The sequence below is a fragment of the Lycium barbarum genome, chromosome 11, assembly GCF_019175385.1.
Source record: "Lycium barbarum isolate Lr01 chromosome 11, ASM1917538v2, whole genome shotgun sequence".
Lineage (NCBI taxonomy): Eukaryota > Viridiplantae > Streptophyta > Magnoliopsida > Solanales > Solanaceae > Lycium > Lycium barbarum.
In genome coordinates this window covers 35,309,246-35,381,334 of record NC_083347.1, presented here as the reverse complement: position 1 = coordinate 35,381,334, position 72,089 = coordinate 35,309,246, and the positions used below count along the sequence as shown (strand labels likewise).

Sequence of the window (72,089 nt, the reverse complement as noted above, 5' to 3'; positions counted from 1 at the left end):
ATCTACCAAACACCTCTATCGTCCCTTTTGGATTTTATTAGTCATTGTATTCGTTCTTCTTTTTGGTATTTTTGTTTTCTCATGCATGAAACGGTTGTTGTAATAATCGTGATCTGCTGATTCTGGTCAATTGTGTGTTGAAAAACTGGAAATTATGAATGTCTTATTTTTATTATATGGTGTAAAAATTTTAGTTGGTAACTTCTGCTATATTGCTTTTCGTAGTCCCCTTTTAATGGTAACAAATGCTATGCAAAAAATAGTGATATTAGTTGTCTGGAAAGACAAACCAGTATACATGTAAAAACTGTCCCAACCCCCAACTTTTTTTGCCCTTTAAGTCAAATTTCCCATGCAAAATGCTAACTAGTTTGTTATTTTTCGCTTCATAATTGGATGTGAAAGGTTGAGTGCAATTGGTAGGAGTTAGGAGTCTAATGAAGTTGAAAAATTTAGCGAAGGAAATAGAAAATACTAGTGAAGACGAGGACGAAAGAACCAAGGTCTTGGAGGGTTCACTTGGACAAATTCTGAGTTCCACACAGTTCAGCACCATTTACCAACATAATTGGAAAAATAACTGCAAGATTGATTGGAAGGCCTCAATCCTGGCTGCAGGAATTATGTCAAAGTTAGTGCTGAAAATTTCTCTATGGAAGCTATTTTACCCAAGGAATATCTCAAATTCAAAGAGATGATCTTTGATGAAGATTGGTAAGTGGGAATTTAAATTTATCATTGTGAAGAAACAATTTCTGTAACATTCAAGATTAGTATTGATGATTAAATGTGCAAGCAGGAAAAACGATGACGATTAATGAACTGGAAGTAGATTCTGGTGCTTTTGATTACTCTAATCCTCAGTAAGCCCTTTCTTCTTCTGTTGGAAATAGGCTCAACTTCATCTCAAAAATTTTATCTTCAAAGCTTAGTGGAAATTAGCCAGAGATGTATGAAAATGGAAAGTTGATCTTTCTTTCTTCTTGAGGGATGATATAACATTGAGATGTAACAAAGATGCTTTATAAACATTGAAACTTTGCAGAAATGTAATGAATGAGAATCTGAATGGTGTCTTTAAGCTTCAAGCAGCACTGATAGTAGCTGAAGTTTTTGGGCTATTCCCATTAGGCTGCTTTCTCCTCGCCTTGTCGATATAGTGCATCTTACAGGGCGCCTTTCATCAAGTAAAGGCTCGTGATCTTCCCCAAAGACACCGTACAATTTGAACTTCGAGCATAAGTACTAATAAGTTTCTAATATTCTTCCCTTATCATATGCAATATACCAAAAATATGCTGCCTTTTGAAAGTTGTTAATGTTTCTGACTTGATTATGAAAAACTCTACGCTCAAAGAATGAGGCTTTGAGAAAGGATGGTTTAAACCAGACCTCATAATTGGGAACTACACAGATGGAAACTTAGTGGCATCTCTATTCGCTAGGACACTAACAAGCTTGGAGTTACTCAGGTTCCACATCTGATCACTTTTGCTGCATTATTTTCTTGAAATATCTCATGCCATGATAAAATTTTAGGGTATTCCATTGCTCATGCATGAAGACTCCGATGTGAAGTTGAAGCACTTTGATCCCAATTTACTGCTGGCTTTATAATTACCAGCACATATGAAGACATTACTGGATGGTTAGCACTATTTCTTTCTGTATTTTTAGGCAACTTAATGGTTATACCAGTGGCCAACACTAAAACCCGACAAGGTTGGACAATATGAAAGCCACACAGCATTTACAATGCCAGGGCTTTACAGAGTTGTTTATTTTGACCAAAGTTCAACATCGCTGCTGAACAGCCTCCCTAGCTATTTCCCCTTCACTGAGAAACAGAAATGATCCTCATTACATTTCGTCCTGCTATTGATGAATTACTTTACAGTAATGAGGAAATCAATGGGCACATGTAAGTCTAATTGCTCCATTTTCCTATTCTAAAGTCTAATCCATTACTTTCACCGGATGTTTGGTAGTATTTATCAGAGATAATTCTGTGGAATTCTTGCAAATAAGAAAAAGCCAATTGTAGTTTCAATGCCGAGATTAAATACAGTGAAGAACCTGACTGGCCCGACTGTGAAGAATAAGAAGTTGCGGGACTTGGTAAACCTTGTTATCGTTGAGGGATTCTTCGGTCCATCAAAACCAAAAGAGCGAGAGGAAGCAGCTGAAATCAAGAAGATGCATGAATTGATTGGGAAATACAACCTCAAAAGGATAAATATAGAAACAGTGAGCTCTACAGGACTATTGCTGACACTGAGGGAGCTTTCGTTCAACCAGCTATATATGAAGCTTTCGGACTAACAGTTATTGAAGCAATGAACTGCGGATTGCCTACATTTTCTACCAATCAAGTATTGGAGGACTAAAAATGCTTTTCATCTTATATTTTCCGTGGTTATAAATCCTGCATCGATGCAGTTATACGTGGACGATCTACGCAAACAAAGTGTTGAACATGGGATCAATCTAAGGATTTTGGAGACAATTCAATGTGGGTCAAAAACAGGCAAAGCATATATTGTTTGAGATGTTTTACAATCCTCTCTCCAGGAAATTGGTAAGGTATATGTATGTTGTTTACAATTACTAAGATCCTTAAAATGGAACAAGAAAATACATTGACTATTGAAATTTCACAGGCCAATAACGTCTCGATCCAACATTAAGATCCCTTGCCACTTGCAACATCAGACACTACTCAATCCCAAGAACCAAAACTACCACTACCTGTCCCAGAAGCAGTAGCAAAACTTCTGCCATTACCAACGTATGCTCCAGTTGCCACCTACCGTTTAACTTTCTTCTCTACCTAGCATATCTAGGCAGATGCAACCTATAAATAACGGGTTCAGCTGAAACATTATTTTTGACACAGAACATATATATCTATGTGAAAAACTGCTAAACTTTCATATACATTAAATTTCAAACTCATAATTTCAAAAGTACATCATGTTCAACAACAACAACAACATACCCAGTTGAATCCCACAGTGTGGGGTCTGGGGAGGGTTAAATGTACGCAGACCTTACCCCCACCTTGGTAGGGAGGCTGTTTCCGAAAGACCCTCGGCTCAAAAGAAAACAAGAAAACAAGGGGAGAAAAGTCAGATACCGACAGACAAATCAAAGCAATGCGAAAATGAGAAAAAACAAGAGCAAAGAAGTCATGATAAAACAGCATGGAGAGACAAGACCCAACACATAAAAGTAGGAAACATAGGGCAATAAAAAGTAGAGCAAAGCTACGCCTACTAGTGCGACAGAAAAGCGAGACTACCTACTAGCCTTCTACCCTAATCTGAGCCCTCCACAACCTCCTATCTAAGGTCATATCCTCGGTAATTTGAAACAGCGCCAAGTCCTGCCTAATCACCTCTCCCCAATATTTCTTTGGTCTTCCTCTACCTTTCCTAAAACCGTCCAAAGCCAACCTCTCACACCTCCGCACTGGGGCATCTATGTCTCTCCTCTTCACATGCCCAAACCATCTCAACCTCGCTTCCCGCATCTTGTCCTCCACCGATGCCACTCCCACCTTGTCCCTGATGTCCTCATTCCTGATCCTATCTCTCCTAGTGTGCCCACACATCCACCGCAGCATTCTCATTTCCGCGACTTTCATCTTCTGCACGTGAGAGTTCTTGACTGGCCAACACTCTGCCCCGTACAACAGTCGGTCTAACCACCACTTTGTAGAACTTGCCCTTAAGTTTTGGTGGCACTTTCTTGTCACACAGCACTCCGGAAGCGAGCCTCCATTTCAACCATCCTGCACCAATACTATATGTGACATCATCATCAATATCCCCATTTTCTTGTAAAATAGACCCAAGATACTTGAAACTTCTTTTCTTTTGAATGACCTGGGTATCAAGTTTCACTCCCACGTCAGCCTCCTGAGGTACACCACTGAACCTGCACTCCAAGTACTCTGTTTTGGTCCTACTCAACTTGAATCCTTTAGACTCTAACGTTTGTCTCCAATCCTCTAGCTTAGAGTTGACTCCGCTGCGAGTCTCGTCTATCAAGACTATGTCATCCGCGAACAACATACACCATGGCACCTCACCTTGAATTTGTCGCGTCAATCCATCTATCAGGCAAATAGAAATGGGCTAAGGGATGATCCCTGATGCAAACCCTTCAGAATTGGGAAGTGATCCGAGTCTCCTCCTATAGTCCTCACTCTGGTCTTGGCTCCATGATACATGTTCTTGATCGCTCTAATGTACGCCACAGGTACACCTTTAGCCTCCATGCATCTCCACAGAACCTCTCTTGGCACTTTATCGTAAGCTTTCTCTAGGTCGATGAATACCATGTGCAAGTCCCTTTTCCGCTCCCTATACTGCTCCACCAATCTCCTAACAATATGAATGGCTTCAGTAGTAGAACGCCCCGGCATGAATCCGAACTGGTTCTCTGAAATAGACACGTCTCTCCTCACCCTCATCTCTACCACTCTTTTTCACACTTTCATAGTGTGGCTTAGCAGCTTGATACCTCTATAGTTGTTACAGCTTTGAATGTCGCCTTTGTTCTTGTACAAAGGGATCATGTTCAATGCTAAAAGTACATCATGTTCAATGCTAAGAAAGATTGAAAGCATAAGTTTAAATCTTGAATCCGCCTCTGCTGCCTAGAATGTATTTCCCGATACAAGTAATGGAGTTGACTTTTATGCTTATCTTGATTCTTGTTCAAAACAGGATTGCACCTCAGGAAAAAGAAGAAAAAAAAGAAGAGGAGCAACTTGAGACTTCAATAACAGAGATCGCGCACTCAATGCTGATATTTGAAGAAATACTAATGTTCTTACTTGCTATCCTGTAGTTCTCTAATATAGAGTGACTTTGACAGGCCTGCTTTGGTAATTATGCTGCCTCTCTCCAGAGAACTAACTCGGCATTTGGACAATATTTGAGTTGAAGTTGAAATTGTTTTCCATTTTTGCATCATATTCATGTGTTTCTACCTGATAATCTGAATTGCTACAGATAATCTGAATTGCTGCATTGATCAACCTCTTGATGAAGATGGGGACATACGCAGACGAGAGATTTTAAGAGTTCCCCAAAACCTAAGTTGTTCGGGTGCGGGTATTCGATACGGGTACGGATCCGAGTGTCGATTCAAAAAAATCTAAATTTTAAGATTCGGGGGTGCGAATCCAGGTATGAATATGGATGCTGGGATTCGGCTAAGACAATTCAAAGTTATGAAAATAGAGCTATAAAGTTATTCTAAATTTTGAGAGATATTCTATAAAATCGTACATGTATATTGTAGAATTCAATTTTTTGCTCTCCAAGATGGGCATTATTTCCCATGTCTTAAATCGGTTTTATCTTTTATTTTGAGAAATTAAAATCTCAATCCCCCCCCCCCCCCTCACAAATTTGTCCATGGACTTCGCTCAAAGTATCAGAAGTTGGTTGATAGAATTCGAGACGTATTCCGTTACTGCACCGCACCGGTCCCAGTGCCCTGTCGAGACGGGTTCGGCATAAAAAATGAAGAGTCCGCGCAACTTTGCCCAAAACTACCATTTGAGTGCACATTAGAAGATTTCCTGAGTGGTTTGTTGTAAATCTTTATTTTTCTTCCTTGTTTGTGGCTGAGCATCAAGGATTTTGGAGCAAGAGGTCTTCCAAGTTCATTCTCGATTAAGGCTGCACCAAGAAAAGGTGATTATTTGAGTGTTTCTGTTGTGTATGTTGGTCTGTTTGGATTAATTTTATGTTAGTTTAGGTTTGTAGTGTTTTAGCAAAGACATATCTGTTCAATTTAGGTTAGTCTTGTTTTGGCTTAATTCTGTTTGATTGGTTCTGTGCTATATGTTCAATTGGATTACTCATATGCTAGTTCAGGTCTGCATTACTTACTTATGCTTCATTTCGATCATTAATGTGTTAGTTTAGGTACATAATTGCCTAATCATGTTCCATATGCCTAATTTAGCTTAGTTATGTGGTTGATTGGTTTTATAAGCTTATTGTATTTAGGCGTTATGACTTGTTTGTCCTAATACAGTTTAGTTTTGGTATGTTTAGGCTAGTATATGTTCAGTTTTGACCAACATAACTCTTGAAAGCATGATTAATACCTGTTTAGTTCTGTCTTAATTAGTTTCAGTCACTCATGATTTGGCTAAGATAGACTTAACTTGATAAACCTGTCATTAGGTTCAGTCCATGGTTGTTTCCATGGTTGTTACTTACTAAGAATGATGTTTTGAATGCTCAGATGGGTGTACTGATCCTGTTAGTCAGACTTGGGTGCATGTTGACATATAACTCTGTATGAGCATGGTAGTTGGGCATCAATGATATAATGAATCATGTTTTTACTTAATTTAGCTTGGGTATATCGTCTTGAATCAGCCTTTTATGCTTAAACTGCATGATAACCACTTAGCAAGCATGATTAGTTCCTTAACTATAGGGGGGCATATCTGTATGACCACTTTAATCAGATTTAACTCTAATCTGCCATCTCTTTGTAAAATTGTGCTTGGTTAGTTGTGATTATTGGGATGTTTTTGAGATACCACAAGTTCAGTTGAGACTTAAATATCACATATATAGGTGTGACTCTTAAAATTGTTTATTGGATTCTTAAAAAAGGGGAACACCTAGTGCTACAGTATGTACTCCCCATACCCTTGTTCACCTAGTCTCACTATTAACATGCTTTAAGTATTCTTCTTCTTATCTGTCTGTGTTGTTTGAAGCTATGATCAACCTGTTAAGTGTCTAGAAACCTTGAAACAATGTTTTGATATTGACATGTTGTACGCAAGTATCTGTTTACATGTGAAAAAGCTTAAGGGTGCTAAGATCAGTATTGTGAGAATGGTGTTTGGGTTTGCTTAACTTTAAGCTTGGAATGACATATAAATGCCCTTTTCTTTAAATGGCATAGCACTACATTTGTTTGTCTCAGAACTTTGAATAATTTGTATATCATGTTATCTTCTCTTTCTTTGGAATTTATCTCTGTATCCCTCCAAATGGTGTCATAATATGCTGAGTGGAATAAGATATAACTTTCTCTGAGTTTGAATGTCATTTTCTGTTTAGAATAAGTGGGGTATACAGATGATATACTTAAATATACTAGGCATATACTGTCTCTGTATACATCTGGTATATTTAGTATAAATATGGTATATCATTCATGTGGGCTCAAAATGTCTATCCTGTGCCTTATAGCAGCGCTTAATTGGGCTTGGTTTTTTCCTATTTGTTTTGTGTTGGGCTTTTCCTTTACATACTATGAACTGCATCTTCCTGTTTTTGCTTTCAAATTAGGCTTGCCTGTTTTCAAAATCCCTTCTTTGTATATAAGTTTGGGCTGAATAATCTTTGCATATGTCAACTGCCCAGGCATATTATTATGTATGTTTGTATATATGATTGGTATATGTGAGTAATTAGTCTATGTTAAACAAGTAACTAAGTTCTAGATACACTCTAACCATAAATTTCCTTTTACTAAACTGATAGTGTAAATGCTTAAATGGATGATGGATCAAAGACTTAAGTGATTTGGGCCTCACATCCCTTGGCAAAAATCTGGAAAAGGAATGAATTTGTTTTGGACCGCAAGCCCATTTTAAGTCGAAAAATGGACTGATCTGTTCTAAAGACTTGAACAAACTTGGACTAAAAACATTTTGGCTTTGTGAAAGGATTTGGACGGTTTAGAGTATAATTTAAGGTCAAACTCAGATATTATTTTGGAAAATTTACTTGTCATAGCTACCTGTAAGACTTATTTATGAATAATAACTACCTTATTTTTTATTTAATTTTCGTAGCTTTATTTTTCCAAAATTACATTTCATAACTGGTCCAGTAACTTTTGAAATACATGTACCTCTCTATTCTCCCTCAGTACACATTTAAGATTTATCATCTTCTCCAAACCCTAAAAAAAAAAATCCTCTCCTCTCTCTCCTTCCCCTCACTACCGCCTCTCTCCCTCCCTTACTCTATCTCCAGCCTCTCTTCTCCTTCCCCTCACTTACCCCTCCCTCCCTTCTCTATGTCCACCACCCACGCCGCCGTCAACACCACCACCACTATTACTACCATCTCCATCTCCAAACTCGAAAAAACCTTAAGGTTCTAGTTCTTCAGATCTGAACTCCATATGCTTCTGTTCCATCACCTACCCTAGATCTCATTTTCTCTTACAAATCAGAAGAATCCTACAGTAGTAGCAGCAGCCATGGTCAATGACCGAGTGAAAAAAAAAGAGCTCTAACAACGGTGAAAGACGACGGAGTGAATATTTATTGACTAGTCCAATTGAAAGTCTTTATCTCCGGATAACGTCCTTTTTGTAGCAACCTGAGACAACTCGCTTCTTTCCCATAAGAACACCATTGATGAGAGTTGTGGAGCTTCATGCCCACCAAGTGTTTGATAAAATGTTTCAGCATATTTCAGTGTATTAACAAACAATACACTTAATTTTCAGTATATTTCAGTACATTATTTCGTTGTATTTCAATGTATTTATCTTTTTTTTGGTGTAGATATAGTGAATGTTCCAAATATAGAGCCTATTTTTACTACAATTTGTTTTCATGACTTTTGTATTTCGCTGTATTTCAATGTATTTTTGCATTTCGTATTTCTAATTTATGAAACAGTTTCTGATATATTTCATTGTATTCCATTGTATATACGCATACTACAACTTTATATTTCTTAAATAATAAACCATATTTCATTATATTTCAGTGTATATTTTTCTGTATTTGGAAGTTTTTAGATCTTTAGTTGTTTTTTAATTCAAAAAGTTTTGATTGTGATAAAAGTTGAGAAAGATTCGTAAGCTTTTATGGAAGAACAACTGTTATGCGTAATTTATGAGAAGTTTTTTAAATTGAATCCCATAATTTAAAAAAAAAAATTGTTCCATAAATAGGGCCTGATTTTACTCTTCAGTGATTTGTGTGAAATATGGTTAATTTAATTTGACTTACTATTTAAAAAGGAAAAGAAAATTATGTTCCAAAAATACAGCCTATTTTTTCTCTCAATTTTTTTTTAAAAAAATATGTTCCAAAAATAGAGCCTAAATTTACTCTAACGTGTTTTTTATTTCTCTGTATTTCGCTATATTTCACTGTATTTCAAAAATGCGAGATACATCTGAAATATAGCCAAAAGCAGCGAATTGTAAATCTTCAACTTGTAGCTATAACTAGTTAGAAGCTATTAAAAGGTAGCTATTTGTGTAAATTTCACTATTTTTTCACAAGTATAAAAACGAACCTTTTTCGCAAACTGAAACTGGACTCGTAATTCTTTTCAAAAAAGAGTTAAGGGATTTTTTGGGCCCAAAGCCCAAAACTTAAGGCATAAAAACAAGAGGAGATACACTTGGACTGAATTTGAGATAAGTTGGCTTTGGTGTTAGAATATAGAGCATGTTTGGATGGGCTTATGTCTATAAGCTGCAAACAGCTTATAAGCTAAAAAAAATAAGTTGGGGTAGTCTAACTTTTCTTTTGTTTGGCTTATAAGCTGTTTTCAGCTTATAAGCTGCTTTAGATAAGCTAAGTCAAATAGGCCCAATTATTTTTTTGAGCTTATTTTAAGCACAAAGTGACTTTAAGCTGACCAGCCAAACACTCAAAAAAGATGAAAACAACTTATAAGCAACTTATAAGTCAATCCAAACGGGCTCATAGTTGATTATATGAGCTTCAACGGACTAAGAAAACAAAATAACAAACTCCTTTCATTTATACCTATACTATTATTATAAAGGAGATATACTCAATTTATTTTTTTAATATAAGTAATAAAAACTTATAAGAACTAAACTCATATCATTAGGACCAAATTAGTAACAACTATACTTGGGAGAAATCTCGAGTATGTTTGGTCTGGAAATGTAGTGAGTTGAATCCTTATAAGCATTTTTTAACCAAACCCTTTTTCCAAAAGGGATATTTTTGCCAAAAAAATAGGATTGACGATAAGCATGAAATATTTTGCAAGAAAGAAACATTTTTTTAAGAAAATAACCACAATAATCACACATTGATGCTCGTAGCTCAACCGTATTCTACGAATCCTTAATACTAGGGTGTTTAAAACCTTCCCTAGGGGATCACCAGAACTCTTACCTCGAACTCTGGTTTAAAAGGTTTTTTCTCTTGTTTTGGTAAACCATTTTTACCCGATTTTCCTAATTTCCATTATAAAATTAGGTGATGACTCTAAAATATAAAACTCAATTAGAGCACCAACAACCTCTTAGTAGCTTTTATGTATCCGTGTAAAAGTGAACCGTAACAGTATGTTCACAGGGTCTTCGTATTTAGAGGAATGGTAAGGATATTGTGGAATCAATAACTAGTTGATTTGAGAGTTATGTTGCGGTCATGCATGGTAAAATATACATAGGGGTCAGTGTTGAGTTAGTAAGTTGGGTTACGTCGTCGGCCAATAGGAGTCAGTTGTTAATTAATAAGAATGACTCCAGTGTTGAACAAGTACGAAGTTCTAGTACTCAAGGAGTTATCGAGTGTTGCATCTAATGTTGGATGAGGGTTGGGAGTTTGTGCCTGTTGTGTTAGTTTCGGCTAGTTCCTGTTATTACTGGTATTGCTACCCGGTTGTACTGATCGGATGAAGGGAATAATCGCACGAATGGTTAGAGGTGTTTTGGCTGGACAATTAGGACGTTCGAAGTGGTAAATCAATGATGCGGTTCAAATTAATTCGAGTTGTAGAAAACATTTCGGAATTTGAGTTAAGGGAATGTGAGCAAGGCACCTTGGTGGAGGTATGTGTGGACATTAGTAGGACTGTGTATGTGATACGCTAGATTTAAAGAGTATTTAGTTTTAAAGTAGAGTGAGTTAAGGGAAATCTAGTATGTGGAGTGTGTGGTACACTACTATCTCCATGATTGACTCGGCTAGTTTGCAAGACTTATGATTATGCGGGTATTCTAGTGAGTAGTTTGTAGAAATGGTCAGATAGTGGCGGTAAGAGTGAACTGATAGAAATTAAGGAATTGAAAGTAAAGAAAAGGTATAGTTGACCGAGAATCGATAAGAATAAGGTACATTTTGGGATTACTTGGGTCTATATAGATTGGGGAGTTGTTGTCTTGCATAATTCAGATAAGGTATGATTGTTGAGTAAGCTTAAAGAAGGGAGTCTACATAAATGGGCTACGTGATATGATGAAAATCTGTAGGGTTTTTGTGATCAGCGACTAGTGAGAAGCAAATTTCAGTTAACCACTATGTTAAGGCTTCAGGAAGTGGCTTGTGTGGTACACAGTTGGATAGTTTCGTAACACTCTACAGTGGATGAGTTAGTTGTTTTAAGAGAAAGGAATTGTGAAGGTCCTATTTATGGGAAAGCTTGAGTTATATTTTCGAGATGAGACCATAGTCGTGGTGGTGTGTTATGTTGCAAGTAATATTTTCTAGATATCTTGGGTAAGTACTTTTTGATATTAAGGACTCGAAAATAGTTGGGCTAGCTTAGCATAAGATATTGCGGGATTTGATGCTTTCGAAATTATTATGGGCATATCGAGGTGTTACAATGGGAGGTTCGATGATTAAAGGGTTATTATTGAGGCTATAGGTTTTTGCGTCGAAAAGTTCGGGGTGTATCAGATTTGCGTATCGGGTATGGGTTGAGAAACTCAAAAATTGCATTCATAAGGTAGAGCTCTTCGGTACTCAATTGACAACTTGGATAGAACTCGGCTTTTGGAGTCGAGGGTGACAAACATGATAGATTATGCATGAGGAATAGATTAGAGTTGGCTGCCACAGATGTGTGGTAGGACCGTATTTGGTTTCAGAAAGTTCAGTTTGAGTGGCTATTGGTGGTATTCAGGGGTTGTGCATTCATTCCAGTTCAGGATTGTTTGGTTAGAGCTTGATGGACTATGGTTATATTCCCTGAGGGACTTATAGGTTCGCAATAAAACAATTTCACAGATTCGATGAGTTCCAGTTCAGATTTGAGGTATGACAGTCTACCGAGCTTTATCAGGGTTTACTAGCGGACTTGATGGTATTTTACCGATAGTAGCCATTCGGACAGATATAATGGTTTCGTCGATACTTAGTAATGAGTTGTGGCGTACTTCGGGCCGTGGAGGCTTCCCTGTTGTTATGATAATGGTTCCTTGATTATCGTCAGGTTTATACTCTCTTTCTTCACTCGAGGACGAACGATTATTTAATTGGTATCTGATGTAATGACCCGTTTGGTCGTTATAGTGATTTTGACCCTTTTACCCCCGTTGACCCTTTCCAGAGCCCTATTAGTATGATTTTGACCCTCGGGGACGGGTGGCACGGTTCCTGAAGTAATCGGGTGAGTTTTACTGAGACTTTTGAGAATTTGATCCTTTAAGTGAAAAATATTTGACCCAAAGTTGACTTTTAAGTAAACGGACCTTTTTCAAAATTTCGTCGATTCCGAGAGGTCCGGATGGTTGTTTATGACTTGGTGGGATATTCCGTTTGTTCCCAAGGCACTTGGGAGCGTTTTGGGCTACTGGTTGGAAAGTTTATCATAGGCTATTGGGGGTTGACTTGGTCAATTAGACCTCCCTTGGGAATTCCAAGGCCACGGGTGAGTTTGTACTGCATTTAATGTACGTATGCATGTTTGTTTAGTATCTATGGGGCCTCGGGTGATTATCAAATTTCAGGTTGAAAATTGTGGAAAACTAGAAAGTTACTGGTGTTTGGTGTCCGCTGTAGCGACACTAGACTCGCGGTAGCGGTCCCGCCATAGTGAGGGACTGGCCGCTGTAGCGGGTTTGATGATTTTGTAGCGAGTTGTCACACCGGATGGAATTCCTATTTATTGCAAGTTATAACCCCTTAAACCCTATCACTTCTCTCATCACTCTCTAAGCATACTTTGGGCGATTTGGATAACTTGGGAACTGAATCTTCATTGTGGTAAGATCCTTAACCTTAGACTTCATTATTTACCTTCCTTAATCCATGCTTGAAATCTTTAGGGAAAAAGGGGGAAGATGGGTTCTTATTGTTATATCCCGCATTTTGTACGTTCGGATAATTCAAGATAATTGTGCAAAGTTAAGGGCGAGGCTATATTTCGATCTTGTTTAATATGCAAGTTGTTTATGAATATTATTGGCATGGAAATATTGAGAAAGGCAAAGGGTAAAAAAAGGGAAATTCGCAAGACGACTCATAGAAATACGGAGGAAGGCTAAGGGTAAATTCGGAATTTGGAAAATATTTTTCGTGAATTACAAGACTAAATACAAAAAAAAAAAAAAAAAAAAAAGTGGGCTTGAATAAAAAGGGCCATGTTGGCCGTGCACTTGGGGTGGGCTTGGCCCAATTGAATTAATTATCCATGTGTATAATTAGATGACCAAGTGGTCATATTTGTTATTTTAAGAAGCTTCAAGAAAGAGGGCATGTGCCCTTCACATGCTTGTAGGAACTATATATATATAGGCAAGCTTACAAAACAAGACAAGTTATTCATTCCAACATTAAGGAAACTTCAAGAAAAATTTAGAGCCATGTTCGGCCATGGCCATCAAAATTGGTCTATGGAGATTGATCAAGAAAAGAATATTTTCTCCTAGTATTCCAACTAATTTGAAGGCCCTAATTAACATGGAGAGATTGTTGGAGCAACAAAATCATTCACTTGTGCAATATCCAACCATAGCCGAAAAGAGGAGACAAAGAATAAAGGTAAGGTTTAACCCCTTCTTACATGTGTTATAGATGATTTATGAATGTTGAAATATGTGGAAGAGGGTGAAATTCATGAAATATATGTGTGTGTAGTATGGCCGAATATAGTGGTGTCATGTAGAATAAATGAAACGATTTTATTTAGCATTTTGATTGTTGTTGTGTTGTGGATTTTATGATGTTAAATGAAGATTTAATGATTGTAAGTGAGGTTGAAATCGTTTGTGGATTGTGGAAGAAGCTAATGTGATATTAGTATGGTTCCTTATAATTATAAGAATAAAGTTGCTAATGTGTAAGTTGCAAATATAATTCATGAATTTGGAAGGTGAGACATGTGGTTGGAAGATTGTAAGTTGGGTTATTGTGTTTGAATTTGAAATAAGGAAATGTGTTGTTATTGTCCTTATTGAATTTGGAAGGCTTTGGGGGAAGTAGAATGTTAATTGGGTTGTCTTGCATATTATGAGAATTGAATTGAATGTAAATGGAATGCCGTTGAATCATATAACAAAGGTTGTTAATATTAGAATGTACTTTGGATTGATTGTTGAAGTTGTTGGTATGATTGTTGGTATTGTTGTCGATAATTTGGCCGAGTTGCATTCTCGGATTGTTGTTGATAAAATTGGCCGAGTTAGATTCTCGGGGATGTTGTATTTACAGGGGAAATGCTGCCGAAATTTTGGTAGAATATAAATGAATTCATTTGAAAGAATAAGACGAGTATATGTCGATGAATCTAATGATTATGTCAACTTTCTTGAATGTAGACTAGCAAGTTTGGATAAATAAGCGTAGCTAATAAGGCGTGGCACAGGTATGTAAGGCTTACCCTTTTCTTTCTTTTGGCATGTCCTAGAGCTAAGTAAGGTATGACATGGCACGCACTGATACAATATTCCATACGAAAATGAAGAAAAAAGGACAAGAAACATAAAGGATAGATAATTTGACACAACTAAAGACCCAAATTAGCAACCAAAGTTCTTGAATTAACTTGACCTCTAATTTAGGAACTAAAGAGCACCAAACTCTTAGGATGACCAATAGGGATTTGATACCCTAATAACCAATCCTCTCACAAGATTCACAATCTCTAGCTTAGCAAGCTCTCAACACTCAAAAGAGTTCACAATTTCAAGACATCAATATTCAACCTAGACTAAGTCTTCCAAATGAAATAGACTACTACTTATACTAAGGTTCAAAAGAAGACAACTACACTATTACACTTTTACCCTTAATGAAGTAAGGGCCTTGTTTGGGTGTCTTCTTTTGGGAACAAAACTTGAATTTGCAAATCTTCAAGTAATAGTCACATTGAAAGTATGACCATGTTCCAACCTCTTCTCCAAACCATCCTCCCATGCTATCATGAACACTTGCAATCCCCGGAAAGGTGTTAGAGTGTATTCAAGTATGTCCCTCCTCATGAACAATGCTTGCATAGCTTGAAGTTCCCTCGCTTGGCTCCTTGTAAAAGGTCTTGATGCCATTCGAGTTGTATCATTCTCCCCTTCTTGAAGAGAATTTGTCCTCAAATTTAAGGGATCAACATCTTGCACCACCATAGGAGAGAGATCACACACATTGAAGGTGTTATGAACTTGGTATTCGGGTGGAAGATCAATTTTGTATGCATTATCATTGAGTCGTTCAAGTACTTCAAATGGACCATCTCCTCTAGGCATCAACTTGGTCTTTCTTTTGTTGGGAAACCTCTCCTTTCGGAAATGTACCCAAACCCAATCACCCGGTTCAAGCACAACTCGTTTGCGGCCCTTGTTTGCTCTCTTGGCCGTTTCTTGATTCTTTTTCTCAAGGTGAAGCCTCACCTTCTCATGCAACTTCTTCATGGCCTCGGCTCGTTTGTTTCCATCTAAACTCAACACAACATCTTGAGATAAAGGGGTTAGATCTAAAGGGGTTAGGGGGTTAAAACCATAAACGACTTCAAAAGGTGACATGCCAATAGTGCTATGAATGACTCTATTGTAAGCAAATTCAACCAAAGGCAATTGATCTTCCCAAGATGTTAATTTTCCTTTAACCATGGCCCTAAGCATAGAACCCAAGGTCCTATTGACAACTTCGGTTTGGCCATCGGTTTGTGGGTGACAAGAGGTAGAAAACAACAATTTAGTACCAAGTCGTCCCCACAATTCTTTCCAAAAGTGGCTAAGGAATTTTGGATCCCTATCGCTCACAATGGTTTTGGGAATACCATGCAACTTTACCACATGTTCAACAAACAAAGAGGCAACATGAGGAGCATCATCAACTTTATGACAAGCAATGAAATGAGCCATTTTAGAAAATCGATCAACCACAACAAAGATGCTATCTTTACCCCTTTTGGTTCTAGGCAAACCCAACACAAAATCCATTGAAATATCAACCCAAGGTTGTTGAGGGGTGGGGAGAGGGGTATACAAACCATGGGGAAGGAGTCTAGACTTGGCGCCGCGACATTCAATGCATTGGCCACAAATCTTAGCCACATCCCTCCGCATATGAGGCCAATAAAATTGTTCCTCAAGAATCCCCAAAGTCTTATCAATCCCAAAATGTCCCATCAATCCCCCATTATGTGCCTCTCTCACAAATAACTCCCTCCAAGAGCTCATGGGCACACATAGTCGCTTGTTCTTGAACAAGAAACCATCAAACTTGGAATAGGAAGTAGAAGACCTATCCCTAATCCACCTCTCCCTTTCCCATTCTTCGCAATCTAGAAAGATTTTGGCAAAGACGGGGTCCTCGGGATACAATGTCTTCAAGCTTTCAAAACCCATCAATTTGGAAGACAAGGTATTAATCAAAACATGTTTCCTTGATAGGGCATCCGCCACTACATTCTCCTTTCCCTTTTTGTATTGGATTACATAAGGGAAGGTTTCAAGGAATTCAACCCATTTGGCATGCCTTTTGTTCAACTTACCTTGGGCCTTAAGATGCTTTAAGGACTCATGGTCGGTCCGAATTACAAACTCTTTAGGCCACAAGTAGTGTTGCCAATTTCCCAAAGCACGAATCAAGGCATACAACTCAAGATCATAGGTAGTGTAATTCAAAGTCGCTCCCTTGAGTTTTTCACTAAAATAGGCTATGGGCTTTTGGTCTTGCATTAAAACAGCTCCAATACCCACTTTGCTTGCATCACATTCAATCTCAAATATTTTGTCAAAGTCGGGTAATTGCAACAATGGTGCGGAGCTAAGCATTTGTTTCAAAGTTTCAAAGGCATTAGCTTGCTCCACACCCCAAGAAAAAGGTTTGTCCTTTCGGATTACCTCGGTCAAAGGAGCGGCTATGGTACTAAATCCTTTAACAAAACGCCTATAGAAACTAGCCAAGCCATGAAAGCTTCTTACATCTCCAATGGATTTTGGAGTGGGCCAATTTCTTATGGCTTCTACTTTGGATTCATCAACCTCAACCCCCCTTGAGCTCACGACAAATCCCAAGAAAACAACTTCATCCACACAAAAGGAACATTTATCAACATTGGCATAAAGTTGTTCTTGTCTAAGCACTTCAAACACACATTTCAAATGACTAACATGCTCATCCATGGTTTTGCTATACACCAAAATATCATCAAAATAAACAACCACGAATTTGCCAATAAAAGGTTTCATCACATGATTCATCAATCGCATGAAAGTACTAGGAGCGTTAGTGAGACCAAAAGGCATCACCAACCATTCATATAGACCAAACTTGGTCTTGAATGCGGTTTTCCACTCATCTCCGGGTTTCATCCGGATTTGATGATACCCACTCCTAAGATCTACCTTAGAGAATATGCATGAACCATTCAACTCATCAAGCATGTCATCAAGACGGGGTATGGGATGGCGATACTTTACCGTTATCTTGTTGATGGCCCGACAATCAACACACATGCGCCATGATCCATCTTTCTTTGGCACCAAGATCACGGGCACAGCACAAGGACTCATGCTTTCTCTCACAACTCCCTTTTCAAGGAGCTCATCCACTTGCCTTTGAAGCTCCTTAGTGTCATCCGGGTTAGCTCTATAAGCTGGCTTGTTTGGCAATTGAGACCCCGGAACAAAGTCAATTTGGTGTTCAATTCCCCTCAAGGGTGGTAACCCCTTTGGGAGTTCCGTTGGGAACACATCATCAAATTCCTGCAAAAGAGAAGAAATAGAGCTAGGAAAAGAAGGGGTTAGTTCATTAGTGTGCAATGCATAGTCCCTATGCATGAGGAGAATCACCGGGTGACGCTCCCCCAATTCCTCCCTAATTTCCCCACAATTCGCCAAAAGCGACACCTTAGTTTTTCCTCTAAGCTCCCCTTTCTTTCCACTCAACTCTTGAGAACTACTCTCCTCTACTCCCTCGTCCCCCACATTCTTCTTTTGCAATGCACCATGTCCCTTCTCCTTTAACTCCCTCATTTTGTTATAGATCTCACCCACTTGGGAGGGGGTCATGGGATTCAAGACATGTTTGGCACCATTGTGGCCAAGGGTGTATTGGTTAGTTCGCCCATTATGGTTGACGGACCTATCATATTGCCATGGTCGGCCAAGTAGAAGATGACACGCTTGCATGGGAACAACATCACACAACACCTCATCATGATACTTCCCAACCGCGAATTTGATGATAGCTCGTCTAGTCACCTTCAATTCACCACATTCATTGAGCCATTGAAGTTTGTAAGGGTTTTCATGGCGGGTGGTGGGAAGTTTCAAGAAATCAACAAGGGTGGTACTAGCAACATTGGCACAACTCCCACTATCAATGATCATGATGCTAGTGTTTTGGTTAATGATGCACTTGGAATGGAAGAGATTTTCCCGTTGACTTGGGTCATCCATTGCTTTACTTATCATGGTTCGTCGCACCACATATAGAGGTACAATAGGCTCATCATCACCTTCAACACCATCCCCTTCACTATCATGATGTTCATCCTCATGATTGCCCTCTTCATCCCCTTCCTCACATTCTTCCTCATCCTCACTATAAGTGTCTTTCAAAATAAACGCTCTACGATTAGGGCACTCACTTGCTCTATGACCGAAGCCATGACATTTAAAGCATTGAATAGGAGTTTTCGTACCTCCTTCTTTTGGAGCAAACTTCGTAGGTTGCTTGTCAACTTGCTTCTCAACTTGAGAATTCTTCACAAATGGTTTCTTGGCTTCTTGCATGGGGCCCTTATTCTTTTGCCAATTGGAGGAGAAAGTTCCTCGTTCTTTGTTATGGTTCCATGAACTCACATAGCCCCTTGATTTATTGATTTTGTCCTCCTTGAGACCCTCCTCTATTTCAATAGCCGCTTGAAGGGTTTCTTCAATGCTCCCATAGTTGTGGAGTCTCATTTGGGAGACAATGTCACCATTTAACCCGGCTCGGAACCGAGTCATAGCATTTAACTCATCCTCGTCAAAGTCAATTCTCATCTTGACAATTTGAAACTCATCATAGTATTCTTCCACACTCTTTTTGTTTTGCCTTAAGGTATACACCTTCTTGAGTTGTTCTTGTTTGTAGCGCTCGGTGACATACTTACGCCGCATGGCCTCCTTCAATTCATCCCAAGTAGGTGTGGGAGGGAGTCCAATAATTCTTCTTGCTTTCACTTGAGTTTCCCACCATGTGGAGGCATACCCCTCGAATTGAGCAATGGCGTAAGAAGCCTTTTTCACCTCGGACATGTCATTCGTCAAGAAGATTCTATCACAATGCATCACCCAATCAAGGAATGTATCGGGATCACTACTTCCTTTGAAGGTTGGGAGAGTAACCTTGATGGAATTGAGACTCGTGTCTCACCCTCCGCCATAACCGTGATTCCTATTAAAATCTCCATCGTCGTCATAACCTTGATGGTCACGACCTTGGTACCCTTCACGAGCTTGGTACCCTCTTTGCCTACCCATGTGAGGGTTAGGACCATGCCTTCCCCCCCTTCCTCGATAACCTCCTTGTGCTTGCCCTCGTGGCCTCCAACCTTGGTCACCATAATGTTCGTGCTCAAGTAGAGCTTCCTCTATCCCTTCCTCATTTGGTTGTTGGATGTTTGGACGGTTTTGGGGTGGCATTGGTGCATTTGGGTGGGGGTCATTTAGGGGTGGGTCATTTGGATGTGGGTCATTTGGAGCTTGATCTTGTTGGAGTAGGTTGTTCCGTTGGCCTATGGGAATGTTGTTTGGTGGGGTAAGAGTCGTGTTTTGGGAAGTGGGGTTATATAGATGATGGAAGGTGCCGGGTGACACTGTAGGTGAAGTGCTTCGAGTAGCTCCACTTGTGCCACCTTGGTATTGCACTTGAGGCGAATATGAGACCTCCCTACTACCTCCTTCAATTGCTTCCACCCTACTTCCCAAGTTTTCCATTCGACCACCCATACTATCCACTTTATCGTTCAAGGCTTGTAAGGCTCTCATTACATCAACTAGTGTGAGTTCCCCGGTGGGAACTCGAGTTTCATCCTCCGTAGCCATGGTACCTATTAAGACACTCAACAAAGCAAGCAAACACGTTAGATTAGTAAAATCAACTCACAATCGCTCAAGTATGCGCACCTTTGATTGCCTCACAAATTGCTTCCGCCAAAGATTGTGTGCTTGTTAATGTTGACTAGTCACAAGGGTTCAAATTCTACTCTTGGTCGGAATAGATTCTTGTTATCAAAAAGAACGAGGATGACTCAATAAAACAAACGCACTTGAGCCAAGAAATGAACAACGAAGTAAAAAAGAGAAAAAGCACGAAAGAATTGGCACGAAAGAAATGCGGACACTAGAACTAGCAAACACAAGTAGGAACAACTACTAAATGGCTACTAGTTGAGAGACACAAGAAAATTGGAATGCAAAAATCGGGAAAATAACTAAATTTCGGGCCCGGGTAGGTGATAACTTGAAAACACGACCAGGAAGCCCCAATTTTTTTTTTTTTTTTTTTTTCCTACCAAAGGATTAGGGACACAATATCATCAACTAAGGATCAAGAAATTTTTGTTTTGAGAATTGAAATCAAAGAGAATTAAAGTTGGAAATAAAAAAACCTGAAATGCGCCATATGCGACGGCTGTGCATCACATGCGACTCGCATGTGAAACATGCGATGGCGATGTGCGGTTCGCAGATGATGCAACCAAGGTATCAACTCTCTGTCACAAGATGCGACACCATGTGCGACTCGCATGTGCTACATGCGATGGTGAGATGCGTCTCGCATATGAGGCAGCCAAATTTCAACTTTCTGTCACAAGATGCGACATAACCTGCGACTCGCAGGTTCAACATGCGATTCGCATGTTGTGTCGCATGTGGGCCAACTCGATTTTTTTTTTTTTTTTTTCGCAAAAATCAGAAATATTTGACAACTTTTGGATCAAATGGCCCTTTGGAGAGCCTTCTTCCTTATGAAGATTTGAAGGTCTTCAAGAACACAAGAACACTTCAAAAATTCAACTACCCTCAAATCAACTCCTAATTGGCTCAAATTTCGGATTTAAGTTCTCTTTAATGTAGAGAACAAAGCCCAATAGGTTTCAACCTTCAACTTCACCTTCTTCAACAAGACCCACTTTCAAGTTCTTGAAGCTTTGAAGCTCAACAATGGTGGAACACAAACCCTAACTCCAAATTGACTTGAAATGGAAGATTTAGACTCTAGAAACACTAGGAAACTCTAATCTAACACTAGATTCAACAAAATCAACAAGAAAATTCGATTTTTTTTTTATTTTTTTTTTAATTTCGGATTTTTTTTTGTTGAATCAAAACCCAAGATTAGATTTGGTAGAACAAATCTAAACTAAGCTCTGATGCCAATTGATACAATATTCCATACGAAAATGAAGAAAAAAGGACAAGAAACATAAAGGATAGATAATTTGACACAACTAAAGACCCAAATTAGCAACCAAAGTTCTTGAATTAACTTGACCTCTAATTTAGGAACTAAAGAGCACCAAACTCTTAGGATGACCAATAGGGATTTGATACCCTAATAACCAATCCTCTCACAAGATTCACAATCTCTAGCTTAGCAAGCTCTCAACACTCAAAAGAGTTCACAATTTCAAGACATCAATATTCAACCTAGACTAAGTCTTCCAAATGAAATAGACTACTACTTATACTAAGGTTCAAAAGAAGACAACTACACTATTACACTTTTACCCTTAATGAAGTAAGGGCCTTGTTTGGGTGTCTTCTTTTGGGAACAAAACTTGAATTTGCAAATCTTCAAGTAATAGTCACATTGAAAGTATGACCATGTCCCAACCTCTTCTCCAAACCATCCTCCCATGCTATCATGAACACTTGCAATCCCCGGAAAGGTGTTAGAGTGTATTCAAGTATGTCCCTCCTCATGAACAATGCTTGCATAGCTTGAAGTTCCCTCGCTTGGCTCCTTGTAAAAGGTCTTGATGCCATTCGAGTTGTATCACGCACCTTGGGGTAACTCTACTCTTGATTCCGAGCTTGGTTATGATGTTTATTCTCTTTTGTCATGAGCATGTCTCGTATGGCTGAGTCTATTGTATGATTAATAAATGCATAAGCCACTTCATATGGTTTTGATATGTAGCCATGATTCCGAAGCTCTGTTTGATGTGCTTCCGAGGTTGCCGATGATTCTGATTCACTTCTGATATAAGTATGTCTAATATGATCGAGTTTACTATATGATTGAATAATGAGATGAGTATAAAGAGTTTTGTTTCTGAAAGAGTTCTGTAAGTCTTAATGTCCCTAACTTTCGTAAAATATATTGGATTTGCTTTGTAACGTTCGTAAAAGTTCTGTGGTAAAAATGTCCGTAACTTTCACATACTAACTCCGATTGACTTGAAACATGTTTATGATCCTTCAAAGGTCGGTATGTGTACGTATATATCGAGTCTTGATTTATGTGCATATGGTTTCGCACTACTCTGTTCGTGCAAATCTCAGTATGTCCATTCACTGCGTCCCGGGCCAGGGTATGTTCTCGTGCGTATTTCTCTGCATTGTTCACCGCGTCCCTCTCACTTGCGGGCCGGGGCATGTTATGTATATGATATGATGACATTATGATGTGATGATGGGGTCGGGTGCCCATCACACCCTAGCGGGATTAGGGTGTGACACTTATGATAATTTCTTGAAATGAGTTCTAGACTTTCAAAATGGAAATTGATGATGAAATTGACTAGTGTAACTATAGAATTTGATAAATTCATTGTTGTTAAGCTTAATCCTTCCATTATTAGTGATTAATTTGAGTATTGAAAAGTTAGGGTTCATACCCAAAATTTGGGGTTTCACTTTAAATCCGAATTAGGCTTATCTTGAGTTGATTTAGCAATTGAATAGTGAGTTTGACCATCTAGAGCATGAATTGCATATTCCACCTTCCAATTTCCCACTTTACCCTTGTGGGTCCATTTTCCCAATTTCATGAGTTAGAATTTGACCTAAATTAGAAGTATAGCAATATAGGTATTGATCTTCTTGATTTCTAATGTAGAATTCGAATATGGTTAGACTTTGAGTATTTTGAGGCGCAAAGAAAGGACTGAGCTAAGGTTTGACGGTTCATGGCTCATTTTTGGCATTCCAAGTAGGTTATGGCTTACCTTTTTGGTTAGACTTGGTTAGCGAATCATATGTAGAGTTAGTGATCGTTGGAGAAATCATGTACGCCTTCGGATATGAAGTTGGGATGGATTTCTAAGTTGGTACTGTTGTTGATTTTGGTATGTTGCCTTGTTGTGATTTATTAGCTTGTTGCCACGTGTGTGATATTAGATTAGATGCTTAGTTATCTTATCATGATTGAGATATGGCTATCCCTCATTTATTGGTATTATCTTGGACAGAGGAAAGAACTTGACTTGTTATTGATATCGAGAGATGTGTCCATGTATGGCACGATTGATTTGATATGTTGTCATCGTTCATGATATTATGCAGTGTACTCAATACGTAGTGACTTATTCATTGTTGTGAACCCGTATTGCTCAATTATTGGTTATTGACTTGTGAATAGGAAGGAATTGATTTTGATCTTGATGTTGGGATATGTGTCCATGTGTGGCACGGTTGTCATTGATATCATGCATGCATTTATACTCATATATATGGATCAAGTTGCACGCCGCAACACACACACACACACACACACACACACACACACACACACATATAAATATACATATATTGGACCGGGTTGCACGTTCCGCAACACTTACTTGGATCGGGTTGCACGTACCACAATACTAACTGGGATCGGGTTGCACGTTTCGCAAAACTCTCATAGATCGGGTTGTGCGTCGCAGTAGGTACATGGACTTCACAGGTCCCCCATGGGTCATGACTGTCGAGGCGTGGAGATCTTCAGCCCAAAGCATGTGTGTATCATGCATTGCATTTATATTTCATTCATTCATACATCTGATTCCTGGTTGTGGTTAGCTATTGCAGTGTACGGTGCTCGTGAGCATTGACTTCCTGGTTGGTTACTGATTTGAGATTGCAGAGTGTTTGATTATTGCATACTTGGGAACTGATGGACCCGAGGAGTAGAGACTTTTCCTAGGCTAATACTTGGGGTTACAGATTACTATTGTTGGTTGAACGGTGTTTGTGGTTTTTCTGAGGAATCTTGAAAAATTGGCTGACTTGTGGTTAGGTGCTTCACCGTAGGCTATGATTCGGTTATTTGATCCTTATATACTTGAGTTGTTATTCTTGGACTGTGTGGTGTTTATACCTGATTGTGAGCATGTCTATTCTTCAGTCTCTTCCTTTATATATGTTAACTAACAGTTTTTGGCCTATGATTCCTACTTAGTACATGTTGTTTGTATTGATGCTACCTTGCTACACTCCTTTTTGGGGTGTAGAGTTTTGAGACAGGTTCCATTTTCACTTCCGAGACTGATTTTCGAGGCCTGTCTTGCAAGTATGTAGGGTGAACATCTGATGAGTCGCTGCCCGGAGACTTTTCTATCCTTGTATTTATTTTCTTCCATTTAGGCAGATGTGTTTAGCATTTGAGACTTGGATTTTTAAGACATTACTTAGTTGCTCTTGTACGAGTCAGACCAGTTCCTTGGAGGTTGTATGTATATTCCACACTTATGATTATTTATGATTCAGACTTTTACTTATTCTGCTCTAGTTACTTTATTATGGTTGAATTTATGAATTGGGAAAAAGGGTTTTCCTGCCGAGGTGGAAAATGGTATGTGCCCGCACGACTTAGTGAATTTAGGTCGTGACAAGTTGGTATCAGAGTCTTAGGTTACCCGATCTATAAGTATAAGAGAATGTCTAGTAGAGTGGTATCAGAGCAGTTCGTCCTAGGGTTGTCTACGAGCCGTGTCTAGTAGAGTCTTGTTTACGAGTGTGCAGTGCACCACACTTATAAACAGGATGCTACAGGACATTTAGGAAAATTACCTTTCTTTCCCATCTTAGATCGTGCAATAGAGCCATGTTATAAGGATTCCCTTTTCCTGACCATATGTTATGATTTCAGTAATGCCTGTGACGAGGAAAACTTCAGCAGCCCATAAGGGCAAATTAGTGGCAGGTAGGAGAACTGGACGGGTACCGCTTGTAGATGTTGAGGAGAGCGAGTCCCAGAATGAGGTTCCATCTCAAACCTCTCATACTCCGCCCGCTCTAGAGGAGCACAGAGGAGCTCCAACTTCAGCACCCCCAGTTGCTCCACCTGATGCCTCACGTCAGGAGAAGCAAAAGGCTATTCGGTGGTTGACTCGGTTAGTGGCCGCTCAGGCCCGATGCCAAGACGGGGTATTGATGTTGTTGATAAGGCTGTCAGTGCGAGGATCATGGATCTCTTTAACTTGGACCCTTGAGAGTTCTTTGGATTGAAACCGGATGAGGACCCATAGGATTTTATTGATAGGATACAAAGGACCCTGAGGGTGATGCACGCTAGTAAAACTGAGTTAGTGGAGTTAACTTCTTATAAACTACTGGATGGTGCTGGTCACTGGTATGAGCCTTGGGTGTCTTCCAGAGGAATTAGTGCACCCCCACCCGTGTGGCAGGAGTTCACAGATGTCTCTCTTCGGCATTACTTGCCACCAAAGATTCGACGGGCCTGAGCTGATAAGTTCTAGAACCGTAGACAGGGGATCATGAGTGTTCAGGAGTACAATCTTCGCTTTAATTCATTGGTTAGATATGCTCCAGCTATTGTAGCTGAGATGGAGCATCGGTATACCGGTTCGTGAATGGTTTGGGACCCTATTTGATTAATGACTGCATGACGGCCTCACTTCAGACAGGAATGGATATTTCTCTCATCCAGGCGCACGCTCAAAACCTTAAGGAGCGTAAGCAGCAGCGGAGGGCTGAGCGTGAGCATGATAGGGTCAAAGTAAGAGAGCAAGATCTTTAGGTGCCGTCAGTGAGTTCAGGATTGGTTAGAGGCAACAATATTCTAGGCATTCAGCCCATTCAACGGCTAGTGCACCTCCACATTTTGCAGGTCAGAGATTTGATCGATCTACTTATTCAGGACCAGGTCAAGGTTCGAGAGCCTCAGGTTCTCTGTATAGAGATGAGACAGGACAGATGAGGCCATCTTTACCACGATGTACTCAATGTGGTAAGTTACATACGGGACCATGCCGCTTGGGTTCAGATGTTTGTTATGCTTGGGTCAGCCAGGCCATATTATGCGTGAGTGTCCAGCGAGAGGTGGTAGAGGTATAGTTCAGCCCACCGGATCAGTAGCTGGTTTGTCAACATCGGCAAGCCCTTCGGGTTAAGGCTCGTAGGCCGCGGTAGAGGTAGAGGGGGAGCATCCAGTTCGTGCGATCCCCAACGCACTAACTAGTCGACAGGATCTCCTGTCTTCGCCTGATGTTGTCACATGCATATTATCAGTATCTTCCCATGATGTATATGCATTGATAGATCCAGGTTCTACGTTGTCATATGTTACTCCTTTTATTGCTGGTCGATTTGGGGTAAAACCCAAGTTGATTAAACCTTTTGAAGTGTCTACACCCGTTGGTGATCTAGTGATAGCTAGACGTGTATACAGAAATTGTGTAGTTATAGTCTGTGATCGTCATATTATGGCAAGATTTGATTGAGTTAAATATGATAGACTTCGATGTCATTATGAGTATTGATTGGTTGGCTTCTTGTTATGCTAATGTTGATTGTCGAACGAAAATGGTTCGATTTCAGTTTCCAGGAAAGCCAGTTCTAGAGTGGAAGGGTAATACAGCATCGCCGAGAGGTAGGTTTATTTCTTATCTCAAGGCAAGGAAGATGATTGCCAAATATTGTATTTATCATATGTCCGGGTCCAAAATAAAGAAGCAAAGCCACTGACTTTTCAGTTTGTTCCATTGGTTAACGAGTTTCCAGACGTATTTCCGGACGAGCTTCCAGGTTTTCTGCCAGAGCGGGAGATTGACTTTTCCATCGACGTATTACTAGATACTCAGCCGATATCTACTCCTTATATAATAGCGCCTGCTGAGTTGAGGAAATTGAAGGAGCAGTTGAAGGACTTGCTTGAGAAAGGCTTTATCAGGCCTAGTACATTACCGTCGGGAGCACCAGTGTTATTTGTAAGGAAGAAAGATGGATTTTTGCCAATGTGCGTTGATTATAGGCAGTTGAATAAGGTGACAATCAAGAATAAGTATCCACTTCCGAGGATTGAAAATTTATTGGATCAGTTGCAAGGTGCCAGATGGTTCTCGAAGATAGATTTAAGATCAGGGTATCACCAGGTGAGGGTCAAAGAGAATGATATTCCGAAAACAGCTTTCAGAACCAGATATGGTCACTTTGAGTTTCGTGTAATGTCATTTGGGTTGACTAATGCACCAGCGGTATTTATAGATTTGATGAATAGCGTATTCAGACCCGTCCTATATCTATTTGTGATTGTATTTATTGATGACATTCTGGTATACTCTCGATCAGAGGCAGATCATACATATCATTTTCGTGTTGTTCTTAAAGTTCTTCAGCCCTGGAAGTTGTATGCAAAGTTTTCTAAATGTGAGTTCTGGTTGAACTCTGTGACTTTTCTGGGGCATGTTATTTCAGATGAGAGTATCAGGGTGGATACGAAGAAGACTAAAGCCGTGAAGACTTGGCCGAGACCCACGACACCCATGGAGGTCCGTAGTTTTCTGGGCTTGACAGGTTATTACAGGAGATTTGTAGAAGTCTTTTCTTCCATTTCTGCACCACTGACGAAACTGACTCAGAAATCAGCTATAGTCCAATAGACTAATGCTTGTGAGTGTAGTTTTTAGGAGTTGAAGAACAAATTGACTTCGGCACTAGTTCTGACAATTCCAGAAGGATCGGAGGGCTATGTTATTTATTGTGATGCTTCGGGCGTTGGATTAGGTTGTGTGTTGATGCATCATAGTAATGTTAGAGCTTATGCTTCAAGACAGTTGCGGAAGCACGAGAAGAACTATCCAACACATGATCTAGAGTTAGCCACGGTGATTCATGCATTGAAGATGTGAAGGCACTACTTGTATGACGTTCACGTTGATATCTATACAAATCATAAGAGCCTTCAGTATATATTTAAGCTGAAGGAGTTGAATTTGCGGCAGAGGCGATGGTTGGAGCTATTGAAAGATTATGATGTCAATATCGTGTATCATCCCGGGAAGGCGAATGTAGTAGCCGATGCCCTTAACCGCAGATCCATGCGTAGCTTATCTTATGTTCAGCCAGAGAAAAGGGAGCTAGTTCGTGAGCTTCAACAGCTAGCTAGCCTAGAAGTTCGATTATTGGACTCGGGCGGTACAAAGGTTACAATTCAGGACTCAGCGGTCTCATCTTTAGTAGCCGAGGTTAAGGAGCGCCAGTACGAGGATCCTATATTAGTTCATTACAGAGACATAACTCCTCAGAAGAAAAAGTCACCATTTGAGATTGCTGAAGATGGAATTCTCAGATACCGAGGGAGACTGTGTGTTCCCGATGTTGCAGGACTACGTCATCAGATTATGGGGGAGTGTATAATCAATATATAAGTATATAATTACTGCTTGATTTCTATATAATCATGGTGTACATGATTATTGTCACACCCCAATTCCGATAGGGCATGATGGGCACCCAACTCTTACTTAGAGCTGAGCGAACCCTCTGGCATTCACATAATGAAACTGGACATATAAAAAACAATTCGGAAATATAATAAAGTACTTTTTGTCAAACCATAGAAATTTGCGAACGATACTCAATTAATCAAAAACCGAGTAAGTCAAACTGACATATCGGCCTACATGGTCGCTTCACTCAACACATGACATATTAACGTACTAACCACAGGACACTGTCTGCAAAGTCTCTAAGAGTAAACACCTGAATCATATGAGTCGGGACAGGGCCCCGACGTACCCATACACACATATGATAACCATAATGACTCGGCACTGCTCCAGGAGGAAAATGGAGTTTGCCAATCCCAGCTAATAGCCAACCATCCTAGCTGAATACTTTTACTTGCAAAATAATCTGGGACTGTGTGGCATGAACATAGCGCCCCCAGGCAACAGGACATCAGTATGAACAATGTACCGAGTATGTAAGGCAACAGTAATCATAAAGAATGAGATATAAGCCATAATGAAAGTATGAGAAACCACCTGTAATATGAATAGCCTCGAAGGCAGAGAATAACCATGTAAGTAGCCCCAAAGGCAATGACTAGAAATGTAAATATATACCATACCCGGCCCTTTAGTAAGGGACTCGGTGAAATATAAATATATACCGTACCCGGCCCTCTAGTGAGGGAATCGGTGAACAATGCAATGAAACTGTGCACGAATACGTACCCGGTCCGGGACTCGATGAAATGATGTAATAACGTTATGCACGATTAGAATATTAGGAGCAACCATATATAAACCAAATCATTATTTGAGACTCAATAGAATAATGAGAATGAACCAACACTTGAGAATCAAAGACAACTGTCATGTCAAGTACCGCTGAGAACTAGAATTCATTGGAGTCATGTATGTTCATCGTTCGCTCGTTTATGTAATTTATGCCAAAAAGAAAGAAGGGATAGACTTAACATACCTTGTCGCTTCCCAATTTAACCATAACTTAGGTCTCGGGCTTCACCAATCTATAAACAATACCAAATATGCCAATAATCAAATGAAGATACTCTTTCAAACTAATCCTTAATTACTTAGGAACGTAACGATATTCGGGCAACATTTTCCCTAATAACTTAATAATCCTCGTGATTCCAACTTAGCCAAAATATCAATCACAATACCAACAACAACAATATCAATAGATACATATCCAAATAAAATCAAATCCATTCTTAAATCGCTTCGAAAACAGCTCAATATACATTCGTATACTAATGCTTGTATACATTTCTTTATTTTTGTATATACATAGTATAACGGCTGTTGACACCCAATTTTGGCCCTCCTTTTTTGTTTAATTAATTTCACTATGCTTCTCAGTCCTGAAAATTCGCCAGAATGAGCTTGGAATATTTTCATTAATTATTAAGCTATTTTTCGAGATATAAATCTCTAAAGTTAATAACACTCTTATTATTTCTTAAAAATTACAAAACGCCATATTTTCATATTAAAAATTACTAAACATCATTCTTTACAATTAAATCACTCAAAAAATAGTGTTGATATTCCTATATCAATATTGGCGTTGACATTTTTCCTTTGATCCTATCTATTGTTGTTGACACCTAATTTTGGCTCGACATGCTTAAAATTAACGTTTTTGGGGGCCCTGATTCGTTAAAGAGCACAAAATAGCTTTTTACACATTTTTACATTTTTCGACAATTTATTGATGATTATCCTTATTCTAGGAATTTTATCAATTTATTGTCATCTTTAAGAATCATTATTTTTGCACATGTACAGCGTAATACTGTCATTTTGTGCAATTAATAATTGTTTCTTTATTTTATAGCGGTACATTTTTTATATCTTATACATTAATATTTATATTTTATACTTACATTATTTATACATTATTATTTAACTATATTTTAGTATAGTCCGTCGGTGCAGAGAAAATCGGAGCAATTAATTTTTAAACGCAGAGCAAAAATTCGATCAAGTCAAGGTCTCGTCACCTTTTTAAAAGTTGACATTTGAGGTGATGGGTTGGGTTCTTGATCTATTGGTTATTGCATTTTTACATAAGGGTTAAAGGGGGTAAAGGGGACAAGAGGGGGAAGATCATTATTTTTTGGACAAGAGAGGGTGTTAGTTTGTGTTATAAAGGAATAGAGGGGGTTATATTTTTTTTGACACAACACACACAACATTTCACATTTTCAGATTTTTGTTTCCTTTAAATCCCAAAACATTTTCTCTCCCCTCACCTTCTCTCTGCACGACCCCACCGCCGCCAGCCCCTCCATGCCGGAGCTCCGAGCTCCGGCGAACCCCAACAACACCACCACACCGCCTCTTCACCCACAAAACCGCCACCACCATGGAACCACCAACCAAGCGCCATCGTCTCCCTCTCTCTCTCACCCGCTGCCTGCTCTGGCGAACTCACGACGCCGGAGCAGTTGACCGCACCACCAGGCGCTGCTCCCCGTCCCCTTTCCCTTGTTGTTCGAGCTCCAACAACAACGACCAACCAACTCGAATCCTCGTTTTCTTTGCTGCTCCGGCGAGGAGCTTCTAGCTCCGGTGAACCGGAGCAGCTAGCAACCAAACGACACCACCAGCCGCTGCTACCTCCCTTCCTTCTCTAACGATTTTTTTTTTGTGTGTGTGCGTGCATTTTTTTCAGTTCAGATCTGGTCGGAGTTGTCGTGCTCCGACGACTGGGTTTTTTCCGACCGCCATGGCTGCCCCTTTTTTTACTACGTTTGCCAACTCTGCTGTTGTTACATTAAACCATTGTTATGTTTATTATTGTCTTTAATAATTTTGTGTTGCCTTAATTGTTTCGAAAAATTATTGGCGCTGTCTTTGCATTTATCGGGCGTATTCTGCGAGTTCCTTTTTTTGTTATTGCTGCTGTTGTAATCTAGCTATAGCTAATTTGCTATTGGTTTTGTACTACCTTCATCGTTGTTACTATCAGTATTCAGACTGATTTTACATTTCTTTTACTAAATAAATGTTCGACTTTGTGCCCGAAAAAATACTTTTGGCGGTCAATGGTACTGTTAACTTTTTTATCGCATTTAGTTAAATTCATTTGGGCGAATACTAAATCCAAATGGCCGATGAAGAAATTTCCGTCGATTTCCAAGGCCTCCCATGTACAAAAGACGGGTTTTTATTTTAAGTTTATTCATTATTTCTTTAACTCATCCGATAGTTATTTATTCTCTTACTAACACTTTTACTAAGTGTTTATACAGGTACCTGGAGATACATCCCGAAGAGGACACTCGGAAGGAACCCGAAGACTTCATCGAATCACTGTTTGTATTTACTTTCCGCATTTTTTTTATAACTATACAAAATATAAACTCATAGTATAGTGAAAACTTTATTTTAATGTTGGGCGGGGATATTTAATTACTTGTCGCTTATATGTTTAATTTAAAGTGCGTTATTCACTTTAGGCAATATTTAGGCCGTCTACACTTTCATAAATTAATTAGATTGACTTGATATAAATACTTTGTTAATTAAATTCACACTTTTGGCGTTTAGGCAAAAAATACTAGTCCATCCTTTAATTTAGATTCTTTATACACTGTTAATACAACTTACATTTTATATTGTTTCGTGTACACTAATACATTTTTTAATTAAGTTAAATTCACATTTTTGACGCTATACTTATTTTTTACCAATACTTTTAACAATTATTTTGTTCCTTATTCTTTTGATAGGATATTCATTAAACAAACACTCTTTTTAACTAAACAGTAGAAACAAGTCAAATAAACTTTACTTTTCTGAATAATTGTGCTATATAAACTCTTTACACCAATGAATATTCGTAGATTATTTTTACATTCTTTATGGACTAATATACCTAGTTATACAATTCTTTAGACATTTTATGTTTGATATACACTCTTTTATTCTTGAAAATACATTCTTTATTTATTTAATATCCATACATTCTTACATAGACGCACATTCTTTATATCCTTGATATATTTATTTTTTACATAGTCTTACATTTTTTTTATACTCTTAATATAGTTACACATTCTTTACACTAACATATATATACACTCTTTGTACTAACAGATATACTTTTATACTTACGAGGTACATTCTCTTTATACTCTTTTATATATTCTTTTTTACTATACATTCTTTATGAATACTTGATACTTGATATAAATACATTTTTATACACTGTATATACTTAGTATATTATCATTTAGTGTAGCTTTTCATGAAGTCATAACATTTTGAAAACAGGTAATAATAATGATAAACAGATAAATAATCCCCCTCTAGTGTTCAATTAAACTAAGTCTAAGGACTGTCTTCGGACAGGCTTTGAGGGATGCTTAATACCTTCCCCTCGGGGTAAATAAAACCCTTATCTAGAATCTCATAGGTTTCGTGGACTAAAAATGGAGTAGACACACAAATACATATAGGTTTCCTGATTTTCCTAAAAAATAAGGTGGCAACTCTAACCCTTTTAAAACCAGTTAGAAGAACCGTGAAGTTGCAAACTATATTGGACCCAGTTCAAAGTAGGGCGTAACAATTGCTATGTTAATCATCGTTTATTCTATTTTAAACTAAATATGTATATTAAATTACTTGTATTATAATTTTCATATGTACAAATTTTTGGGAATTAATTAGGACAAAGAAGCATATTTTAATTAGTTCAAAATGAAAAGGAATTAGGATGATTAATTCATCTACATAATATTGGGCCAATTCCCTTCTCCCCCAAATTAAATCAGCAACCCAACAACTCTAAGCCGAAAAAAAAAAAACGTTCAGCTCAATTCCTCACCAACCCAAACCGCCCCAGCCCAAAACGTTGCCGACCCGACCCAGCCCAACAAACCCCTACAACTAAATCAACTAAAGTCCCTAACCCATTATTCAGTAACCAACTCAACCATCACCGCCACGCCACCCCACCCCCCCATCACGTCCGTCACCTCACCACCACCACGCCCATATCCCACAAAATCCGCTACCTACACCCCTCTTCTCCTTCCTCACACTCCATCTCTAAAGCTTGCAGGCTCCATGTGCAATTTTAGCAGATTTCATGGGTAAGTCCCATCACCCCTTTCACCGTCTCATCTGTTGAAAACGTCCATTTTTCCCCCCTCTTTAATTCGAAATTTAAAGGAAAAAGCCTCTGGAGGAAGTTGTTGAAACCCCCTCAGTGTTTACCTATAAATACAGGCCTTCCTGGGCTGTTTTAGATAAGGTTCAAGTGTTGAAAATCCCTCTTGAATAACTCAAAAAAAAAATCATCTGTTTTCATCAAGCTTTTCATAAAAAAAAAAATCTTTTTTTTTACTCTAAGTTGCTGGTCTCAAAAAATTCTCTTTTAACTCTAATTTTGTTTTGTCGAATTCTTGGTGGTTCTCGGCTAAACGAGCTCTTCAAGAGGATTCGGAGACCCGACGATGACATTAGCCTCAGTTCGCTGTCCCGGAGAAGGTCAGTCACCGCCCTCATCTTTTGTTTCATTATAGTTCGTAGAATTAAGTTTAGTCGCTCGATTGTTTTAGTCGCTGGTTTCAATTTACTTAGATAAAACTGTTGTGCTGATCTGTTTACTTTAAGTATACGTATGTAAAATGGTTAAATAGGACTGAGAATGTTTAGAGGAATCATCGATTAGCTTGCAGAATATATGTTTAATTATGTCGTTTGTCCAACACTCCGTTCCTCGTACTCCCTGTCTGGACAGTTTCGACGTCATGTGTAAACTTTTTCCTGGAAATATGTTTGAAGTAGTCTCGTCTCAAGGTTGCGTGTGTCAATCTAATACTTTGAGGAATATGTGTTCTTTCATTTCAGAATGGTCTGGTCTTTGTTTTAGTATGATTTAAAAGCATGACTAAATTTCTTTGGACACAAAATGGTTATGCTCATCTAAATTTCCTAAAAAAAAATAAAAAATGAGTGATGTGTTCTTCTACTGTTTTTGGGGTCTCGAAAGCACCTCTGTTTTTCTGTGTTTCTTGAAGAGTATTAGAAATCATGTCCATCGGATTCCGGAACCATCGTCAGAGAGTAAGTTTGCTGTTGATTCAGAAGTGAAAATGTCTTTATTGACTTGTTAGTAGAGGTTTACTACTAATCCGTTTTGGGCTGAAATATGAGTGTACATAAGGCTTTTCTTCTTAAATTAAGAACTGGTTGATTATTAACCTGGTTGGTCATAAAGCATAAGAGTTCCTTTCTTAAGTTTGTTGTAAGCATGACATTTAGTTAACTAATCAAACATCAAAAAGGGTATGCCGCTGGTCAATTTCTTAAATTTGAGAGGTTTAAGGGTTAAATAGGCATGATACTAAGGGCAGTGAAATGAGCAGATCTGAGCCATTTTGCTGCTGCAATTTGAGGCCAACGCTGCTGCGTTTTTGGCTATGTTACTCAGACTCTTCAAAAATATCGACGGGTGTGTGTCGGATCCTCCAAAAGTAGTGTATTTTTGGAGGATCCGACACGGGTGTGGCAGCATTTTCGAAGAGTCCGAGCAACTTAGGTTTTTGGCCATTTTCTACTGTGTTTTAGGCCATTTTCACCTCATTTTGTGACTGATTTACTGCCTGCATTTTGGCCAACTGATTGTTGTGTTTTTTAGGGTGAAAATGCCACATTCTTGAGACATATGGGGGGAAAATGGCTGCTGCTTTTTTTTGGTCTGTCCGCTGCTAAGTAGTGGCTGCTTTGAAATGAAATATGTTGCATTTGAAGTTTCGGTTGCTGCATTTATAAAACAGAAACTGAAACTACACTTGGGCTATTGTATTTTGGTGGTGCTAGTACAGTCCTTTTGAGCTCCTACTATGGGTTGTTTTCATTTAGTTGTTGTTATGTCTATTGATTATGTGAGCCACATGTTATGGACAATATATTGCTGTACTTAAGAGTTCTCTATGGCTGTTGTTTTGAGATGATCTTGTGCTAAGGTTGTTCTTTGAGTTGTTGCTTCACTGGTCTTCTATCCTGATTCTGGTGCACTCTTTAAATTATTACTGTTCTTGGAGCCTGAAATGTTGCACTCTCGAGCTGTCACTAGGCTATTATGTTTGCTATAAAATGCTGCTGAAATCTTGGCTACTTAAACCTCTTTTTTGGGAGTATTTCACATATGATACCTTGGTTGAAACAACTGCTAGCTTGTTCAAACAGAACAGATACTGCTCACTATTGCTGTTAGCTGCTGAATCTGAGAAAAAAAAATAGCCTCTGTACTTAGCCTATGATGGTTGCATTTTGAGCAGATTTGCTGCTCCTTATTGCTGTTAGTTGTTTGGCCTAACTATTGTTGTTATTTTTTTGGTAAAGAAGTCTGCTGCTTCAGAGCTGTTCGAAAACAGTCTCATCTTGATATTTTAGACGCTATACTTTGATATTTTACTGATATTCCAGATGCTATACTTTGGCTGTTGTATTAGCTGGTTATTGTTGTGATTTTGAACCAAGTTTTGGGCAGCTTTGAGGCTCATTAGCTGCTGCTGTTTGGGCTGGCTGGTCTCTTTATTTCGAGACAATTGTTGTTGCATTTTTTGGTCAGTTTTGAGGCCATAATTGCTGCATTTTGCTCGAAGTTTTGAGGCCATTGCTGGTGCATTCTGCTCAGTTTAGAGGCCATTGCTACTGCTTTGTTTAGCCCACGGCTGCTGCATCTTTGGCTTCGGCATTTGTTGTCTTGAAATTGTTTTAGAGCAGCTTGCTAGTACTTTTGGTATCTTGCTAAAAAAAATTTGAACAAACTGTTTTAGAGCAGCTTGCTAGTACTATTGTCTTGATTTTTTTATCTAGCTTTCATTAATTAAAGTTATATAGACTTTTTTTCCTTGTTGAAAATTGTTTCTAATCCTTATCCTTATCTTTATTTTTTTTTTCTTTTTCATGACGAATCTTGGGAGCATTTGCAGTTATGGCAACTCCGGATTTTGCCCATATCAGAGAACACCCGGTTGCAAGATTTAATTGCTCGTGTCTAGCGCCCCCGTCTTCCTTCCTCTCTTTAAATTTCGTGTCTTCGTGTTATCATGTATATACATGTTTATATTCTTGACTAACATTTTTTATGGATTGTATTTGTAGCACATTTGTTTCTCGCTTGTGTAGGAACTTATGGAAACAATAGTTAAGTATGATGGTAAATTTAGTCACTACTTTTCCTCTCCCCTAGGATAATTAATCTTGGCTTAGGCGTGTTAGAAATGATAATCGCCCATGTGTTTCATCTTTTGTCTATGCACTGCCAAGTTTAAAATGATTTCCGACTAAAGGAAATTAACTGGAAAAAAAATCCTTTTGAGTTAATCGCTCAACAAACTAATCATTCTATTTAAATCCGTTTTTAACAAAAATTAGCGATCTAAATAGGGGTTTCAAAAGGGTAAGATGCATATTTCATGGGCAATCATTTTTAATGCTAACATGAGCAGTTTTAATGCTAACATGAGCAGACCCAAATTCTGCAAGTTTAATACAAGGAAACCATATTAGGACCCAAGTATAGTGGTCCGAGTATTTTCAAGAACTACAAGGTATATACTCTACTTTATATACAAAGATCCTATTTTACATGTATGTATACTATTCTTACTTTAAATACCCTTAAATCATTTTCTCATCACATGCATACGTATGTACGTTATATTATAAATACTTATTTTTAGCATACATTATATACAACAATCATATTATACCTCATCTTCTAAAATATACATACGTACTCTTTTGAAAACAATATATATATTCCTAATACATATAATTTTACATCTTGTCCTAATTGCTTTCCTTTATTATGGGTGTACCAACATACTATTTTCATACGCGCATACCATACCTGTACTATCTTATTTTTTATTAATTCCCTTAGTCGTATTTTCATTATATGTACACGTATAGTATCATCATGTCATCATAACTATTTTTTTAGTATTCACCTAGGATATACTATCACATATGTAGATTATTTTCTTATAAAAAATATACATCTCCTTATTCTATATGACACTTACTATTCTTATATAAAATAAATGTCATACATATTTTCCTCATGCATACATTAGCATTAACTACTTACTTTATATATATGCGTTTACTCACATAGTTAAAATTACATTAAAAACTCTCTTTTATTCAAATAGTTTTGAGAGAGTAGTTTCTTTTTCCGCAATTCTTTAAATAGGTGATGATAAATAATTAGATAATCCCCCTCTAGTATTAATTAAGCTAAGTTTAATTACTGTCTTCAAATAGGCTCTGAGGGATGCTTAATACCTTCCCCTCGGAGTAAATAAAACTCTTACCTAGAATCTTACAGGTTTCAAAGACTAAAAAATAGAGTTTACCTTTTTTAAAAATGGTTTCCTAATATTTTCTAAAATTAGGTGGCGACTCTGAAAATTTTCAAAAAACCAGAGGAAATATAATCATAAGTTGTGAACCAGTTTTAATCCGTTAAAAATAGAGCATGACAACGGCAACAAAAACAACAACAACTACAACATAGTATAACGGCAACAAAAACAACAACAACTACAAGTGCAACCAATCCCCCATGATATTCCAGCCCACAAAGTAACTCATAACAATCACCAAATAGCCCACACGATAACAACAACAATTTATCCGATTTCCAATTTAACTTTCATATTTCTTTCATCTAGGAACGTAGATATGACTCGGATAACTCAAATATATCTAGGAGAGATGATTTCTTACCTTATATGCCAAGAACTACTCTTCTTGCACCTTACTTCACCTTGAAGAAAATCTAAATTTAACAACACGACAAACAAAATAATGAGATCGAAATAGAGAGCAACAACCGCTATGCTTCTTCGTGAGAGGGAGTATACACCTGTTGGTAGAAGAGGAAGCCGTTGCTGCTGGTTGAAAAAAGGAGCTATGTTGCTGCTCCATAATGTTATACAAAGCATTTTGTTGAACACAGATAAAGATCCCCAAAAATGTTATACAATGACCTCTTAGTCATATAGGATAAGAATTGTTTTACACCTTGGGTTCTACACGTGTTTCCATTTGTCACACACACAATTTACAATCATGACATATTGCCACATCACCTAATGACCATGAGGACCACCCACTTGCTGCCCGCTCCCCATCATTTACATGGAAAATATTATTTATCCACAAAGGTTTTATTAAATTTCTTGTTTCCTATTACAATTCCCCATTTAATAAATTGCCCACATGATTAATTTCTTGATCATGATTTACTTAAATATTGATCACCTTTAACATACTCCATATATCCATTACCATGATCATGTAATATAACACTAGTCCATAACCTCATTTGCCACACATAAAATATTATTTTCAATCATATTCGTCACACTTTTTCGTCTTAAATCATTTCGGGACTTCACCTCATTATACCACGAGCTCTTTATTCGCATACTTGAATATGACCAAAATTCTTCGGGCTCGGATAAATTTGCGCATGTTGGATTGTTCAATTTCCTAGTCTAAAATACGGGATATTATAGCTTGGACCGTATTTCATTCAAATAAATTTCAAACCTTGACGAAACTTATTTTCTTCGATTTGTTTAACTTCTAATCCTTATGATACATCTGTAATCATCACTCTGAGACCTATAACTTTGGGGATAACCTCATTTCAGTTGCTAATGTCATTTAACTCGCACGCTTTCCAACGCATGAAAACACAGAATGTAACAATTATACAATTATTATATACTTTGTTATATATTAAGTATATACCAGCGACGACTACAAATTATCTCGGTTTGAGGGGGGAGGGGTTGTGAAAATTTTCTTAGACGGATGGTTAAAAATGTTAAGATCTCTATCTTTTTATGCTTTTCTTTTTTCAGTTCATATCTCAAAAGTTATTCTCTACAACTTTGTATATGTGCAGGCAAGTGAATCAAGTATGATTATACCAGCATCAATCTTCCTCATCTACAATCTATATGGTTTATATGAGTATGTTCGAGCAAATAAGCCAATAGAAGCATGGTTGAACAATCAAAGAATGTGGATTGTCAATGCTATGACTGCATGGCTATTTGGAATTCTAAGTGGTATAACAAAGTTACTTGCCCTTTCTGAAACTGCATTTGAAGTTACAAAAAAGGACCAAGGGAATGATAGAGATGACACAAAAAATTCCAGTATTGGAAGGTTCGCATTTGATGAGTCCCCAATTTTTGTGCCTGGAACTGAAATTCTCTTATTGAACCTTACTTCCTTGTTCACTGGAGTGCTAGATTTCAACAGAGGAAATCTTGAATGGGGATTAGGAGAAGTTATATGCATTATGTGGGTATTTTTTATATTTTGGGCATTCTTGAAGGGCTTGCTTGCTAAAGGGAAATATGGGATTCCAGCACCCACTATTCTCAAGTCAGAGGCATTGGCATTGTTGCTAGTCCATCTTTTCAAATTTACCAATAAATTGTAAGTAGTAGTAAAGTTTAGATGTTATTTTGAATATTCAAATTTCAATAGCATATATGAAGGATTGAAAGGATATGTTATTTATTGTGATGCTTCAGGCGTCGGGCTAGGCTGTGTATTGATGCAAAATGGTAAGGTGATTGCGTATGCTTCTAGACAATTACGGAAACATGAGCAGAATTATCCTACCCATGACTTAGAATTGGCCGCGGTGGTCCATGCTTTAAAGATATGGAGACATTACTTATATGGTGTCCACGTGGATATTTATACAGATCATAAGAGTCTCCAGTACATCTTCAAGCAGAAAGAGTTGAATTTGCGGCAACGACGATGGCTAGAGTTGCTAAAAGACTATGACGTCAAAATCCTGTACCACCCCGGAAAGGCAAATGTTGTGGCTGATGCTCTTAGCCGTAGGTCGGTGGGAAGTCTAAGTGATGTATGACCAGAAAAGAAAGAGATGGCCCGTGATCTTCAGCAGTTAGCCAGCCTAGGAGTCCGAGTGGTGGACTCCGGTAGCAGTGGAGCTATTATTCAGAATTCAGCAGTTTCATCGTTAGTAGCGGAAGTAGAAGAACGACAATATGAGGATCCCATGCTAATGCAGTATAGAGATACACTCCCTCAGAGAGTTTAATTAAGGGTTGTTTGGAAGAGCATCTTGTTATTGGATTTAATTTTCAAATGAAGACTAATTTTGTATATTCAGATATTGAGAAAACAAATAATCTATTATTTAGGATTCAAATCTTAATACAACATCTTAATGTATATTAAAATTCAGACGTCATAATCTTAATAAAATTAAACGAGCCTAAGTGTTGATGTGGTATTCCCCTACTCTTTGTTTTTGTCGTAGAAAAATGTGTTAAAAAAGTGTCACTTGTATTTACTAATATTCCTTTGTGATAGTTAGAGCAAACTCCGTATAAAGATATATCTCTTAAATATTGTTCAGCTATCTCACTGAGGAATGATATATCATCCCCTGGTCATTTAACATAAATGAGAGACCCAAAATACAAGTTATAAACTGGAAACCATTTTTTCTCTATCGTTAAAGGAAAAATAATTCTTATTTCATGGATCATACTATAAAGATATATACTATACCATTTAGGGAAAAAAAAATTCTAATGAATGTTTTCTTGTTTCAAGATTATACATAATGTATGTGTTAATTGAAAGTCAACAAATTTTATCCGTCTATCTGATATAGAGACATTATATTTATGAGACTGTGTTTAAAAATAGTAAGTAGTTGAATGTATGGTAGTACAACTTTGTCTAGATATATTTTATGACCGTGTTCTCAGGAGTATTTACATTAAGTTGTTGTACAAGTCCTTATTAACTAGGGCTCATTTGGCTTAATTAGCATTTTACTTAAATTATTTATTAATCTTATGTTTTACCAATTTTAATTACACATTTAAAATTTTCCAACTTACATTTAATCCATGTTCCTTTTCCTTTATTTGTCATTTTCCTTTCTTTTCATTTTCTTTTATTTTCCTTTCTTTCCTTTCCTTTAGTGCCGAGAGTCTTTCGGAAACAGCCTTCCTGCCCCACAAAGGTAGAGGTAAGGTCTGCGTACATACTACCCTCCACAGACCCCACTTGTGGAATTACACTAGGTATTATGTTCTTGTATATATAATCCATGTACTAAAGTTTGTTTGGATTAGCTGATTAAAAGCAGCTGATAAGCATCAAGTGCTGAAATTGATATTATGTGTAATAGTTACGTGTTACAATTGAAGTACCAAAGCTTATAATAAGCAGTTAATGTGCTCGATAAAAAAGCGTTGATAAATACTTTTCCAGTTAAAATGACCAAAATTTCCTTATACATATATATATATATATATATATATATATATATATATATATACATTTCAATATACTTTTACATAAAAAAAAAACGAATAACAAAAATAGAATAGAGAGATAAATAGGAGTTACGTTTTAGAAAAAGTATTGCGAAGATTACAAAGACTTCAGGGATAAAATCATAAAAGGTTTGGCCAAAACTAAAAGTGTTTATAAGGTACAAAATCATAAGTTGGGGGTGGTCAACTTATGACTTTTGGCGTATACACACAAGGTGTTCATCAAACGCGTGAATAAATTAAAAAGTTTATAAGCTAGTTTGATCAACTTATAAACTTAGTGAAAAACCCTAAAAGGACAGTCGGTGCACTAAGCTCTCGCTATGTGCGGGGTTTGGGGAAGAGCTGAACCACAAGAACTATTGTACGCAGTCCTACCCTGCATTTATGCAAGAGGTTATTTCCACAGCTCGAACTCGTGACATCCTGGTCACATGGCGACAACTTTTACAATGGAGAATTAGTTCCCACTCTTACATACAGAACATAAATTCTTAGTAAAATAATATCAATATTTTGAAACTATGTAGAATAAAAAGATTGCCATTTAAATCGGAAGGGGTTAAATAGTAAATACACCCGAAAATCTAAACTTTCTCCTCCAATTACAAGAATCCGCATGAACCAAAAAAAAATTAAACCCACCCCACCCGGGGTCCGATAGGTGACATTATACATACAACTACTTTTGTCCATCTCCTACTTCATTTTATTTCAAAGGTAAACGAACATCTCGTGTTCTTTCACTACAAAGAAAAAAATGCCTCATTTTAGTGTCTCCTTTCTCATTTAGAAAGTTTTTGAAAGGAAAGTTTTTCTTTAAGATTTTTTAAATGAAGAATCAACCAAACTCACCGGTTACAGATATCACATTGACATCATCGCCATTTACAGATACCACATTGACATCATCGTCATCATTGTTCAACACTTCTTCTTCTCCTTATTCTGCAATGGTTACACCGCAAAATCCTCTTGACTTAGATGCTGCAACTCCAAATCAGTTGGTGTTGTTACTCCATGATGTTAATCTCCGTGAAGAGGTTGTCGATCAACTCGTCAAGGTACATGACGCGTTTTAAATGTTTTTAATTATATATATGTTTATATCTTCATTTTGCGTACGTTTTAGTTTTTGTCTATCCACTTGTTATGTATTTTTGTCTAGTACTTAGTAGTTGTTCGGTGGTTGAGATACAAAGACAAGAAAGTTCATCGATCACTGGTTAATTTCTTTTGTGCTATTTTTAAGTGGCCAGCAGAATGCAGATTGAATGAACTATTGCAAGCAGTCTGTAAGATCTCTGAATGATTGATTGTCTTTCTCTTTCTATACACTTTTAAGTATGTCTAGGGGTGTCAAATGGGCAGGTTAAGCTGAATTTGGGCGGGTAAAAAAATGGGCTGAGTTAATAAATGGGTGGGTTATTGACCTCCAAAAGTTACTTGTGATGAAATGGGCTAAAAGCGGGTCATAACTCAACCCGCCCAATTCTTATTAAGTTTTAATTTCTTTATTTGTTCTTTTATAGTAATTTTTTAGTACCTAATAAAACTAATTTCTTTCTTTGTTATGGCTATATAGGACATCAAATAAAAAAAAGTATATTTTTGAAAATATTTTGATAAGATTTCTCATGGTTCAATTTGGGCTGCATATCAACCCAACTTTTTGTGGCCTGGAATGGGCTGAGCTCATAATTTAGCGGGTCAATGATTAGCCCAAACTTAAACGGATTGGATGGGTCATGCTTTCATGGGTTGATTTTTCCACCCTTGGATCATAGGGAAATCTACATGGTGTGGTAAACTAGAGTAGATAATTATATTTAGTAGCTATAGTTTACATTAATTACTTCACATAGCTAAAACTTGTATGTTAATGACACTTATTAGCTATTAAGATAAAATACTCAACTCTCTCCTCCGACTCTCTCTAACATCTACAACTTTTTCCTTTCCCCTCTCTCTCTAACGTCTGCACTCTCTCTCCCCTCTAACGCCCAATGGGAAATCTTGGAGCATTTTTTAGGCGTAAGCCTAGTGGATTTGCAGCCCAATATCTCTCTTTTTGCATTTTTCGTTTCAGATCAGACCTCCTATAGGTCCTTATGCCATTTTAATATTCAAAGTCGTACTCCCAATCTCCCCCCAAAGGTTTATCAGTATAATCCTGATGTTGAAGAGATTGATTATACTTATTTCTTGATGATTCATTAGATAATACCTGACACAAAAGCAAAGTATTAACGTTTGAGTGTATTTTCTCGGATGTAAGTGTATCTTATTTATTGTAATTTAGATTTGAGTGTATTTTATTTCTTTTATCTCAAATCCGAGTGTATTTTATTTATTGTATTTCAATTTGAGTGCATTTTATTTCTTGTATCTCTAATCAGAGTGTATTTTATTTCATGTATCTCAGATTTGAATGTATTTGAGTGTATTCATTATTTTTTTAGTGTAAAATTTAGCGTTTTTTTTTTATGTATATCTTATTTCTTGTATCTTATATCTGAATGTATATGAGTGTATTCGTTATCTTTTTAGTGTAAAATTCAGTGTTTCTTTATTTATTTTTTGTTTGTAGTTCGAATGAGATCTTTTTTATATATAAATGAATACAGTGAATTTTGAATACAACTGAATATCCTTGTATTTTCTTGCATTTATGTTGTATGAATACAACCGAATTTAAATATAATAAGTTGAATACAATGTAAAAGTTGCTACGAATGAATACAACCGAATTGAATACATTCGAATTCTTTTATATACAATAAATTTGAATATAGATGAGTATCCATATGTTTTTTCATTTATGTTATTTGAATACAATTGAATTTAAATATAATAAATTGAATACAGTGTAAATACAGCCAAATTGGAATTGGAATACAGCCGAATTAAAATACAGCCAAATAGAAATACAACCGAATTTGAATACACATTACTGTAGTTACAAAATGTAATTAGCAAAAGTATAATTATGCCTAAAAAAAAATCTCGAAGTGTAGTCATTTGTGTAGACCAGCCCATTTGAAGGCCAAACTGTGCAATTTAGGAGGCCACTTGTCAGAAATACAAATTGGTTAGGGCCTTTAATACCTCTAACCCAAAAACAAAAAAGAAGGCCCAGTAATAACATAACCCTAGGTGCACCATATATATACACAATACCATATGACGCAAAAAAAACCCTAGACCGCATATTGCTGGCACAAAATCTAAACGCCGACGAAGTAGAGCTTTAAGGTCTCATCTTTGCTAAGCTCATCAATCTTCCAAACATGGATAAGGCTATTCAGATCAGCAAAAAGAGAAAGGTTGGCATTTAAATACCACATTTTTATAAATTTATAAGATTAGATGCTAAGTAATACATTTTTTGTAATTTCAGTTTGTGGCAGATGGAGTGTTTTTTGCAGAGTTGAATGAAGTGTTGACACGTGAATTGGCAGAAGATGGGTATTCAGGAGTGGAAGTTAGAGTTACTCCAATGAGAACTGAAATCATTATCAGAGCTACTCGTACTCAAAATGTTCTTGGTATAATACTTGTTAATTGTTAATTCAATTAAATTGTAATGGGTACGAATTCACGTAAATGTTTTTATTTTATTTGACCACTATCAGTTCTTTATTTGTTGAAAGACTAGTTTAAACCTATCTAGGAATTAATATTGGTACTCTAGTTTCATGGATTTAATATTGCTGAATTTGCCTTTTGGTTATACAGCCAAACCTGCTACAATATGTATTTTGCTTATATTGTTCTGATGTTTTTTCACTGCTTTAGCGAAATGTTGTTATAGAGAACATATAATTTAACATAACATGAAAGATCAGTTCCACAGAAAACATGGCTGTTATAGTGAAATGTTGGTTATGTTACATTTTGGTTGCTCATTTCTTAGGCGGCGAATTGTTAATTTTATCTGGTAATTTGTGTTTGGTTATTTTGTACTCCCTCTGACCCAATTTATGTGGCACAGTTTGGATTTCGAGAGTCAGCAGTGTAATTTATAACCATGAATTCAGGCATGAAATTTTTTAGTTTTTTGAAGTAAAATGTACATATTTTGAAACTATGTAAAAAGTACAATAAGTTACCATAATTGACCATTTAAAATATTAATAAGACATGAAAAAAATAGTTGTCAACGGAAAACTTGTTTTACCCTCGAAATCTGAAATGTGCCACATAAATTAGGACAGAGGGAGTAACTAGTTGTATTGTTAACAACAATATCAATGTACTCAATGTAATCCCACAGGTGGGGTTTGGGGAGGTTAGGATGTAGTTACCTCTTACCTTTACGGGGCGGCTCTCGGCTCAAAAGAAATGTAACCAACACAGGATTGTAAGAAACATGAGAAACTAGTTGTAAGCTTCGTAGTCGCAATTTTTTTTGTGGGTAGACTTCAAGATCCAACTGTTAACAAATGTTTGAAATGAACTTTTGGTCTTTGGTAATCTCCAGTAGCATGCTGCCTTATTAGTGGTTCTGCTAGAATATGTATTTTAGGGAAGATAAAAGAGAAGTTTGGAAGGGTGAGAGAGAATGGGGAAATAATGTTACTTGAATCTTTAGTAGGAGTGCCTTTTTAAAAAAAGAAGTTAAATAAAGGAATAATCAAGAAAGAGAAGTAGTGAACAAGTTGTGCTGTTATTATTCTGCATTCAGTTGTATATTTTCTTATAGTAATCCAGGCATACTGGTCCCTCTTTACTTCTCCTATTGATATGGTTATTGAAGAGAACTTGTGCTTTAGGAAAAGGATCAAATCTTGTTGGTACTATTTTGACTACTTTTTGTATCTGCAGTTGATATATTGTATATTTTGTTCTTTTATGTTAGGTGAGAAGGGGAGGAGGATTAGGGAGTTGACATCGGTTGTCCAGAAGAGGTTCAATTTTAAAGAGAACAGCGTGGAGCTGTATGCTGAGAAGGTTAACAACAGAGGGCTTTGTGCCATTGCTCAGGCTGAGTCACTTCGATACAAGCTCCTTGGTGGTCTTGCCGTCAGGAGGTAATGATCATACTGTGTTTCAAATTTCCATCTGCTTCATATAATACTCCCTAATTATGCCCTTCTTAATTGGTTGTTCTAGCTTGTTAAGAATAATGACATGCTTGTGCCTTTTCTTTCTGCTGCTCTTTCCCCTTCTTTCTTTTTCTTTCATTAGCTTATAGTTCTCTTTAGCTAAGCTTATAATCTTTGCACACCATGAACAGTCTTCTATATTCTATCATGCATGTCATCAACAAAGCAAATTGGTGTTGTAGTACCAGTCTTGTGTCGGATGTTGACTAGAGAAATTGCCCTCTATGCCATCTCATCTTCATGATGTAATTTAGTCTTCATGCAGTAACTTGGAGAGAGGACACATTTATTGAAGTTTTTCCTGATTTGTTAAACTTGTAATGAGGTGTATTTTAGTTGTCTACTTGCAATATATAAGGTTTGACCTTGTTTTAATCTCCTCCCATGCTTCTTGTCATCTATAAAGCAAATAGGTATACTTAATTCCAAATTTGTGTCGGAAGATGACTATATCATCAGCATATGCTAAAGACATTGTTTGAGATAATGTTTACACCTCTGTCCTTGGTTTTTGCGACATGCTTAATTCATTTCCATATGTATTTCAATGTGCACTATTTAAGGTTGATCTTATTTTGATCTCCTCCCGTGCTTTTTGTCATCTATAAAGCAAATAGGATTACATAGTACCAAATTTGTGTCGGAAGATGACTATATTAGCCGCACATGCTAAAGACATCGTCTGAGTTGTAAATTTTACACCTCTGTCCTTGGTTTGCAACATGCTTAATTTGTTCCCATATGTATTTCTATGTGCACTATTTAAGGTTTGATCTTATTTTAATCTCCTACCATTATTGTCATCTATAACACAAAGAGGTTTTCTCTCTAGATAACTTATAAACTTTGCACACGATGAACAATCTTCTATATTCTCTATCATGTATGTCATCAACAAAGCAAATTGGTGTTCTAGTACCAATATTGTGTCGGATGTTGACTAGAGAAATTGTCCTCAATGCCATCACATCTTCATGATGTAATTTAGTCTTCATGCAGTAAATTGGAGAGAGGACACATTTGTTGAATATTTTCCAGAGTTGTTGAACTTGTTGTGAGGCGTATTTAGTTGTCAACTAGCAATTATTTTTACGGTTTGACCTTATTTTAATCTCCTTCTGTGCTTCTCGTCATCTATAAAGCATTACTTAGTTCCAAATTTGTGTCAGAAGATGACTATATCAGCAGCATATGTTCATTGTCTGAGTTATTAATGTTTACACCTCTGTCCTTCGTTTTTGCGACATGCTTAATTCATTTCCGTATGTATTTCTATTTGCAATATTTAAGGTTTGATCTTATTTTAATCTCCTCCCATGCTTCCTGTCATCTATAAAGCAAATAGGGATTACATAGTACCAAATTTGTGTCGGAAGATGACTATATCAGCTGAAGCACATTCTAAAGACATTGAGTTGTTAATTTTTACACCTCTGTCCTTGGTTATTGCGATATGCTTAATTTGTTTCCATATGTATTTCGTTATGTTTTGTTTTTTGTCTATGACTAGTTTAATTGTAGTTGTGTTGCCTCTAACAAGTATCCTCCTCAACTTTATCAGGGCATGCTATGGTGTTTTGAGATTTATCATGGAGAGTGGAGCCAAAGGATGTGAGGTATACTTCAATTTTCTCATTGCTCACTACACGGCACATAAAGTGTTCTAAGTACCTCATAACTTCAATATTCTCATTGCTCACTACACGGGACATATACTTTTAATCAGGTGATCGTAAGTGGAAAATTGAGAGCTCAGCGTGCCAAGGCCATGAAGTTCAAAGATGGGTACATGATTTCTTCCGGTCAGCCTGTGAACGAGTATATTGACTCTGCAGTAAGACATGTTCTCTTGAGACAGGTATAGTTTATATCAGTTAAAGCTCTTGTTTTCTGGTCGTGCTACTTGCTTTTATTTATTTTGTCATTCTGGTTTCCGATGTTTTGATTTTTCTTTGTTCTGCCAGGGAGTACTTGGAATCAAGGTCAAGATCATGCTTGATTGGGATCCCAAAGGAAAGCAAGGTCCAATGACACCTCTTCCAGATCTTGTCACAATCCATCCTCCCAAGGAGGAAGAGGAATACCTCAGGGTACCAGTGGCAGCGCCAGCTGACATTGAGCCTCCCGTTGTGCAGCAAGCCTTTGTTGCATCAGCTTAATTTTTTTCCAAATATTACTATATTTTGTTTTTTTGGTCAACTTTGGGTGCTATAGACATGTTTGGAGAATTTTTTGAGTTATATTGACAATCGTACTGCCTCAATGAAAATTTTGTTTAACTAATGTAGCCCTCTTTTCCTAGTGCATTCACTGGCTGAGATATGCTGTTCATCTGAGATTGCACCTGCATTTAACCATGGATTTTTTTTTGTAGTTTGCACTCTTTTCGTTTTTTTTTGTCTGATTTACTTAATAGATTATTCGTAGCTTTGGCCAAACTTGTGAGAAATTAGATTTGCTCATCTCCTTGTTTTTTTGTCATGGTGAGTTAGAATTGGTTCGGATTTTCGGTCTTTTGACATTGTTGATGAATTTTATTTTCTGATTTTTTATTGGATTCAGATTTCGAGATATTAACTGAAAAATCGACATTTTTTTTTTGTAATGACTGCATTTCTTTCTATTTTTAGTATATCATTTAAAAGTTTATGCTATTAGGAAGTTACGATTTCAAAGCTTTGCTTAGGCTCGAACTCTTCCATCTAACTTCCAGTCTTTTCTATTTTCTCACTTTCGCAACTAGAGTACTATATATTTTACCGAAATATGTAACTTCGGCAGAACAAAGAAAATGTATAATCAAATAGTTTCTATTTGATTGAATTTGTACTTGTAATGAGCTCCAAGATCATCTTCTTTTTTATTTGTCTATGAAGTTTGTCTTTGTTTGAGTATAAACAATGGAAGTGAAACTAAACATCCCGGTGATTTTGTTTTAAGATTTTATTTTTGTTATCATGTTCGTCATCTTTTGAAGTGTGAAAAATGAGAGTGAAATTAAATATTCTAGTGATTTCGAGTAATCTCAATTTAGTTAGTCATAATCACGACGACTTCTGTACTCTCGTTATGAAATGATAATGACCTCCCGCAAAGTGAATTATTAGATAGTGCTAATGATGAACTCCTCATAAATGCACAGAAGTTGATTTCTTCTCTTCTTTGAATTCGAAAAAGAAAGACACACAATTTGTTCATATTTATCTAAGATATTTTTGTCTCTCCTTAAGTATCTAACTTAAATTAATACTCAACTAAATAGAACAATTGTGCGTAGATTTGGGAAAAAAATAACCAGTGACTTTTTATGTCTTTAAAACATTAAATTTTTGAGGATGGATACCCTAAGGAGAAAAATTGGTGTAAAAGTGTGTGTTTTTTTTTTCTCCATGGTTACCCAGAAGAAAAATAAAAAAGGTTGAAGCATTCAATTTATTTTTCGTCATGCCCTTTGTTCACCTGCCCAACTCGAAATTGAAACAGAAAGAATTTATAGTTGGATTATACTGATCCATACTTTTCAAGTATTAAGGCAAGTGTGTAATGAATCGATTAAAAGTAACTAATTCATAAATAAAATTGACTTGATTTTCAAAGTTCACATGAAAAAAGAGTGCTTAATACATAGGTAAACTCTTGAACTTGCCAGTGAATTTCATTTACACTTAAACTACAACTTGTTCAAATGAGCACCTGAACACATGGTAAAATGTTCTTATTAGACACTTTTGATTCAAATTTTGAAAAGACTTTTGCGTCTGTTCTCAAGTGCACATTACGTAAATAAGTGAACCACTAAAAATATGTCAACTTCTTTAATTATACGCATAAACCTCAGTAAACCGTAAAACTTCAGGCTTGTCCCAATTGAGGCTGATGTGTAAAATTAAAGGAGAAATATTTATTGTGATTTAACTTAATTACCTAATAGACATTTGAGAATACACACAATTTTTTTTTTCTTATACGAACACTTATCATGTGTTCAGGTGTTCAGTTGGAACAACCCGTAGTTCGTGTGTCTAAATGTAATTTACTGACAAGTTTAAGGGGTCGTGTATGCATTAAGCCAAAAAGAATGAGATTGATATAATGTTCCTACTCATCTCTTGAAATCGAGAGATAAATTTGAAATGCTGTATAAGTTTTTGACATCTATCTCTGTATAGCAGACTTATAGCCTGTTGCTCAAAATAAAGAGAACTTTCATTGTTTGCTTTGCATTTGCTTTTTCCAATTTAAGAATGGAGCAAACAATTGAGAAAGAAATTGTTCACTCAGATGTCACTTCTGAGAGTTGTGTGGAAAAGGAGGAGAATATTCAGTGGTTTGAAGAGTCTCTCGAAGCTGATCTGAAATGCTCTTTAGCCATAAACAGGTAATGCAACAGTTGTAAAATTCTTAATCCTAATACAATAATTACAATTTATTTGTCGAAGGAAAAAAGTCTAATCATGAAATGCTGCAGTGTCCTCTATACAGGAACCACCAAGTTTCAAGATAGTATCACTTTTAGACACAAAGCACTTTGGAAAGGTTGGCTATTACTAAAAAAATATCAAAAATATCCATGATTTAATTTTGTCTGCCCCTTTTAGGTTTTTTGAAAGAAATGATGTGTGTATATATGAATTTGTATGCAGGTTTTGGTGATAGATGGAAAAATGCAGAGTGCTGAAAATGATGAGTTTATGTACCATGAAAGTTTGATCCATCCTGCTCACTTACTTCATGAATTGACAAGTATACCACTCAATTTTCTCATTTCTTTTTATGTTCCGTGGCTGTTTTTGCCTTTATTTTTGTTTTTTTAATTCTCCAATTCATTAAGGTTGTTTTTTTTTTTTTTTTTTTTTTTTTTTTTGGATTTGGATATGATGAAGTCCAAAAACAGTGTTTATCATGGGAGGAGGGAAAGGGTCAGCAGCAAGAGAGGCTCTTAAGCATTTTTGCATCCACAAAGTTGTCATGTCTGATATTGATTAAGTATGATATATATATCTTCTTTCTACTTTGTTTTTTTTCCCAATTGTATCAATCTGAATATCTGAGGTGCTTGCTAGTACTTTGTTTCTTAGCATTTTTACAATCAACCAATGAAATCTTAATGTGAACGCATACATAAATTTGCCATATATATATCCATCATCTTTGAAATGTGGGAACATTCATTGACATAGGCATAAAGGGATGGACATGAACAAAGTTAGAATTCATATGGTCGATTTCCCTAACTTATTTCGAATTGAGATACAATAATAGATGTTATTACGGACAATTACGTTCAATTGGACTGCCACACCAAACTATTATTACTCTCTCTTTCTCTCTCGCGCGCAAAGCCACGGTCCTTTTTACCGTAATGACTAATATAATAAAATTCTTTCTGTAAAATCTAGCATAGACTAATTATGAGAAAACGTAACTTAGACATTTTGGACATTATACGAAAACATTAGTTGAAGCATTTTTTAATTTTAAATGATGAAAAATTATATTTGAAGATCTAATTCGTCAATTTTGTTATTTTTGGTTCTAAGGATAGAAAATAGACCGTAATTGTCGGACCAATTGAGTAGTAAATTAGGACTGACAAGACTTTTAGTTGGCGGTAACAGAGAAATTAAAGTAGCACTAAACACTACTGAAACACAGGGGGGGGGGGGGGGGGGGGTGGGTGGTTTTGAATTGTAATTCTTTTTGGATTAAGTTAGTTGACTTTTCTGCAAAACTCAAACACTGGTTAGCAGACAGGTAACAATAGAAAGTAATGAGACACGAAGATTTTATACTGGTTCGGATCACCGGTGCGGTGCCTATTCTAGTCCTCTTGGGTTATAGGGTTTCCTTAGAGCTTTGGTGGTAACTTGATTACAAAGGTGGTTTGTCTGGAACCGTAGTTTTTGTTTTGGACAGTTTTCCAATTGTCCCCTAGCGACAGCCTCTACCTGTATAGCTATCTATTCTCTCTTTTCTTTTTCTAACACTCACAGACTTTTACAAGCTATAGTGCTTTTTACAAGATGAAGAATGAGATGTTTTGCTCAAGTGAAGTTGTATTTTTCTTAGGCTTGTGATGTCTCTTTTTATAGTCGGCTTCACGTTTGAGATTTTGGCAATGAATCAATCTTTCCTTTGGATTGATTCTGATTTGGCTCACTCTAAGGTAACCCAAGAGAGTTTATACTCAATCGGGGATTTGAGTGATTTCCTGATTGATCTTTGGATCTTTTTTGCTGGTCTTCTTTCCTTTGTGACCGAGATATGAATCTTCTTTGCTGGTCTTCTTTCCTTTGTGACAATGATGTGATTTGCCTTGAATCTTGCTGGTCTTCTTTCCTTTGTGACCGAGATATAAATCTTCCTTTGTTAACCTTTAGATCTTGGATAATAATTCTCCTATTGATTTTACTTCTTTCCATATGTTTCTTCTTGATTGGCTAGATTAGATCTTGACCCGCGTATACATCTTCTCTAATTGATTGCTTGGCATATATTTTCCTTTTCTATGGTCTTGATTTGTGTGGCTAAGCTAGTCCCTCACAACTTTCGTTTTCCTTTTTGGTTCCTGCATAATACGGTGGCATCATTAAAACAATTACTTCCTTTTAACCTACAAGGCTAACAATCTCCCCCTTTTTGATGATGACAACCAAAAAAGAGTGTGACGTTTTACTTCCTTGTATTTTGACTTGATGCTCCCCCTGAGTTTAGTCCATCGTTTCATTGTGCTCCCCCTGAGTCTCTTTCTGCCCCTTTGACATCATCAAAAAGAAGAAAAAAAAAAAAAAAAACAAGCGCAAGAGTAAGCACAACAGGCATTCAAGCATAATAACAAGTAAGCACAAATATACAGATAATAACTAAGCTCCCTAAGTAAACCACATAGTTTTAGGGGACACAAATAGGCCCAAGGAGATAGTCATCCAAAACATACAACACAACAGAAAACAGAAATAGTCTTAAACATCCAAATATGCCATCAAGGGATTAAGCACCCCTTTTCCAGTAGTACTTCAAGGTATTGATAATATTTGAGGAGAAGGTGGTGTAGGAGATTTCAACGTTATGGGATAGGGTGAATAGGAGTTCTGAATAGCAACAGCGAGATCAGTATTGGGAGTAGTGGTTTCCCTACTCAGGGAGTCGACTCGAGTAGTCAGCTTGTTCACAACCTTGATACCCTCCTTTTGCAGACCCTACATGCTCACCCGCAGCTTTCCCACATCAGCGCTAACCTTTTTTGAAGAGCTCAATACCTTCTCAAGAACCTCAAACACTTGCTGGAGGCGAGTATCCAAAACAGTAACACTTTGCTTCACCTCTGCAATCTCATGAAGCACATCTGAAGTAGCTCTTCTAAGGGTTGCTGGTTCAGCTGGAGTCTCAACCTTTACCTTGGCTGCTCAACCTTTACCTTGGCTACTTCTTTCTTTACCCACTCACCATTCAAGAAAACATATCACATGCTTTCAAAGGCTCGATGATCATAGGAAGTAGTTACCACAATAGGATGAAAGTTTATAAGGTCAATGAACAAGTCCCTTAAAATGCGAGAAATGATCATACCATAAGGAAGGCTAGCAGAAGGAGAGGTGTCTAAGGCACTCTCAAGCATATACTCCTTGAACCAAGTGGCCCAGTTGATTTTGTGTTTCTTGAGTAGACAGTATACAACATACACATCCCTTGCAGTGATGGTGCTAAGGGAGCCAACTCGAGGAAGTAAGGTAGTAGCAGCAATATGAGCAAGAATACGGTTAATAAAGCATATATTAGAGGGTCCAAATTAGAGATGTCAGAATCGGGTTCAGATATAAAAGCCCTAGCTTCTTCAAGAGTAACTTCAAAATTTTCTGGCCAAACATTCCTTATAAATTCAATTTTGCCAGAAAATTTAACTCCAAAGACCTTTTAAAACAGAAATTCATTGACAACAATCCTAGCTCCCATGACCAAGGTTTCCAGTTCTCCATTATCCTTAGAGACCCTAAGATTGGCATAGAACATTCTTACGGGTTCCTCAAATACTTCTGGTTCATAGAGGGCAAAAACAAGGGGCAATTTTTGGTTTTGAAAATAACACTTACATTGCAATGACAAACCTTGAGTTGATCAAGACTGATGAGTCTACCAGTAGCAATATGCTGCTTTTTGAGGAGATTAAACTTTGCTTTTTCAGCAGATCCCCAGCATAGTTGCATGTCCTCGGGTCCAAAATAGTCATCCTACTCATTCTTGGTTTTCTTTGAAGCATTTTCTTTAGATGGAGGAGGAGAGCTTCATTTCTTCTCAGCAAAGGTTCCAATGGTCTCATCATCGGAGTAGTCAAAAATATTCACATGGTTGTCAGGCCTTGTTAGACTTTGCAGATGACGGCTTGAGAGTCTACAACCAGAGCTTTCTCTTTTGACACAAACCATTTTGAGGGAAAGAAAAGGGTTAGAAGAAAAGTAAAAAGTTGAGGGTTTGAAGAGAACAATGACAGATGAGAGAGATTTATAGAGGAAAAGACGGAAGGGGAAAGGGTGTGTTGGGAGACGAACCGATGTGACTGAGGTGAAGGGACGGTGTATTGGGAAGGGGTGTAATAATGATAGGAAGAGAAGGCGGGAAGTACATTTAATAAAAGACAAACATGTTACTTAAGACAAGTAAATAAAATAACTGTGGTACAAATAAAAAGGTTCCTTAATTATTTTGAAATTTAATAATTCCGAGACTCTTTCTAAGGAAACAAAATATTTCTTCAAGCAAGGGTTTTGTAAAAATATCAGCTAGTTGATTTTCAGAATCCACAAATTCTAATGCAAAATCACCATTTTCTACATGATCTCTAATAAAATGATGCTTAATATCTATATGCTTTGCTCCAGAATGATGAATAGTATATTTAGAAAGGCTAATTGCACTAGTGTTATCACAAAAGATAGGCACAGAGTCATAAGATTATTCATAATCAATCAATTGGTGCATCATCCATAGTAGTTGTGTTCCACAACTCCCTAAGGCTAAATATTCAGCCTCAGTAGTTGATAATGCAACAGATGTTAGCTTTTTGCTATGCCAAGAGATAATTGATTCTCCCAAAATTTGTCAAGTACCACTGGTACTTTTTCTGTCTGTTTTGTCACCTGCAAAATCAACATCTGAATATCCAGTAAGATCAAAATTAGTAGAATGAGGATACCATAGGACAAAATCTTGAGTTCCAAGAAGATAGCGAATGATTAGCTTTACTACGGTAAGGTGCGATTCCTTGGGAGTTGACTGGAATCTGGCGCATTTGCATACACTGAACATTATATCTGGTCGACTGGTCATAAGGTATATTAAAGATCCTATCATAGCACGATAGGTTCTTTCATCGACATCCTTTCCCGAGGCGTCTGTTTCAAGGCATGTTGAGGGGCTCATAGGTGTTCCAAAAGCCTTTCAAGGCATCGAATTTCTTTATAAGTTCCTTGGTGTACTTTTTTTGACTTACAAACGTGCCATTAATCGACTGCCTTATTTGCAGTCCTAGAAAGAATGTAAGTTCACCCATCATACTCATTTCAAATTCTCCTTTTATGAGATCAACAAAATTCTTGCATAAAAGAGGGTCAGAAATTCCAAAAATAATATCATCAACATATATTTGAGCAATCAAAAAGCAATTTGATGATTGGTGTCACTTTTTCCTCTTCTAAATTTTTTTTCTAACAAGAAGGAATTGAGTCTCTCATACCAGACTTTTGGGGCCTGTTTGAGGCTGTACAGAGCCTTTGTTAGCTTAAACACATGATCGAGATAGGAGGAATTTTCAAAACCTAGTGGTTGTTTTACGAAAAATTCTTCCTTAACAAAACCATTTAGGAAGGCATTTTTTACATCCATTTGAAACGTTTAAAGTATGCATATGCTAGTAGGATGCGAATAGATTCTAACCTTGCAACGGGAGCAAAAGTTTCATCATAATCGATACCTTTCTTTTGGGAATAGCCTTGGGCTACAAGTCGTGCTTTGTTTCTTATCACTTGACCAGATTCATTTAGCTTTTTCCTGAAGACCCATTTTGTCCCTACGGCAGAGACATTTTTGGGTCTGGGAACCAACTTCCATACCTGATTTCGTTCAAATTGATCAAGTTCTTCCTGCATGGCCGTTATACATGATTCGTCGTTTAAGGCTTCATTAACTTTCTTGGGCTCCAGTTGTGATATAAGCACGACTGCAGTCATCTACTTGTGAGATGATCTGGTTTGCATTTTTGCTTTTGGATCTCCAAGAATAAAGTCATTTGGAAAACTATCTTCACTTCTCCATTCTCGTGGGACGTTCAGTTGTTGAGGCTCAGAAGTAGTTTTGTTAACTTTTTCTTGAGCAGGATTTCCTTCAATTTCCTAAGTTTGAGATATTTCAGGTAGTGGTACCTCAGTAGTCGACTCGACAATATCATTAGTTGACTTTGGTGCAGAGGTCTTTTCTCCTGTATCATCATTGACAACACTTGTGTCTTGGACACTTGGGTTAGTATCAATAAATACAACGTGAATAGATTCTTCAATAGTCATGGTTTTTTTTATTGAAGGCTCTAAATGATCTACTAATAAGAGCATAACCCATAAAAATACCTTCATCGCTGCGAGGATCAAATTTACCAAGATTGTCTTTACCATTATTGTGAATGAAGCACTTGCATCTAAACGGATGAAAGTAGCTTACATTTGGTCGCTTACCTCTCCAGAGCTCCTAAGGGATCTTCTTCAGAATTGGCCTCATTAGACATGTGCTTACTGCTTCAGCCCAAAAGCGCTCGGGCAGTCCTTGTTCAAGAAGCATTGTTCTGGCAGTATCCTGAAGTGATCTATTCTTTCTTTCAACAACTCCATTTTGTTGAACAGATCTAAGTGAAAAAAAAGTCTGTGTGTAGCCTTGTTAAGCGCAAAATTCTTCAAATGATTTATTTTCGAATTCCTTTCCATGATCACTGTGAATGGTTGAGATAAAATATCCCTTTATTCGTTGTACTCTTCTGCAAAGGATCTCAAATTGGGTGAAAGCTTCATCTTTATGATTTAAAAACATAAGCCACGTAAATCTTGAATAATCATCTACAACGACAAAAACATATTTCTTTCCTCCTATACTAGCGGTCCTAGTAGGGCCAATTAAATCCATATGCAAAAGTTGAAGAGGTTTATTGGTGCTAACAACGTCTTTTGGTTTAAAAGATGAACGAGTCTGTTTTCCTAATTGACATGCATCACAAATATGATCTTTTGAAAAGTTTAGTTTAGGAAGTCCAAGGACCAAATAATGTTTAGAAAGTCTCTCAAGAATATGCATACTAGTATGTCCTAGTTTTCTATGCCATAGCCAAGGATCACTGGCTATGGATGCAAGACAAGTGAGAGTAGGTAAATTAACATTGTTTAAGACATAAATATTATCTACTCTGTCGCCTATAATGATAAGATTCCTTGCTGCATGACTCAGTGTGCATTTGATAGCATCAAATAGAACTTTGAATCTTGCATCACATAGTTGACTGATGCTCAATAGATTGTATTTTCGTCCATTCACTAGATAAACTTCCACTAGATCACATGAAGGACTGAGAGTGATGCATCCTACTCCCAAAACATCTCCTTTTGCATGGTCACCAAATATAATCTGACCACCATCTATCTTTTTCACAGATTTGAAATTTTCTCTTTTGCCCGTCATATGTCTAGAACACTCACTGTCAATTACCCACATATCCTTTTTAAAGGTCTTCTTGGGTTGTTCCTGCAAGACAAATAATTTAGTTTCTCTTAGGTACCCAAGTTGTCTTGGGTCTTGGACTATTAATGCTGTCTTGCCCAACACTCGTGGTTTTGGGCTTCCAAATCCATTTTCCTGATCTGGTATTCTTGTTCTCGCAATTGAAATATTTATGATCTATTTTACCACAAGTATAGCATGAGAAGTTTTTTGGAGATGTATTTGAAGTGGAATAGAATTCAGTAGATGAGAAGTCATTAGTGACTAGTTTCTTCCAAAACTAGAATGAGTATCAAAAGGAATTCTATTTGATATGACAGAACTGGGGCTAGGTGACTTCTTAATGCTATTTAATTGCATTTTGATTTCACCTAGTTCTTCTTCGAGCAAGTCCACTTCAATTTGACTTGCTTCTAGTTGAATTTTCCAGTTCTTTTTTTCTTAGGCTAACTTATTGTATTCTTCAATCATCTTTTGAAGATCATCAGTGACTAAATCAAGAGATACTTGAAGTTCAATACATTTAAGCAAGTAGGGATCCTTACCTCGCTGGTGTCTGATTTAGCCATGAAGCACATGTTTGCTACATCTTCTACTTCTGCTTCTGACTCGTCTTCATCACTCCATGCTCCATATGATTTGGAGGTGTGCTACTTCCTGTAATTTTTTATTTTTAGTTCTGGACAGTCTGCTCCGATGTGTCTTGGTTTTCCACATTGGTAGCATCTATCATCATTCTTTGATTCATCGTTGTTCCTGTATCCGCTTCGTAGTTTCTGTCTTCTCTTACTTAAGATGCTTTTGGCCCCTTGATTTATCATGGCAAGGGCTTCATTACTGTCGTCATCTTCTTCGCTTTCCTTGGTTGTATATTTGAATGCAATAGTCTTTTTCTTTTCCTCCTTGGCGTATCTCTTCATATGATTTGTCTCAAAGACCATTAAGTTTCAGTATGATTAATTTGCATGTAACTGTACTTGTTCCTCTCTGAATATTGAGTATTATGCATCTCATCTATACCATATCCTTTTGTATTCTTTGGAATTCATCTTTGTATCCCTTAAATGGTGTCATGATATGCTAAGTGGAATAAAACATGCCTCTCTCTGAGTTTGAGTGTTGAATTTTATTTGAGTATACAAGGGATATACCTAGATATATCAGGTATATATAGTTTCTATATATCTTTGGTATATAGGAACTTGTATATTTAGTATAAATATGGTATATCACCTATGTGGGTTCAGAATTGCTATTTTGTGCTTTGTAATAATACTGATTTGGGCCTAATTTTTGTTTGTTTATTCCTTCTATTTGGGCATATTATGTTTAGCCTCCAGCTGGGCCTGGTCCTCTTGTTATCTCTTCTGCATTTGGACTTACTCGTTTCAGATCTTTCTCTTCATTTCCATAACCTGGGCTGAATATTTCCTTGTGCATGATTAACTGCCTTAACACTTATATTGTCTTACATGTTTGTTTACTTAATTGGTATGTGGGTGGGATTAGTCTATGTCAATACAAGTAGCTAAGTTCTAGATACCCTCTAACCATGAATTGTTTTCCCCTTTGTGTTGCAAGGGATCAACTTTTGGGGCCGCCTCCTTCTTGAAACCTGTTGGGCTTGAGGCTCAATCTTCTTTCTTCGATCAAGTCCGATAAGAAAAGGGAAGCTAATATTTATTTGAAGGCCCAGCTATGGGTGAAAATAGTCAACTGGTGGGCTTAGGTAGACCCACCAGCCTAAACTTTCTCCTTTATTTTTCTATACTTGTATATATATATGTATTTGTAAAAACACTTGTAAATATTGAACCATTATGTATGTGTAGAACTTAGGAAACACATAGCATATTCTGAAGTCGTCTAAATCCTTTTTTTTTTTTAAAACTCGGTTGATATAGCTTTGCATAAAAATTAACAATTAATTTGGACTGATAATGTTTTTTAAAATAAAAAGGGGCTGGTTTGATATGGTTTAGAGATTTCAAAAGAGTATGTAGTAATCAATTTTTGGGCCCTCCGCCCTTTGGCCAAAATCTTATAATTAGTTTTAGGCCTCAAGCCCACTGCCGGACCCGAAAACTGCTTTGTTGAGACTAAAATTGAATTTGTGAATAAAGAGATGAAAATGCGGCTTGGGGACTGTTTGGATGATAAAATTATTTTTGTGGAAAGACAGTTCAAACACTCGAGCAGATTTTCTAAAAAAAAATAGGAGTTGAGAACTTGGGCAGAAACGGACCTTGTGGGCCGAAAGTTCAAAAACTTATGGACCAAAAACAAAGGGAAATCCACTTGGACTAAATTGAGATAAGATGGCTTTGGGTATGAATATTAGCTGACTTATCGAGCTTCAAATGGATAAAAAATGGACTTAAATAAACTTTGTTTCTTTGTGTGTGTGTGTGTGTGTGTGTGTAAAAATGGGAGATATACTCTATACTTTCCTATATATGTTATAAAAACCTATAAGTACTAAAATCATTTTATTAGGACTAAAATAGTAGTGACTCTACTTGGGAGAAATCCCGAGTGTGTCTTAGTCCGGCAATAAAGTGAGTTGAACACTTATACGGATTTTGAAACCAAAACCCCCTTATTCTAAGGGGGATATTTTGCCAAAATTTTAAATTTTATGATAAATGAATGACAATTTTTGCGGAAAATTAAACACTTTAGCAAATAAATACATTAATCACACATTGAAGCTCATAGGTCAACCGAATTCTACGGATCGTTAATACTATGGTGCTTAAAACCTTCCCTAGGAGAGCACCAGAACCCAAACCGGTTTTCCTAATTTTCCTTAAATAAATTAGGTGGTGACTCTAAAATACTAAAAATCCAATTAGAGCACCAACAACCTCTTAGTAGCTTTTATGCGCCCGCGTAAAAGTTAACCGTAATACCCTCTCTATATATGTGTGTGTGTGTGTGTGTGTGTGTTGTGGTGCGCAACCCGATCCAAATGTATGAGAGTATGAATGCATGCATGATATCAATGCCAACAAGAATATATCAATGACAACCGTGCCACACATGGACACATATCCCAACATCAAGATCAAAATCAATTCCTTCCTCTTCACAAGTCAATAACCAATAACTGAGAGATACAGGTTTATAAATATGAATAAGTCACTAAGTATTGATATAAGAGTATCATGAAAGATGAGATTGAGTACACTGCATAATATCAATGAATGATGACAACATATCAAATCAATCATGCCACACATGGACACATCTCTCGATATCAATAATAAGTCAAGTTCTCTCCTCTTTTCAAGATAATACCAATAAATGAGGGATAACGATATCTTAATCATGATAAGATGACTAAGCATATAATCTAATATCACACACGTGGTAACAAGTCAATAAATCACAACAAGGCAACACACCAAAATCAAAAAACAATACCAACATAGGAATCCATCCCAACTTCATACCCGAATGCATACATGATTTCTCCAACGATCACTAGCTCTACATATGATTCGCTAACCGAAGTCTAACCAAAAAGCTAAGTCATAACCTACCTGGAATGTCGAACAGGAGCCACGAACTGTAAAACCTTAGCCTTTTCCTTTCTTTGCACCTCCAACTACTCAAAGTCTAACCATATTCAAATTCTACATTAGAAATCAAGAAGATCAATACCCATATTTCTATACTTCTAATTTAGGTCAAATTCTAGCTCATGGAATTAGGGAAACGAACCTATAAGGGTAAAATGGGAAATGGGAAGATGGAATATGCAATTCATGCTCTATATGATCAAACCTACTATTCAATTTCTAAATCAACTCAAGATTAAGCCTAATTCAGATTTAAAGTGAAGCCCCCAATTTTGGGTATGAACCCTAACTTTTCAATACTCAAATTAATCACTAATAATGGAAGGGTTGAATTTATCAAATTCTATGGTACACTAGTCAATTTCATCATCAATTTCCATTTGGGAAGTCTAGAACTCATTTCAAGAAATTATCATAAGAACTCATCTTCCCCCTTTGTTTCTAAAGATTTCTAGCATGTATTAAGGATTAAGGAAGGTAAATAACGAACTATGAGGTTAAGGATCTTGCCACAATAAAGATTTAGTTCCCAAGCTGTCCAAATCGCCTAAAGTATGCTTATAGAGTGATGAGAGAAGTCATAGGGTTTAAGGGTTTTTAACTTAGCAATAAATAGGAATTCTGTCCCGCCATCCGCTGCAGCGGCTAGCCGTCCGCTACAGGCGGCCCGCTGTGGTGGCTTATCCTCACTACCATGAGTCTGCCACAAAATCCTCAAACCCGCTATAGCGGCCGGTCCCTCGCTATGGCAGGACCGTTACTGCGAGTCTGGTGCCGCTTGATACGCCCAAATTATGCCTTTAAACTAGGAGTAAGCGGCCGTTGTCAAATATAGAACCCAACAAGGTTGGGGTCGAATCCCACAGAAAATACAATGAAGAAATATACTTGCTAAGTGTAACGCTCGACTATTAGTCTATATTTCAAGGGAGAGAGGAGTATAATAGTGATTGGTTTGAAGTTTTATCATTAAGTTCTAAGAGTTGTTGTTATAAAATGTAAACTGTTGATAAAAGAGACTCAAGTTGCGGTTCCAATGGAAAGTAATGCGAATGGGTATCAATTCAACTTCTTTAAATTGCCAGATGCAATTAAACATGGGCTACGTAGGTTTGTCAAAAGTCTTTCAACCAAATTGATAAATGTCATTACTAAGCTTTCTCAGGCCTTAGATTGTGGAAAATGTGAACACCCATTTTATTTTAAGTTAGATTTTCTATCTCGAGCTAAAGCTATTAGATGGATTTAATGACCCAAATCCTTGCTATCTAACTCTTTTCCTAACTTTCACTTTCTTTTTGAAACAAAGTAAAAGTACTTAGGCACAAGTAATGTTTGCAACCATTAAGCGACATTAAAGCATGAAGAGTAGATAAAATACATCTTTAACATAAAAATGCAAATTAAATATGAAACCCCATCACATCACTAACACATTTGGACCTACAACCTTAGTTAATGGGTTTAGCTACTCATTTACATTAAGTAAAAGACAAAGGTAAATAAAGTATTCATAAATGCTTAGAAAGTTAATGGAAGATGACAACAAAAAGTGGAAGATTCCTCTTTAAAGTTTCAACAACCAATAATCAATAAAGCCTTCACAAAAAGAAAACAAAATAAAGTATGGAATCTGATTTACAAAACCCTAGGAGAGTATTTATAGCCTTCCAAAACAGGAACAAATTGTGGACAAAAATATCCCTACGTGCCTGCCTGAGTGTCGTATGTGCAACCTGTGAACTGCAGGTTGCACAAAACTCTCGCAGGTCTTGGCACTATAGAGAAATGACCTGTAGCACCTGCGGTCATGGATGCTTCTTGTATGTGGCACCTGCATTTCACTGGTGCTACTAGCATATGCTGCATATAATTTCTTCAAAATTCCAATATCTCTGCACACACTTGCTGCAGCACATGCGTCTCGCATGTGTGACCTGCGTCTTGCAGGTCACGCTTCTTCCATTTTTGCTTGTTTTGCTTCATTTTGCTTCATTATGCTCTCCGGACTTATTATCCTACAAATCAACACAAATGTGCAAAAACTGACACCAAAAGTGCTTGAAGAGTCACAAAAGCTTAAGGAATTGGCATCGAATGTTCCGTAATTTCACGGCACATCAACACCCCCAAATTGTACTTTTTCTTGTCCTCAAGCAACTCAAACAAAACTATAGCACACAACAAATGTTCAAGCATCTCAAAGGTAGTAATGGCTATGATGGTGATAGTGATCAGTTACAAGCACGCATTCGCGATATGATTACCCCTCATTCTTTTTTTTTCAAAACATGGTGCATTCACTCAAAGGTTGAGCATTAACTAATCGCTTCACTCGGTGACACACTATTATTAGCTTTAAGGAAGTAGCCTCGTATTCTAGGCCAAGAAGCAATTCTTTCATTAAGCTGTGTAATCCATATGCCCTCACGAAAGACCAAAGAAAGTCCCAAAACAGACATATTTACAACAACAAATGGGACAAAAGATGAAAGAGAAGAGAATAAATCACACTCACAAGAAAAACATGTACAAGGGCACAAATGCAATGCCATAAGCTTGCCCTTTAAGTATTTCTCCACTAGTGTAAACACACATTGTTCAAAATCAATTAGGACTTGCTAGTTGTATTGAAGGCTTAAGGTCAAGGTAGGATGTATTTTGGTAAGTGTGACTTGAAACCTCCCTAAGCAATACCAAACACGCTTCCTTCACAAAATTCGTTTATTTCTTCATCTTTTCATACCACCCATTAGTCATCCCTTTAGTCACAACCATTATTTACAACTTTAAATCACATCTATACCTTTAGTCATAATTTTTATTTACAAAATAATATATATATATATATATATATATATATTTCGCTTCTTAATGACTTCCACGTCACCATTTGCCAACCGCCACCCCCAAACTTAGGCGTTTTGGCCGATGTTTGCGTTTCCGAATCACTTAGGGAGGTAGGGTGCCAAAAGATGAGTCAACATGAACAAAAAGGTAAGACTTGTAATATGGTTGTCACAGAAGAAAAGTTAAAGCTCAAAAGTGGTTTACTAGGGAAAACATGCAATGGGTAGGAAATTTAAGGCTTCGTAACAATCTAAGGAAAGCCTAATATCCTTTTTAAAACAAAGTGTAGTTTAGGATTTCACCTTGAGACACTTTCCGGGAAAGTTCTAGATCACAATCATGCACAAAACTTGAATGACAACACCTCACAACACATGGCACATGGATTACTTCATTATTTAGAATTACTTCTCAACCAAGGATTTAAGGCAAACAAAAGATAACTTTTCAGTAAGCAATATGTCACCAAATAAGTCATGTTAGTTATGCTATTCCCCTTCAGTACTCATGCACACTAAAACAATTTTTGAGAGGTATATTATCAAAACAAGATGAAAACATGTATGCAATAAATTGATTCGACCATCACCATATAAGTCAAGATACTTTTCTATACTTAAAACAAACAAAATGATACAATCAACACTAAGTAACCATTCCAGGCTCAACAAAAAATAAAAACTCTTGGGAAAGAACACCGGCAAAGAATACCCAAGAGAGCCAAAAATATCCATAATCCAACACACAAAACATGAGCTACCCCACCCCCCAAAAAATAGGCATGCATTGTCCCTAGTGCCTTAACTGTAAAACAAGAGGTGAGTAGCTCACTGGGGATGCGTCAACCGTCCGAGTGAGTGGAGTCTAGGGGAGAAAAGTTAGACTCAATGTAAGGGGGAGCCTGATCAGTTGGAAGCATCTCCAAAGGTGCGACAATCATAGGTGCAGTATCAGCAGGGTCACCACGCAAAGGCTCTGCAGGTGGAGGTGGGAAGGTTTCAGGACCAACTGGCTGTGGGAGTGACATATCCGCAGGGGGAGCAGAGGAAGTACTAGCCTTTCCTGCTCGAGGAGGGTGTGGTGCTGCCTCAGTACCCCTGCTATCCTTGAAAGACTGCTGCATAGCAGCGAAGGTGTCAACCCTGGCCTCATCAACACCCGCTGCAAGTGCCTCACAGCGGGCTGTATCAAGTCTCTCTCTAGCTCGGGCCTCCTGCAATGTCTCACTGACTGGGTCAACATCCTTCTCGTCCTCAGATTCGTCCACACTTGCTTCATTCTCTTCCTCTTTCTTCTCATTTTCTTCTTCCTCTTCATCTAAGTCATCAACTAATGGTCCAGTAGGCCTAGTAGATCCAGCAGGCCTAGTAGAAAATAGGTTTGCACCCGATGGTAGAATAGGTGCACCAAGATCTATGTCTAGGATTTTTAGCCCATGAGTATCTGCCTTGGCCTTTTCCAGGTCCGCCTGAATGGCTGGAAGGCCATCATCACCACCACCCTCAATGCGCTCCAATCTCAGCTCAATTGTCTGCACCTGTTCTTTTATCTGTGCCTGCTTATTTTTGACCTCTTTAACTGCCTCTGTATATGGTCTCATAGCTTCCTCTGTAGCCTCTTTGACATAGCCAGGGACACTGCCCAAAAGTTGATTCAGCTTGGCATCCACCACTCTAATCAACCGTATACCCTCACTAGTAATTCCGTACCCATGAAAAGCTGAAGTAGAGACAGGAATGGAAACAGAAGGGACCTCAGTGGTGGAGGGGGCAGTCAGAGGTATAAGCCTCGAAGAGGTGGTTGGATCCGTGGATCAGCAGCATCAGTAACAGTGGTCTGTCCTTCGGGGTCAAGGATGTGAGTATCAAGTACGGCTGCCGAGGCACTTGGTTGCTCCGTAGTTCTCTTCCTCTTTTTGCTACTTGGATCCAATCTGGTGATATCAACTTTTGGTCAACCATGACCATCTTGTCCAACCTATCAATCTTACGCACATTGGCCTTCCGGCACAACTCATAGATCAAGCAAGGAAAAGGCCGTGTAGTATTTTTCTGGGTAGACTGATCCTTAATCTCATTTATGATAATCACCCCCACATTAACAAGAAACCCAAACATGAGGGAAGTAATAAGAATACACTTTTCAATGGATATGTCTGTGTGATTCTTGGAAGGTATCATCCTCGAGGACACTAGAGATAGCTAAAATTTTGCCTCGAGGTTGAGAGTGTTCTTATGAATTTTAACTGCTGGTTCAATCTAGTCTGGTGTTCCAGATGCAATAATCGAAGCTACCCAAACACGCTGTTCCTCTTGTTCTTTCATCCTTTTATGATATTTGACAGTATACAAGGGCCATCCTTCAATAGAGTCCCCTTCTCCTTACTCATAAATGATAGTACCAATCAGGTCTGCTGAGTAGTCAACATCGGTCCCTCAAACTGGGATCCAGTTGAGGTGTTCAATATTATTTTTGGGTTGGCAGCGACTGGTTTTTGCATTTAACAATGCCCCATACGCAGCATAGAATTCCATAACAAGAACTGGGTAATACTCGGTAGGCTGCATGAAGTTGTTCTATCTCAATGCCTTTAGCTTGCAGATGATACCCGGGCACATGTCTTGCAGACCATTCAAAGTCACCTATTTTTCTGCGTTGCATGCTCGAGCCTCATTCCTATCATCCTTGATAGCTTTCCAGACCAAATACAATTCCTCGGAACCCGGCATGGTGAACCGCTTCTCCTCTGCTTCCCTCTCTCAAGAGCATCAGGAATTTAAGTTTAGGGGGTGTTCCTTGTCCCCTCTTTAGATTGGGGGATAGGTTCCACAGGTGCTTGTGGTCTCCGGGAGGATGAGGAGAATTGTTGTGTTGTTCTCCTGACCCTACCCCTCGGTTTGTTAGTTCGTTCCATCATGTGAATACAACACAAACACCCAATATTTATGGGTTTTCTTAATATGTGGAAGCAAGTCAAGAGAATAAACATAGGAAGAAAAGAAACAAAATTAGCAATAACACATGGTGACATTACCTGCGAGCAACACCTGCGAGTCGCAGGCAGTACCTGCGACCCGCAAGTGATGTCGCATGTGATGTCACCTGAAACCAATTTTTTTTTTGAAAATTCTCTGCACACACCTGCGGTAGCAAGTGGCATTTTGTATCGCTGAGAACTTCTTTTCCTTTTTTTTAACACACAACACCAACAAAACACACACAAAATCTTACATACACTCACACTCTCTTATATACATGTGACTATTTCCCTTAAGAATTTGTCACGCCGTCTATTATTGGGGAAAGCCGCGAGCTCATTTGGACAGAGGTGGTTTGTTCAATATAAACATGCCCATTAGTTTTCTTAACATATTCCCTTCGATAAAATACAACAAACTATCAGATTCTTGGGGGTGCTAAGGGTTTCAACATGATCAATGACACTTGGTACTTAAGACTTCCCCATGGTTTCTACAAATTACTCATTTTGACAATTGCAAGGCATAGAAATTCATTCAAGCATTTTACCAAGCATATTGGGGGCATTCATGGATAACAACATTCTTTATGACTATGGGTTCTTAAGAATTTTCCAATTTCATCAAACCCAACATGAACAGATACATCCATAATCATGATGCGATATTCTATATTGGGTACTCAAGAATTCCCCAATTTCTACTTTTACAACCAACCCACATCATTCGGGAGACAATTTGTGCAAGAAAAATAAAAGCAATCTAATGTTCATGCTTAGGGTTGGATTAAAAATCAAAGTTTGAACAGCCACTTAGTCACCATGAAATATGGGAAGTGAAAAGTAGAGTGTGCATACCTAAGATTCGAAGATAATTGCAGAAAATGAGTATTTTTGCAACTTTCAGAACTTTTAGGAACCCTAGTTATGATATGATTTTTTAGAGTGATGATTTGATTTGGAAGAGAGAAGAAAAATATATAGATGAGGGATGAGGGACGGTTATGGAATGGGAAGAGGGAAAAATTACAACTGCTGGGATACAAATGTGCAGACGTCGTTTAAAAATAAAAGAAGGTCACGGTTCGGGTTGGGTAGGCTGACTCACGCCTTTTCACTTACCTACAACACATGCGAGTCGCAAGTGTTGCCGCAGACACTACCTGGGAACCGCATGTGGTGATATGAGGCCATATCTGTTGAAAGATATTTTGGCTGTGTTAAACTTTTCACCTACACCACCTGCGAGATACAGGTGATTCCTGCAGGCACAACCTGCGAGACGCAGGTGATGCAACATGTGTTGTCACTGAACCCTTTGCTATTTTTCTCTTCTCTGGTGATTCCTACATACTTAAACACACATTAAAAACATCACGAAAATAAAAACAACATATACGTGAAAGTAAAAGCTTGGGTTGCCTTGCAAGAAGTTCTTGATTTTTTATCGCGGCACGACGTTGTTACCCTCCTTTCATGGTTCATTAAGGTAGATCTCGTCAATACTCTTCGTCTCCAATTCATTTGGAAGGCCCAAGTATTGTTTAACCCATTGCCAATTCACTTTGGTACGATCTCCAATCGGACAAGCAATTTCAGTTGCTCCATGCGGGAATACTTGTGGTACTTCAAAGGGATCAGACCATTTGGATTTTAATTTTTCGGGAAACAATCGGAGCCTTGAGTTGAACAATAACACACGATCCCCGAGGCTAAATTCTATTTGCAAAATCTTCTTATCATGGAAGTGCTTCATGCGGGCCTTGTAGAGTGAAGAGATAACATAAGCTCTAAATCGGGATTCATCCAGCTCATTAAGTTGTTCCGTCCTCAAGTTTGAGGCATCACCCCATTCTAGATTCAACTTTTTCAAGGCCAACAATGCCTTATGTTCAAGTTCCACCGGAAGATGACAAGCTTTGCCAAACACCAATTGATAAGGAGACGTGCCGATTGGTGTCTTGTAAGTCGTTCGATAAGCGTATAGAGCATCATCCAATTTTTTTGACCAATCGGTCCGATTAGCATTCACTATTTTGGAGAGTATGCTCTTGATCTCCCCATTTGACACTTCACCTTGTCCAGTTGTTTGGGGATGGTACGGGGTGGAAACTCTATGCTTAACTCCATACTTCGCAAGTAGAGTCTTGAATAACCGATTGCAAAAATGAGAGCCCTCATCACTAATTATTGCCCTTGGAGTCCCAAACCATGAGAAAACATACTTCTTCAAGAATGCGGTGACACTTCTTCCTTCATTATTAGGAAGCACAATGGCTTCCACCCATTTGGACACATAGTCCCCTGCTACAAGGATGTACTTGTTATCGTAGGAACTCACAAATAGATCCATAAAATCAATTTCCCAAACATCAAACAATTCAACTTCAAGAATTGGTGTCATTGGTAGCTCATGCCTTCTCGAGATGCCCCCATGCCTTTGACATTGATCATAAGCTTTCCTAAAGTCATGGGCATCTTGATAGATTGTTGGCCAATAAAAGCTAGTTTGAAGAACCTTATCCGCCGTCCTTGAGCTATTATGGTGTCCACCAACCGGTTATTAGTGACAAGTCTCAATGATAGGAATCATCTCCACTTCAGGAATGCACCTCCTTATGACGTTGTCGGCACAAACTCGAAATAGATATGGCTCATCCTAATAGAATTTTCGGACGACACTCAAGAACTTTTTCTTTTGGTGGAAATTCAAATATTTCGGCATGATGTCACTAGTATGATAATTAGCAAAGTCGGCATACCACAGAATCATATCATATGACCCGTCCATCACTTGCTCATCCAGGAACGAATAGTTGATTTCAAGACCATCCGATGGCCTCCCATCTTATTCAAGATGGGACAAATGGTCCGCCACTTGATTTTCGCACCCCTTTCTATCCTTGACTTAAAAGTTAAATTCTTGCAAAAGAAGGACCCAACATATCAACCTTGGATTTGTATCTTTTTTAGTCATGAGGTAACGTAGAGACGCATGGTCGGTGTGAAAAAAAACATGGGTTCCCAACAAGTAAGTACGCAATTTCTCAAAAGCAAAGACAATGGCAAGCAACTCTTGCTCGGTGACCGTATAGTTCAATTGGGCACCATTAAGAGTCTTGCTTGCATAGTAAATTGGATGAAAGATCTTTTCACGTTTTTGGCCAAGCACGTCACCCATTACAAACCCACTCGCATCACACATGAGCTCAAATGGCTTAGACTAATGCGGAGAGATAATGATGGGAGCCGAAGTGAGTCTCTCTTTCAAACAATTAAAAGCCCTTAGGCAAGCATCATTTTGATTCTCTCTCCAATAGTTTGCAAAGAGGATTGGAAACTTTTAAGAAATCCTTGATGAACCTTCGATAAAACTCGGCATGCCCAAAGAAGCTTCGAACACCTTTGACGGAGATAGGGAGAGGAAGCTTTACAATGACTTCAATTTTGGCTTGATCAACCTTAAGCCCCTTCTCCAAAATTTTGTGCCCCAGCACTATGTGTTCCCT

The 72,089-nt window shown here is 37.5% G+C and overlaps 2 protein-coding genes, 2 long non-coding RNA genes and 2 pseudogenes across 4 annotated transcripts in view; 5 read left to right on the top strand and 1 right to left on the bottom strand.

The window, feature by feature from the left end:
- The window catches only part of LOC132618290 (putative F-box protein At1g12855), a 1,840-nt gene extending 1,557 nt beyond the window's left edge, over window positions 1–283 (top strand). The window contains exon 1 of the mRNA XM_060333358.1: window positions 1–283. This exon is cut by the window's left edge and continues 1,557 nt beyond it. Within this exon, the coding sequence (XP_060189341.1) occupies window positions 1–103 (103 nt within the window). The 3' untranslated portion in view covers window positions 104–283.
- A 154-nt stretch (window positions 284–437) lies between these two features.
- Window positions 438–5,386, top strand: LOC132619730 (sucrose synthase 6-like; annotated as a pseudogene).
- Window positions 5,387–29,023: 23,637 nt separating this feature from the next.
- Window positions 29,024–38,960, bottom strand: LOC132618450 (uncharacterized). The gene is made up of 3 exons (XR_009574105.1): window positions 38,685–38,960; window positions 29,881–29,929; window positions 29,024–29,313 (listed from the first exon to the last, which is right to left on the bottom strand). It is a non-coding gene; the product is annotated as an uncharacterized LOC132618450 (long non-coding RNA).
- LOC132618449 (uncharacterized) lies at window positions 33,861–37,123 on the top strand. The gene is made up of 2 exons (XR_009574104.1): window positions 33,861–34,427; window positions 36,881–37,123. It is a non-coding gene; the product is annotated as an uncharacterized LOC132618449 (long non-coding RNA).
- A 6,518-nt stretch (window positions 38,961–45,478) lies between the features above and the next one.
- LOC132617574 (small ribosomal subunit protein uS3x-like) lies at window positions 45,479–49,701 on the top strand. The gene is made up of 6 exons (XM_060332616.1): window positions 45,479–45,636; window positions 45,711–45,858; window positions 47,172–47,343; window positions 48,980–49,034; window positions 49,145–49,276; window positions 49,383–49,701. The coding sequence occupies exons 1-6, from the start codon at window positions 45,601–45,603 to the stop codon at window positions 49,575–49,577; spliced, it is 738 nt and encodes a 245-aa protein (XP_060188599.1). The 5' UTR covers window positions 45,479–45,600; the 3' UTR covers window positions 49,578–49,701.
- Window positions 49,702–51,623: 1,922 nt separating this feature from the next.
- Window positions 51,624–52,585, top strand: LOC132620314 (thermospermine synthase ACAULIS5-like; annotated as a pseudogene).
- The last annotated feature ends 19,504 nt before the right edge of the window (window positions 52,586–72,089 follow it).

Excerpts from the sequence above, each read along its gene's own strand:
- LOC132617574 (XM_060332616.1), top strand. The coding sequence starts at position 45,601 with ATGGATAAGGCTATTCAGATCAGCAAAAAGAGAAAG. Across the intron at positions 45,637-45,710 it reads AGATCAGCAAAAAGAGAAAG|TTTGTGGCAGATGGAGTGTT; the intron begins GTTGGCATTTAA and ends TTGTAATTTCAG. Across the intron at positions 47,344-48,979 it reads GGTGGTCTTGCCGTCAGGAG|GGCATGCTATGGTGTTTTGA; the intron begins GTAATGATCATA and ends CAACTTTATCAG.